This window comes from Salmo salar, chromosome 08 (genome assembly GCF_965601325.2).
Source record: "Salmo salar chromosome 08, fSalSal1, whole genome shotgun sequence".
NCBI lineage: Eukaryota > Metazoa > Chordata > Actinopteri > Salmoniformes > Salmonidae > Salmo > Salmo salar.
Window position 1 is genome coordinate 38,918,978 of NC_138298.1, and position 72,089 is coordinate 38,991,066.

Below are 72,089 nucleotides of genomic sequence, written 5' to 3' on the forward strand. Positions count from 1 at the left end.
GGGTTTTGGTTAGTCTTTAATCACTAATGGCTGGGTTTTGGTTAGTCTTTAATCACTAATGGCTGGGTTTTGGTTAGTCTTTAAGCTTTTGGTTAGTCTTTAATCACTAATGGCTGGGTTTTGGTTAGTCTTTATCACTAATGGCTGGGTTTTGGTTAGTCTTTAATCACTGGTATCTATCTCTCTTCACTGGTAGCTCTCGCTTTTCTACTAGTGTCTCTCTCCATCGGTGCTCTCCCTACTTTTAACATACTTCTCTGTTGTCATTTCTCAATCTCTTTTTACTGTTATACACTCAGCCTTGAGTCTCTGTCTGTCCCAAATGGTACTCTTCCCAATGTAGTGCACTACTTTAGACCAGGGCCTATAGGGAATAGGATGCCATTTGGTACAGCATTGGCTGATCAGTAAAGGTCGAGGGTCATGCTCAAGGGGTTACCATGTAGAATTAAAACAGGACGGCCAAACCTACTACTGGCAGTGCAGGATTTTGCTCCGACCCTGCTCTAACACCTGATTCTACTAATCAGTCTAATCAGAACCTTGACTGGCATAATGAGGTGTGTTAGAGCAGGGCTGAAGCAAAAGCCTGCAGACCCAGTAGCTCTCTGGGAGGAGGGTTGGTATCACCAAGACCACTTAGGTTCATACGGAATCAACTAGCTTTCTGATTGGTTTACCGGCCATCAACTAGCTTTCTGATTGGTTACCTCACATACAGTTGAAGTCGGAAGTTTACATACTCCTTAGCCAAATACATTTAAACTCAGTTTTTCACAATTCCTGCCATTTAATCCTAGTAGAAATTCCCTGTCTTAGGTCAGTTAGGATCAACACTTTATTTTAAGAATGTGAAATGTCAGAATAATAGTAGTGATTTTATTTCTTTCATCACATTCCCAGTGGGTCAGAAGTTTACATACACTCAATTAGTATTTGGTAGCATTGCCTTTAAATTGTTTAAGTTGGGTCAAACGTTGCGGGTAGCCTTCCACAAGCTTCCCACAATAAGTTGGGTGAATTTTAGCCCATTCCTCCTGACAGAGCTGGTGTAAGTGAGTCACGTTTGTAGGCCTCCATGCTCGCACACGCTTTTTCAGTTCTGCCCACAAATGTTCTATGGGATTGAGGTCAGGGCTTTGTGATGGCCATTCCAATACCTTGACTTTGTTGTCCTTAAGCTATTTTGCCACAACTTTGGAAGTATGCTTGGAGTCATTGTCCATTTGGAAAACCCATTTGCCACCAAGCTTTAACTTCCTGACTGATGTATTGAGATGTTGCTTCTCTCCTCATGATGCCATCTATTTTGTGAAGTGCACCAGTCCCTCCTGTAACAAAGCACCCCCACAACATACTGCCACCCCCGTGCTTCACGGTTGGGATGGTGTTCTTCAGCTTGCAAGCATCCCCCTTTTTCCTCCAAACATAACGATGGTCAGTATGGCCAAACAGTTCTATTTTTACGATCTTTGTCCCCATGTACAGTTGCAAACTGTAGTCTGGCTCTTTTATGGCGGTTTTGGAGCAGTGGCTTCTTCCTTGCTGAGCGGCCTTTCAGGTTATGTCGTTATAGGGACTCGTTTTACTGTGGATATAGATACTTTTGTACCTGTTTCTTCTAGCATCTTCACAAGGTCCTTTGCTGTTGTTCTGGGATTGATTTGCACTTTTTGCACCAAAGTACGTTCATTTCTAGAAGACAGAAAGAGTCTCCTTCCTGAGCGGTATGACGGCTGTGTGGTCCCATGATGTTTATACTTGCGTACTATTGTTTGTACAGATGAACGTGGTACCTTCAGGCATTTGGACAGTTCTCCACAACTCTGGTTCATACTTGGGAGGTCTACGATTGTTTTTCTGAGGTCTTGGCTGATTTATTTTGATTTTCCCATGATGTCAAGCAAAGAGGCACTGATTTTGAAGGTAGGTCTTGAAATATATCCACAGGTACACCTCCAATTGATCAAATTATGTCTATTAGCCTATCAGAAGCTTCTAATGCCATGACATTTTCTGGAATTTTCCAAGCTTTTTAAAGGCACAGTCAACTTAGTGTATGTAAACTTGTGACCCACTGGAATTGTGATACAGTGAAATAATCTGTCTTAACATTTGTTGGAAAAATTACTTATAAAACTATAGTTTAACAAGAAATTTGTGGAGTGGTTGAAAAACAAGTTTTGACTCCAACCTAAGTGTATGTAAACTTCAGACTTCAACTGTATAAAGCAAGTTTAATTCCATAAGCAGATTTCCTGTGTGTGTAGTTTAACTGTTATCTCAGTCCATGATTGGATCTTGGTCACCCCTTTTATATTTGTATAGTATTTCTGAACAGGTGTGTTCTGATCGTAGCAGACGTGTGTGTATATGAGGCATATGGACAGTAAACTACCCAGAAACAAACATTTATTGACAAAGAATTACAGCCCAGTCAGATCAGGGGTGAATTCATTAGTCACCCACCGTAGCATAACGTTTTGCAACAACAAAAACAAGTGTTTATTTTGGACAAATTCATGTTGGTTGAGTAGTAGTACTGATCTAGGATCAGGTCTGTTTCCTAGTGAATACACCCCATGGTGTTGAATAGGAGTGTTACTGTCCATTCTAGCATTAGGTTGGTACCCCAACACTGTTACTATCCATTCTACCATTAGGTTGGTACCCCCAACACTGTTACTATCCATTCTACCATTAGGTTGGTACTCCAACACTGTTGATCTGAAGCTCTGTGTAAAGACAGGGGTCCAGCTCCCCAAGAAGGTTGATCATCCTGGAACATGACTCAGTTCCTTTTCTCAACACCATGTCGATGATGTCACGTGCCTTCTCTGTCCTCTCAGCTATCACCTTCACTGACTCCATTTCCTCCTGGTTGATGACTGTGTGTTGCAGGAGTCTGTCCAGCAGTTCATTCAGGACAGGTCCTGATACTCGTATCACAAACTCTGTCCGTACAGAACGCAGCTGCTGCTCTGGAGAACCAGTCAGACTGCTCTCAGCTGGACGCCCTGCCCCCGACACAGCACCTGAGAGAGGTTACAACATTAAAAAAAAAGCGACCTAAAATAACAAGTATCGAGAAATGTTTTTTTTTAACAATAACGACCTACATCAGTGAACATATTTAAGGCCGGTTTCACAGACATAGAACAACAGGCTGGGTCATTCAGAACCAGGCTAATCTACATCAAGTCCTGGAGGAGATGTCATTGGGTCATTCAGAACCAGGTTAATCTACATCAAGTCCTGGAGGAGATGTCATTGGGTCATTCAGAACCAGGCTAATCTACATCAAGTCCTGGAGAGATGTCATTGTTCTTGAAGACAGTCTTTTATAATCAGGACTAGTCCAGGTCCTACAGTAAACCATGTTGACTGGCCCTCATGTCATTGGTTTGTACAGTGCATTTGGAAAGTATTCAGACCCCTTGACTTTTCCCACATTTTGTTACGTTACAGCCTTATTCTAAAATTGATTAAGTGTTTTTCCCTCAATCTACATACACAATACCCCATAATGACAAATTGAAAACAGGTTTTTAGACGTTTACAAATGTATTAAAAATAAATATACCTTATTTACATAAGTACTTAGACCCTTTACTATGAGACTCAAATTCAGCTCAGGTGCATCCTGTTTCCATTGATCATCCTTGATGTTAACAACTTGATTGGAGTGCAGCTGTGGTAAATTCACATGTTTGGAAAGGCAAACACCTGTCTATATAAGGTCCCACAGTTGACAGTGCATGTCAGAGCAAAAACCAAGCCATGAGGTCGAAAGAATTGTCCGTAGAGCTCCAAGACAGGATTGTGTCGAGGCCCAGATCTGGGGAAGGTTGCGAAAACATTTCTGCTGCATTGAAGGTCCCCACGAACACAGTGGCCTCCATCATTCTGAAATGGAAGAAGTTTGGAACCACCAAACTTCCTGGCTGCACGGCCAAACTGACCAATCGGGGGAGAAGGGCCTCGGTCAGGGAGGTGACCAAGAACCCGATGGTCACTCTGACAGAGCTCTAGTGTTCCTCTGAGGAGATGGGACAACCATCTCTGCAGCACTCCACCAATCAGGCCTTTATGGAAGAGTGGCCAGACAGAAGCCACCCCTCAGTAAAAGGCACATGACAGCCTGCTTAGAGTTTGCCAAAAGGCACCTAAAAAACAACATTCTCTGGTATGATGAAACCAAGATTGAACTCTTTGGCCTGAATGCCAACCTGGCACCATCCCTATGGTGAAGCATGGTGGTGGCAGCATCATGCCGTGGGGATGTTTTTCAGCGGCAGGGACTGGGAGACTAGTCAGGATTGAGGGAAAGATGAATGGAGAAAAGTACTGAGATCCTTGATGAAAACCTGCTCCAGAGTGCTCAGGAGTCAAGGGGTCTGAATACTTTCTGAAGGCACTGTAACTCATGTTTACTTACTAGTTGAACGGGTGTCAGTGACGTATTCATCTGAAAGATAAACAACATGAGGTTATATCACTATAAATAGCATCTGGTACAAAAGTACAAAGTAATGATTGACATGTGCTCCTACCTCGTGATACAATTTCTTTCCATACTGTCCTCTCATCATCACTGAATAACTCCATCTCAATGTCAACCCCTGTCATTTTCACAATCGCCTTGAAAAAGCTTGGTGTGGTGTCTCTTTGTATGAAATGAATTCTCTGGAGGGAGAGAGAGAGAGATTGCTTTGGCAATGTAAACTTATGTTTCCCATGCCAATAAAGCCATTAGAATTTAATTGAGAGCGAGAAGGCGACAGCGAGAGAAAGACAGAGAGCAATGGATAGAAATGTGACTTAAATGTCAGATTCATGTTCTTATTCTACTGAAACTGTACCTGTGGATTGATGGCGGTAGAACAGGGAATGTTCAGTCTGAAGGAACTATTCAGTTTGAAGGACTGCTCTGGTCTGGAGATGAGAATCCTTGAAGACCCATGAGACTTTTCCTGTTGGTCCACAGCCTGCGAAACGAGGCATGGAATACCCAGCCAGTCAATGTATAGTCTAATTCAGAAAACTAGCAACACACTATTCGCTTCATTTAATGAGTGTCAACATTAAGATCATCTCTAAAATAATGGTCCCTCACCTGTATTTGGCCGGGGTTCCAGGGGAACAGGTATAGGCGAGAAATTAATGTTTCCCTTTTCACTGTCAGATAGAGCATCAGCTCACAGTGGACATCTACGTCCCAAGACAGTAAACTCAGTATCAGAGAGAAAGGTGAGAACTTGGGATGGAGAATCTTAGCATGGAATCTGGTGACCTCATGCACTTCCTCTAAAGACACTCCATGTTCCTCTACATGAAGAATCTTCATCTCATTCCTCAGGGAAGGGTTGGTCCCTGAACAACACAATAAAAAGGAGGCAGAAAGACATATTTTATTATTCATCCAACTAAAACACAAAGAATATGCAGTACCAGATCACAGTAAACTCAAATTCCCAGAATAGCTCATTCATTCATTCAGGAAGTGAAACTCAGTTACATGGAAATGTCTTTCTGAATACTATTTCTATATGGTTTTACCTAAACAGACAAAGTGTGGCAGATGAACTTCCTCCAGTTCACCTAACTCCATAGTGATGTCCAGCAATGGACCACCTTGTGTGTACTGCATGTCTTTCAGAAGTTGACTGTAGGGATCCCAGTTCCTGAAGTGATACTTCAGAATGACATCTCTCTCACACAGCCAGCGGAGCCCAGACACTGTGCACTCATAACTCCCTTTGGGTGTCCTGTGTCTGAGGGCAACAACAAGATATGGTAGAGAGGTCAAATGGAGAGGTTGGATTAGAAGACTATTCCCAAAGGTAATGGGGAAATACACTAGCAGGTGGAATGAAATGTTAAAAGTAGTTATTTTACCTGAACATTGTCACTCCCTGGACAGTGGAAGTCAAGGGTTCAATCTGAAGCCAGTGTGTGGAGTCCTGAACAAGGACAAGCATGTCAGTAATACATATGGGGCCAGTTTCCTGGACACAGTTTGAGTCTAGCGCTGGACTTAAAGCACGCTCAATGGAAGTTTCAACAGAAAGTTCTTTAAGGTCCAGGACTAGGCTTAATCTTTGTCTGGGAAACTGGCCCATTAACCAAAGTAACTAATCTAATGTATTTATTCAATGTTACATGGAATGCTGGTGATTTATCAATTAAACTGTCTAATGACAAAATATAACTCCAGCTAAAATCCTGCATGCCTACAAGCAGAACACAGGACTGTCTATATCCCAGTATGAATGGTTGGTCAGTACACACCTGGCTTTGAGACTGTGTTTATATTACTAAAGCAGAACATAGGACTGTCTATATCCCAGTATGAATGGTTGGTCAGTACACACCTGGCTTTGAGACTGTGTTTATATTACTAAAGCAGAACATAGGACTGTCTATATCCCAGTATGAATGGTTGGTCAGTACACACCTGGCTTTGAGACTGTGCCTGACTCCTGCTGTTTTCAACTCTCTAGAGACAGCAGGAGCGGTAGAGATACTCTGAATGATCGGCTATGAAAAGCCAACTGACATTTCCTCCTGAGGTGCTGACCTGTTGCACCCTCGACATCCACTGTGATTATTATTATTTGACCCTGCTGGTCATCTATGAACATTTTAACATCTTGACCATGTTCTGTTATAATCTCCACCCAGCACAGCCAGAAGAGGACTGTCCACCCCTCATAGCCTGGTTCCTCTCTAGGTTTCTTCCTAGGTTCAGGCCTTTCTAGGGAGTTTTTCCTAGCCACCGTGCTTCTACACCTGCATTGCTTGCTGTTTGGGGTTTTAGGCTGGGTTTCTGTACAGCACTTTGAGATATCAGCTGATGTAAGAAGGGCTATATAAATACATTTGATGCAAAAGTAAGATTTGAGATTATGATTTACCTCAACATGGTCACAAGTCTTACAGCTCTGAGGAATCACTAAAGTCAAAAGTAGTTGTTATTTAAAACAGACAATCTTATTGTAATAAAAATGAATATAAGTGATCAACAGTCTCAGAATGTACACTCATTAGCATACCATAATCTGACATTAGTGTTATATTAATTAATGTTTGTGGAAGCAGGAAACAACATCGTTCTGGTCCATGTTTTGTAGATGTTGGGGGCCTGATTTCTGGTAGATCCTAGGATGAGAGCTTAAAGGTAGAGTCAGATAAATGATGATGTACGAGCAGCACCACAGATATTGTGATGAGCAAGATGCCTGACTTCTCTCTCACACAGTCACACACAGTATCTGCCCATGTGCATGGGATCTCTTCACTCTCTTTCAACGTGGTAGCCACGGAAACAAAACAGTGGTCTAGCCTTGCGGTACAACGCTCTTAGTTGTAGAAATTGACCCACTATACGGACCTGTTAATGGTGGGTCACGACGTGTCAGAGTAAATGTATAATTATTTCATTAATTACTAGAATTGATTGGGCCTTTTAGCAGCGACACATCGTTCAGCAGCAGATGATGCCCTGTCAGCCACTGACTTGTCATTCCCACTCAACATCACTCACCGCTATCATTTACATTTTTACATTTTTTGTCATTTAGCAGACGCTCTTATCCAGAGCGACTTACAGTAGTGAATGCATACATTTCATACATTTTTTTCTCCGTACTGGTCCCCCGTGGGAAACGAACCCACAACCCTGGCGTTGCAAACACCATGCTCTACCAACGGGACCATAGTTCTGGGCGGATTCCTCACCTCACCATGATCATTGCAACTCCACGAGGTGAGATCTTGCATGGAGCCCCAGGCCGAGGGAGTTTGACAGTTCTTTTGTGTTTCTTCGAATAATCGCACCGACTGTTGTCACCTTCTCACCAAGCTGCTTGGCAATGGTCTTGTAGCCCATTCCAGCCTTGTGTAGGTCTACAATCTTGTCCCTGACATCCTTGGAGTTCTTTGGTCTTGGTGGAGAGTTTGGAATCTGATTGATTGCTTCTGTGGACAGGTGTCTTCTATACAGGCAACAAGCTGAGACCAGGAGCACTCCCTTTAAGAGTGTGCTCCTAATCTCAGCTCGCCACCCGCACAAAAAGACACCTGGGAGGCAGAAATCTTTCTGATTGAGAGGGGGTCAAATACTTATTTCCCTCATCAAAATGCAAATCAACCTACAACACCCCTGACATGCGCTTTTCAGGATTTTTTTGTTGTTGTTATTCTGTCTCTCACCGCTCAAACAAACCCACCATTAAAACCACAGACCGATCACCTCCTTGTCTGTGGGCAAACGCACAAAATCAGCAGGGGATCAAATACCTTCCCCCCCCTCACTGTACATGTAACTACTTATCTTCCAAGAGATTCGATCTTTAGTCGATTAATTGATAAAGTATGAACATATTAGTTCACAGGTGAGACAGTCAAGTTCTCACTTGAGGCCCTTGAGATGGGAGACTTGCGGGTGACAGGAACACGAAGACCCAGTAAGCAACTTGAGAAAGAAGTTGATCCCGGCCAGGTATGTCCAGATGGAGGCTGTCTGCATGGAGAGGGGTGACAAAGGCAGGTAATAGATGGTATGGAAACATCTCCAGGCTGTCCAGTAAGAGGACAGTGTCCTTGGTGCAACGACAGATAGGATGGAGTGGCTGGGAGATTAGGAGAAGGTTCACGGAAAAGTCGTCATGGCTTAAGGAGGGATTAGGGTTGGTAGGGGTTCTCCATACGGGGCCAAGCACCTGCATCTCTGAAATTGGAGACGGGACAGAGAATCATCAAATGGACTCATGCTAGCCACAAGTTCTGAATGAGCTCAATTGTCATAAAACGCAAATACAGGGATGAGTTGCTCTCTCTTTCATACAAACGGAGAAATAACGAGGAGCGCCCACTGTGTGTTTTGTGCGGGGACGTGTTTAACGGTAGTAATGAGTCTCTCAAAACGAAGAAATGAATAAAAACGCCACGTCCTGACCAAACATCCACAACATGATGGTAAACCCAGGGAGGTCTTTCAGAACAAGGCAGAATGCTTCAGGATGCTTCAAGTCAGCTAGCAAGGCATTGTTGTCATTTTATAACAGGCGGTGATAAGCAGAAATAAGGGAGTACTAACTCTCATTGTAGTAGAAGTGAGTTGTACACAGCTATTAGCTCAAATTAGCCAAAGCAAGCTAGCTAGTTACTGATGGTGCAACCCTTAGTAACAGTACAGATGAATATAAAAAATGATCAGGCCTACTGTACATCTACCTGTAGATATTATTGTTGAAACCTAGTCTAGGTTGGAACTGTTGCTGTTTAAATACAAGTAATACATTAGTATTCTGAACTGGAATAAACTGATTGAAGCAAGTTGATTTGAGGTAAACACTCATCTACAGCAGGAAGCGGTCTCCTGTCTGACTGAGAAAGGCAAACACTCATCTACAGCAGGAAGCGGTCTCCTGTCTGACTGAGAAAGGCAAACACTCATCTACAGCAGGAAGCGGTCTCCTGTCTGACTGAGAAAGGTAAACACTCATCTACAGCAGGAAGCGATCTCCTGTCTGACTGAGAAAGGCAAACACTCATCTACAGCAGGAAGCGGTCTCCTGTCTGACTGAGAAAGGCAAACACTCATCTACAGCAGGAAGCGGTCTCCTGTCTGACTGAGAAAGCAGTAGATGTTCTGATCCAGTTTGGTTCCACATACCCATGTGAGTCAGGGTTCTCAACTCTGACATACTTAAAACAAGTACAGAAACAAGGTTGAGTATGACCTCAGTGTTGCATTGTTAAACACGGAGCCCAGAATAGACCTGCTCGTTGAAAACTTAAACCAGCCACACACCTCTCATTAGGACTGTGTTTTCTAGTCTACACCTGTGTGATGTGATCAATCACTTTATTCCAGTTAAGGATGAAAATGATTTATTGTATTTTAGCAGCAACAGTTACATCCTACACAGATATGTAAGAGTGTTTTTAATGGGGGAAAATGAACATGAATATATATTTATTTAATTTCATTGTTTTTAGTTTTTGTCTATATTGCATCCGTTTTAGACATAAGGTCAATGAAATGTACCGATATTTACGTATAGTTGCATATTTTCCTAAGCTTGGGTCCCAGGAAAACACAACATTTGTAATTTGGGTCCCAGGCTGAAAAAGTTTAAGAACCCCTGCATTATGGTGTTTACTTTGTGCATCTACGTCATATTGCTGACTCTACCTTTAAGTTTGTTTTGACCAAATAGATCACGATTGTGTTCCTTGTCTGGGACTCAACTATGATGACCGCTTTAATCATATTTTCACGTAAAAAAATGTATCAGTTAACTCACATTTCTCAGGTCCAGGCTTGATACAACTCTCTCCACCATGGTCTCTGGTGTCCTCAGGTCCAGGCTTGATACAACTCTCTCCACCATGGTCTCCGGTGTCCTCAGGTCCAGGCTTGATACAACTCTCTCCACCATGGTCTCCGGTGTCCTCAGGTCCAGGCTTGATCCAACTCTCTCCACCATGGTCTCTGGTGTCCTCAGGTCCAGGCTTGATCCAACTCTCTCCACCATGGTCTCCGGTGTCCTCAGGTCCAGGCTTGATCCAACTCTCTCCACCATGGTCTCCGGTGTCCTCAGGTCCAGGCTTGATACAACTCTCTCCACCATGGTCTCCGGTGTCCTCAGGTCCAGGCTTGATCCAACTCTCTCCACCATGGTCTCCGGTGTCCTCAGGTCCAGGCTTGATCCAACTCTCTCCACCATGGTCTCCGGTGTCCTCAGGTCCAGGCTTGATCCAACTCTCTCCACCATGGTCTCCGGTGTCCTCAGGTCCAGGCTTGATACAACTCTCTCCACCATGGTCTCTGGTGTTCTCAGGTCCAGGCTTGATCCAACTCTCTCCACCATGGTCTCTGGTGTCCTCAGGTCCAGGCTTGATCCAACTCTCTCCACCATGGTCTCTGGTGTTCTCAGGTCCAGGCTTGATCCAACTCTCTCCACCATGGTCTCTGGTGTCCTCAGGTCCAGGCTTGATCCAACTCTCTCCACCATGGTCTCTGGTGTTGGTAAAGCAGAAGGATAGACTGTGATTAAACTATATACAACTTATAAAGGCTTTATATTTCATACATACAGTCTTCATAAGCAATAAAAAGTGTGTATAAAGGGTGACAGAACAGCTCCCTATGTAGGGTGAAATGTGACATAACATACTATGTCAACTTCAAAATGTGGTCCTGTGTAGCTCAGTTGGAAGAGCATGGTGCTTGCAATGTTAGGGTTGTGGGTTCGATTCCCACCGGGGAAGAGCATGGTGCTTGCAATGTTAGGGTTGTGGGTTCGATTCCCACCGGGGAAGAGCATGGTGCTTGGGGTTGTGGGTTCGATTCCCACCGGGGAAGAGCATGGTGCTTGCAATGTTAGGGTTGTGGGTTCGATTCCCACCGGGGAAGAGCATGGTGCTTGCAATGTTAGGGTTGTGGGTTCGATTCCCACCGGGGAAGAGCATATGCTAAATTATGTAAATGTGACATAAACCTCTATGTCAACTTTGATCAAATCAATACTGATGGTGACATTACATGTGACATTGCATATCTTGAGGAATGCCCCTAGAGATGTGAAGTCACCAGGTATCATGAGTTACATTCCCCCCAGAGATGTGAAGTCACCAGGTATCATCAGTTACATACCCCCCCTAGAGATGTGAAGTCACCAGGTATCATGAGTTACATTCCCCCCTAGAGATGTGAAGTCACCAGGTATCATGAGTTAACATACCCCCCCTAGCGATGTGAAGTCACCAGGTATCATGAGTTACATTCCCCCCTAGAGATGTGAAGTCACCACAACTACTAATCTAACTGTCTGTAGGTCCAACAGAACACATTAAAACACACCACTACTACTAATCTAACTGTCTGTAGGTCCAACAGAACACATTAAAACACACCACTACTAATCTAACTGTCTGTAGGTCCAACAGAACACATTAAAACACACCACTACTAATCTAACTGTCTGTAGGTCCAACAGAACACATTAAAACACACCACTACTACTAATCTAACTGTCTGTAGGTCCAACAGAACACATTAAAACACACCACTACTACTAATCTAACTGTCTGTAGGTCCAACAGAACACATTAAAACACACCACTACTACTAATCTAACTGTCTGTAGGTCCAACAGAACACATTAAAACACACCACTACTACTAATCTAACTGTCTGTAGGTCCAACAGAACACATTAAAACACACCACCACTACTAATCTAACAGTCTGTAGGTCCAACAGAACACATTAAAACACACCACTACTGCTAATCTAACTGTCTGTAGGTCCAACAGAACACATTAAAACACACCACTACTACTAATCTAACTGTCTGTAGGTCCAACAGAACACATTAAAACACACCACTACTAATCTAACTGTCTGTAGGTCCAACAGAACACATTAAAACACACCACTACTAATCTAACTGTCTGTAGGTCCAACAGAACACATTAAAACACACCACTACTACTAATCTAACTGTCTGTAGGTCCAACAGAACACATTAAAACACACCACTACTAATCTAACTGTCTGTAGGTCCAACAGAACACATTAAAACACACCACTACTAATCTAACTGTCTGTAGGTCCAACAGAACACATTAAAACACACCACTACTACTAATCTAACTGTCTGTAGGTCCAACAGAACACATTAAAACACACCACTACTACTAATCTAACTGTCTGTAGGTCCAACAGAACACATTAAAACACACCACTACTACTAATCTAACTGTCTGTAGGTCCAACAGAACACATTAAAACACACCACTACTAATCTAACTGTCTGTAGGTCCAACAGAACACATTAAAACACACCACTACTACTAATCTAACTGTCTGTAGGTCCAACAGAACACATTAAAACACACCACTACTACTAATCTAACTGTCTGTAGGTCCAACAGAACACATTAAAACACACCACTACTAATGTAATTATAGAAATTATTCCAGAGGAAAACAAATGATGAAACATTGCTATATGACTCACCTCTGAATGTGTTGGTCATCTATCTGACACAGGGTCACTGAGGAAGAGGAGGAGGAAACCCCAAACCCAGGATAGAGGGGTTCAGTAAATGTGGTGTGTTCTGTGTAAAGGTGTGTCAGTGTACCAGAGGAGGACACACTATAGAAGGACAAAGTACCAGCTGGCCAGTCCAGATAGACTCCAACTCTGTTAGAAACAGGACCAGGGATGGATCTGCTGACTCCCGCATGGTTAATGTGATAACCTCTATCAGAGCAGAATAAACACCTGGACTTCCTATTGGCTCTAAACCTAATGTCACTCCCCCGTTCTTTCCTCTTCATTCCTTTGTACACCACACCAATATCAGCCATGCTACCCTCCCTCTCCACCTCCCAGTAATAACGACATCCAGATAAGCCTTCTCTGCAGAGAACTTGGAGATGACTATCAAATCTGTCTGGATGGTCTTCATAATTCTGCTCCTCTTCCACACATGTCACCTTCCTGTTCCCCTCAGACAGTATCAGGTTTGGGTTTGCTGTATTTGGGTCCAGGGTGAGATGACAGGCATCTGTAGACAAAAGAAGCGTTTAAGCAAACCACATCTTGATATAAAATGTTGTTTTGTAGATACAGAACAAGTATTGATTAGTTACTATAGTTCTGAATATGCAGTTAATTAGGATTGAAGAGGCTTACATTTCCTCAGCCCTGATTTCAGCCTGCACTCTCCACCATGATCCACACTGTAGGAGAAACAGGTTATTGACTGACAAAGACCTAATAAAGCAGTCAACATTTAAACCATATTGTTGTGTTCTGGTGCACTATCCAAGTTCATTACTAGAGACATACAGGTATTCTATCCTACCTACTGCACACAGAACAGAGTACAATTCATTACTAGAGACATACAGGTATTCTATCCTACCTACTGCATTCAGAACGGAGTACAATTCATTACTAGAGACATACAGGTATTCTATCCTACCTACTGCATACAGAACGGAGTACAATTCATTACTAGAGACATACAGGTATTCTATCCTACCTACTGCATACAGAACGGAGTACAATTCATTACTAGAGACATACAGGTATTCTATCCTACCTACTGCATACAGAACGGAGTACAATTCATTACTAGAGACATACAGGTATTCTATCCTACCTACTGCATACAGAACGGAGTACAATTCATTACTAGAGACATACAGGTATTCTATCCTACCTACTGCATACAGAACAGAGTACAGCTCCAACAGGATATCAGAGATGCAGAAGAAGAGTATTCATGTGGTGATGATGTATGCTGTGTTGGAGTGCTCAGCCTGCTGGGTAAACTTCCCCTTAATTCTACCATCATGTCCTCATGTTACTGACCCTACTACACTACATATGACACAACCACTGCTCACACTATTAGGACATATATTCTGACTTACTTCAGCTTCATCAGTGTATATGTGGGATCCACCAGAGCAGCTGAAAGCAGTCCCCCTGCAGAGTCTCCTGGGTGATTGTAGCTCAGGTCCAGCTCTTTCAGGTGGGAGGGGTTTGACCTCAGAGCTGAAGACAGGGCAGCACAGCCCTCCTCTGTGACCAGACAGCCAGACAGCCTACAGAGAGACACACAACAGCTGTCTAGGTTGATGTACTGGTGTCAATCATCTTGTAGGACACCAATACATTTGTCCATGACACAAACAATGTCATGAAAAATCTGATTTTCAGAGTATTTGTTTTACTAAGCTCAGTACAGCTTCTACCCCCAAGCCATCAGACTGCTGAACAATTAGCCAAATGGCCACCTGGACTATTTACATTGACACCCCCCCTTTTGTTTTTACACTGCTGCTACTCGCTGTTTATTATTTATCACTTTACCCCCAAATTACCTCGACTAACCTGTACCCCCACACATTGACTAGGTACCGGTACCCCCTGTATATAGCCTCATTACTAACCTGTACCCCCACACATTGACTAGGTACCGGTACCCCCTGTATATAGCCTCATTACTAACCTGTACCCCCACACATTGACTAGGTACCGGTACCCCCTGTATATAGCCTCATTACTAACCTGTACCCCCACACATTGACTAGGTACCAGTATCCCCTGTATATAGCCTCATTACTAACCTGTACCCCCACACATTGACTAGGTACCAGTATCCCCTGTATATAGCCTCATTACTAACCTGTACCCCCACACATTGACTAGGTACCGGTACCCCCTGTATATAGCCTCATTACTAACCTGTACCCCCACACATTGACTAGGTACCGGTACCCCCTGTATATAGCCTCATTACTAACCTGTACCCCCACACATTGACTAGGTACCGGTACCCCCTGTATATAGCCTCATTACTAACCTGTACCCCCACACATTGACTAGGTACCAGTATCCCCTGTATATAGCCTCATTACTAACCTGTACCCCCACACATTGACTAGGTACCGGTACCCCCTGTATATAGCCTCATTACTAACCTGTACCCCCACACATTGACTAGGTACCAGTATCCCCTGTATACAGCCTCATTACTAACCTGTACCCCCACACATTGACTCGGTACCGGTACCCCCTGTATATAGCCTCATTACTAACCTGTACCCCCACACATTGACTAGGTACCAGTATCCCCTGTATATAGCCTCATTATTGTTATGTCATTTTATTGTTTTACTTTTTATTTCGTAAATATTGTCTTAACTATTTATTGAACTGCATTGTTGGTTAAGGGCTTGTAAGTAAGCATTTCACTGTAAGGTCTACACCTGTTGTATTCGGCGCAAATGACAAATAAAATTGGATTTGAGTACCAACCTGACTGAAACAGCTGTACTTACCTCAGTGTGTGTAGTTTACAGTCTGGATCCTCCAGTCCAGCAGACAGCAGTGTAACTCAGCTCAGTACAGACCTGACTGAAACAGCTGTACTTACCCCAGTGTGTGTAGTTTACAGTCTGGATCCTCCAGTCCAGCAGACAGCAGTGTAACTCCTGAGTCCTGCAGGTCATTGTCTCTCAGCTCCAGTTGTTTCAGTTGTGAGTTGGGTGAACTCAGGACTGAGGCCAGATCTGAACAGCAACCCTCTGTCAGACCACACTGACCTAGACTAGAGGGCAGAAGATCACATGATTAACACATGTTTAAAACATCCACATAATAACTAATACTGAAGATATTCAACTCACACTAGTGTCTGTATGTTGCAGAGTGGACTGGTTAGTCCAACACAGAGCAGCTCCACTCCTCTGTCTCCCAGGTCATTGTAGCTGAGGTCCAGTTCTCTCAGGGGGGAGTTTGGTGTCTGCAGAGCTGAGGCCAGAGTCTCACAGGATTTATATGTGACTTTACAGCCATTCAGTCTGGAGAGAGGATATAATCTGTTAGATATACAAATCCTTCATTATAATGATACTGTATACATCAACTCAATAACAGAACTTACAGTGCTCTCTTGCAGGTTCTAACTACCGGCAGCAACCTCTGATAACCTTCCTCTGATGTGTTGTATGTCTTCAGGTCAAACTCCTCCAGCACCTCCTCTGACATCAGTAACAGGTAGACCAGGGCTGAACATTGGTCAGGTTTTAGTCTCGTTTCTGAAAGAGTTCCTGATCGCAGGGAGGTCTGCATGTCCTCAACTAGAGAGTTGGCACCAAGTTCATTCAGACAGTGGAACAAGTTGATGACCCTTTCTGGTGAGGATTCGTACTTGATCTTGTCTGAAAGGTATCTGACTGTGCTCTCACTGGTCTGTGTGGTACTTCCTGTCTGTGTCAGAAGGCCTCGTAACAGATTTTGATTGGACTCCAGTGAGAGGCCCAGAAGGAAGCGGAGGAACAGGTCCAGGTGTCCATTCTCACTCTTCAAGGCCTGGTCCACTGCTCTCCTGTGTAAGTCAGACAACTGGATTGACTCCTCTTCATCATCACCAGTAGGGGAGAAAACATTTTCCTTCTTGTCCAGACATGATTCTAAAACATGCACTGCTGCTAGAAACTCCTGAATGCTCAGATGCACAAAGCTGTAGACCTTCTCTTGGTACAGCCCAGATTCTTCTTTAAAGATCTCTGTACACAATGCTGAGTACTCTGATGCCTCTGTGACATCAAGGCCACACTCTCTCAGGTCCTCCTCATAGAAGATCAGGTTGCCCTTCTGCAGCTGTTGGAAAGCCAGCTTGGCCAGTTTCAGGATCATCTCTTTGTCTGACTGAGACAGTTCCTTTGGGTTTGTCTCTGTGGCTTTGTTGTACTTCCTGTTCTTCACAATGATTTGGATGAGAATGAAGTGTGAGTACATCTGTGTCAGAGTTTTGGGGACTTCATCCTTCTCTGCCTCTTTCAGTATCATCTCAAGGACAGTGGCTGATATCCAACAGAAGACTGGTATGTGGCACATGATGTGGAGGCTCCTTGATGTCTTCATGTTTTTGATGATATCATTGGCCAGATTCTGATCTGTGATTTTCTTCCTGAAGTACTCCTCCTTCTGTGGATCATTGAACCCTCGTACCTCTGTCACCTGGTCAACACACCCAGGAGGGATCTGATTGGCTGCTGCAGGTTGTGTGGTTATCCAGAGGAGAGCAGAGGGAAATAGATTCCCCTTGATGAGGTTTGTCAGTAGAACGTCCACTGAGGTTGGCTTCGTGACATCACAGCACTTCTCATCGTTTTTGAAGTCTATAGGAAGTCGACACTCATCCAGACCATCAAAAATGAAAACAGTTTTGGTTTCACCATCTTCAATGCTGTCAATCTCTTTCAGCTCTGGGAAGTAGTGGGAAAGAAGTTGCATCAGACTGTATTGGTCCTTTTTCAGGTTCAGATCACGGAAAGGAAGAGGAAACATGAAATGAACGTCCTGATTTGCTTTTCCCTCTGCCCAGTCAAGGAGGACCTTCTGCACAGAGACTGTTTTTCCAATGCCAGCGATTCCTTTTGTCAGCACAGTTCTGATAGGTTTGTCTTGTCCAGGTAAAGGCTTGAAGATGTCGTTGCATTTGATTGGTGTCTCTTGTGTGGTTTGTTTCTTGGATGCCATCTCTATCTGTCTAACCTCATGTTCATTATTGAGCCCTCCACTTCCACCCTCTGTGATGTAGAGCTCTGTGTAGATGTCCTTTAACAGACTTTGGTTTCCATGGTGTCCAATTCCTTCAGATATGTGTTGATACTTGTGTTTCAGTTTAGCCTTAATGTCTTGTTGGACTGTCAACAGAGTTTGACCTGTAGGAAAACAATGAGAGTTGGGACTAATCAGTTAGTGTGTGTTTTATAAGGGCCTTTGTACCGTTCTTTGTGATATTGTATGAAACACAGTCTTACTTCTTCTGTCCAGAAGGTTGTGTGTGATCTTTAATACATCCTCACTGTCCAAACTCTCCACTTCCTTATTGTCATCTGGTAATGGTTCCTGGCTGAAAGCAGGTGGCTGATCACTCTTTATTGATAGCAGGCTGGTTGTAGGGGACTCTGCTCTGGGCTTCTGCACACTGAACAAAACAGGGAGACAGATCACCTCATCAATATCTCATCAATACCTCATCTACTTCATTTTAACAACTGTATAGTGGAACTTTTACAAGTCCTGATGTTTGTTTTAAAACTACAGTCTGCTATTGGTAAATCGATTTGGGGACTTTTAAATTAATGATGTAGACCTACATTTCATGTAATTTGGGAACACGTTTCTCTTTAGTTTCATATCTTTAAAACATGTTACGGACGCCAACAGCCAATGTAATAGCAGGGCGCGAAAAACAAAACAGCAAAAATCTCATAATTCAATTTTCTCAAACATAGAACTATTATACACCCTTTTAAAGATAATCTTCTCGTTTATCCAACCACATTGTCCGGTTTCAAAAAGGCTTTACGGCGAAAGCAAAACATTAGATTATGTTAGGACATCAACTTCACAAGAAAAACCACACAGCCATTTTCCAAGCAAGGAGTCAACACAAAAACCAGAAATACAGCTAAAATGAATCACTAACCTTTGACGATCTTCATCAGATGACACTCCCAGGACTCAATGTTACACAATACATGTATGTTTTGTTAGATAAAGTTAATATTTATATTAAAAAAAAACATTTTACATTGGCGCGTGATGTTCAGAAAATGTATTGCCACCCAAAACTTCCGGTGAATGAGCACATCAATTAAAAAAAATACTCATCATAAATGTTGATAAACTTTAAAACAGTTATTGAAAGAATTATAGATATACTACTCCTTAATGCAACCGCTGTGTCAGAATTCAAAATAGCTTTACAGCGAAAGCACATTTTTCAATGTTCTGAGTACAGAGCACAGCCATCAAAGCAAGCTATACAGTTACCCGCCAAGTTCTGGAGTCAACTAAAATCAGAATTAGTATTATAAATCTTCCCTTAACTTTGCTGATCTTTGTCGGAATGCACTCCTAGGACTCCCACTTCCACAAATGTTATTTTTGTTCGAAATACTCCATATTTATGTCCAAATACCTCCTTTTGTTCGCGCGTTCAGATCACTATCCAAAGGCAAAATGCACGAGCGTAAAACCAGAGACAAAAAGTCAAAAATTCCATTACCATTCTTAGAAACATGTCAAACGATGTCTACAACCAATCCTTAGGGTCTTTTTAACATCAAACTTTGATAAAATTCCAACCGGTCAATAGCATATTCATTACAAATGAAAAATAAGGAGCTCACTGCTCCCAGGCAGTCCACTGATTGACTGAGCTCCTATTCTCTGCCCAGTAACAGTAGACGGATTAAACAAGTTTCTAAAGGCTGTTGACAGCCAATGGAAGCCTTAGGAAGTGCAATGTGACCCCACAGACACTGTAGTTTCGATAGGGATTAGAAAGAAAAACTACAAGCCTCAGATTTCCCACTTCCTGGTTGGATTTTTCTCAGTTTTTTTCCTGCCATATGAGTTCTGTTATACTCACAGACATCATTCAAACAGTTTTAGAAACTTCAGAGTGTTTTCTATCCAAATCTACTAATAAAATGCAAATATTTGACTCTGGGCCCGAGTAGCAGGTAGTTTACTCTGGGCATGCTTTTCATCCGAATGTGAAAATACTGCCCCCTATCCCTAACAGGTTTAAGAGAACTGTATATTTTACATGTTAAACAACAACTGCATGGCTGATCTCAAGTCCTTAAAACGGAGTGGCTGCTGTTCTGAATCCTCTGGAAGCCTTTTCCAGATAGCAAAACAATCTGAAGCTCCTGCACATGTCTGGGATCTCGACTTTACATAGTCTCTGCTCTGCTCATTCACTGTATGGGATTCTGTACTTTACGTAGTCTCTGCTCTAATTCACTGCCCAGAGAACAGACCACTCTGGTGATTTCAGTGATGAATGTTAAAAAATGAAAGTTAGATCTCAATCAATATCTACAAGATCACATACTGATAGTATTCTACAGAACCCAATATACAGTACCGGTCAAAGGTTTTACAACACCTACTCATTCAAGGGTTTTTCTTTATTTTTACTATTTTCTACATTGTAGAATAACAGTGAAGACATCAAAACTATGAAATAACACATATGGAATCATGTAGTAACCCAAAAAGTGTTAAACAAATCAAAATATATTTTATATTTGAGATTCTTCAAATAGCCACCCTTTGCCTTGATGACAGCTTTGCACACTCTTGGCATTCTCTCTGCACTGCATCTCAGTGTTAGAGGCAACACTACAGACCCTGGTTCGATTCCAGGCTGTATCATAACCGGCCGTGATTGGGAATCCCATAGGGCAGTGCACAATTGGGAGTCATTGTAAATAAGAATTTGTTCTTAACTGACTTGCCTAGTTAAATACACACACACACACACACACATACATATACATATATATATGTATATGTAGAAAAAAAAAAAGAAAGGCATGAAATGAAATGCATGCATTCACTACTGTAAGTCGCTCTGGATAAGAGCGTCTGCTAAATGACTAAAATGTAAATGCAAATATATATATATATATATATATATATATATATATATATATATATATATATATATATATATATATATACATATATATATATATATATACACACATACACACACACATACATTAATAATCTATGGGATTATAATAATGACAGATCCCTGTGAGTTTGTATTCTGAATCTCATGGTAGCACATTGAGATTCATCGTTACAAGTACGAATCCTCTTCGCTACTTCCTGAGATTTGATTGATGGAACAATCCAGCCAATGGTTGCAACAATAGGCAGCTGTGGTTTTGGCTGATTGGTCAGGAGTAAAAAGATCCTGTCCCCAAAGCAGCTGAAACCATTTTTTTTTAATAGAAATCTCTTTCTATGAACTTACTAAACTGTTTACAAGTTTACAAATCTCTTGGTAACGTGACACTGACAGAACTCTGAGCGTGCACAGATAAAACATCTGCAAGTGTATTTTTGATTCACAGCAGAATGTTAATAGTAGTAAATGGGCCTGTAATAATTCTGAAAATAAATCATTCTTGCAAATCGTATTGAATGTATTCAAATGTCAAGTTATAAGTTTGCCACCATTATTCAATTTCACACAACAAGGACTCCCGAGTGGCGCAGTGGTGTAAGGCACTGCATCGCAGTGCTAGCTGTGCTACTAGAGATTCTGGGTTCGAGTCCAGGCCTGGTCGCAGCCGGCCACAACCAGGAGACCCATGGGGCGTACAATTGGCTCAGCGTCGTCCAGGTTAGGGAGGGTTTGGCCAGCAGGTGTCCCATTGCACACTAGCGAATCCTGTGGCGGGGTGGGCGCAGTGCACGCTGACACGGTCGCCAGGTGTACGGTGTTTCCTCCGACATGTTGGTGCGGCTGGCTTCCGGGTTAAGTGGGCATTGTGTCAAGAAGCAGTGCGGCTTGGCTGGGTTGTGATTTCGGAGGACTCTCGGCCTTCGCCTCTCCCGAGTCCGTACGGGAGTTGCAGCGATGAGGCAAGACTGTAACTACCAATTGGAAACCATGAAAAACGGGTAAAAAAAACAACACAACATGATACAAATGACAGATTTGTGAATCGTACTTGCAACCAAGAATCTCAATGTGTGACCACGAAATTCAAACTCACAGGGTTTTGTCATCATTATCATCCCATTGCTTGGCTGCTGTTTGACCCCAAAAATTATATTCCTCTTGTTCCTATAACAGGAACGTCATCATGTAGGTAGTCAACCTGCACCATAACAGGAATCTATTAATGTAGGTAGTCTACCTGCACCATAACAGGAATGTCATCATGTAGGTAGTCTACCTGCACCATAACAGGAATGTCATCATGTAGGTAGTCTACCTGCACCATAACAGGAATCTATTCATGTAGGTAGTCTACCTGCACCATAACAGGAATGTCATCATGTAGGTATTCTACCTGCACCATAACAGGAATGTCATCATGTAGGTATTCTACCTGCACCATAACAGGAATGTCATCATGTAGGTAGTCTACCTGCACCATAACAGGAATGTCATCATGTAGGTAGTCTACCTGCACCATAACAGGAATGTCATCATGTAGGTAGTCTACCTGCACCATAACAGGAATGTCATCATGTAGGTAGTCTACCTGCACCATAACAGGAATGTCATCATGTAGGTAGTCTACCTGCACCATAACAGGAATGTCATCATGTAGGTAGTCTACCTGCACCATAACAGGAATGTCATCATGTAGGTAGTCTACCTGCACCATAACAGGAATGTCATCATGTAGGTAGTCTACCTGCACCATAACAGGAATGTCATCATGTAGGTAGTCTACCTGCACCATAACAGGAATGTCATCATGTAGGTAGTCTACCTGCACCATAACAGGAATGTCATCATGTAGGTAGTCTACCTGCACCATAACAGGAATGTCATCATGTAGGTAGTCTACCTGCACCATAACAGGAATGTCATCATGTAGGTAGTCTACCTGCACCATAACAGGAATGTCATCATGTAGGTAGTCTACCTGCACCATAACAGGAATGTCATCATGTAGGAAGTCTACCTGCACCATAACAGGAATGTCATCATGTAGGTAGTCTACCTGCACCATAACAGGAATCTATTAATGTAGGTAGTCTACCTGCACCATAACAGGAATGTCATCATGTAGGTAGTCTACCTGCACCATAACAGGAATGTCATCATGTAGGTAGTCTACCTGCACCATAACAGGAATGTCATCATGTAGGTAGTCTACCTGCACCATAACAGGAATGTCATCATGTAGGTAGTCTACCTGCACCATAACAGGAATGTCATCATGTAGGTAGTCTACCTGCACCATAACAGGAATGTCATCATGTAGGTAGTCTACCTGCACCATAACAGGAATGTCATCATGTAGGTAGTCTACCTGCACCATAACAGGAATGTCATCATGTAGGTAGTCTACCTGCACCATAACAGGAATGTCATCATGTAGGTAGTCTACCTGCACCATAACAGGAATGTCATCATGTAGGTAGTCTACCTGCACCATAACAGGAATCTATTCATGTAGGTAGTCTACCTGCACCATAACAGGAATCTATTCATATAGGTAGTCTACCTGCACCATAAGAGGAATCTATTAAATGTAGGTAGTCTACCTGCACCATAACAGGAATCTATTCATGTAGGTAGTCTACCTGCACCATAACAGGAATCTATTCACGTAGGTAGTCTACCTGCACCATAACAGGAATGTCATCATGTAGGTAGTCTACCTGCACCATAACAGGAATGTCATCATGTAGGTAGTCTACCTGCACCATAACAGGAATGTCATCATGTAGGTAGTCTACCTGCACCATAACAGGAATCTATTCATGTAGGTAGTCTACCTGCACCATAACAGGAATCTATTCATGTAGGTAGTCTACCTGCACCATAACAGGAATGTCATCATGTAGGTAGTCTACCTGCACCATAACAGGAATGTCATCATGTAGGTAGTCTACCTGCACCATAACAGGAATGTCATCATGTAGGTAGTCTACCTGCACCATAATAGGAATGTCATCATGTAGGTAGTCTACCTGCACCATAACAGGAATGTCATCATGTAGGTAGTCTACCTGCACCATAACAGGAATGTCATCATGTAGGTAGTCTACCTGCACCATAACAGGAATGTCATCATGTAGGTAGTCTACCTGCACCATAATAGGAATGTCATCATGTAGGTAGTCTACCTGCACCATAACAGGAATGTCATCATGTAGGTAGTCTACCTGCACCATAACAGGAATGTCATCATGTAGGTAGTCTACCTGCACCATAATAGGAATGTCATCATGTAGGTAGTCTACCTGCACCATAACAGGAATGTCATCATGTAGGTAGTCTACCTGCACCATAACAGGAATGTCATCATGTAGGTAGTCTACCTGCACCATAACAGGAATGTCATCATGTAGGTAGTCTACCTGCACCATAACAGGAATGTCATCATGTAGGTAGTCTACCTGCACCATAACAGGAATGTCATCATGTAGGTAGTCTACCTGCACCATAATAGGAATGTCATCATGTAGGTAGTCTACCTGCACCATAACAGGAATGTCATCATGTAGGTAGTCTACCTGCACCATAATAGGAATGTCATCATGTAGGTAGTCTACCTGCACCATAACAGGAATGTCATCATGTAGGTAGTCTACCTGCACCATAACAGGAATGTCATCATGTAGGTAGTCTACCTGCACCATAACAGGAATGTCATCATGTAGGTAGTCTACCTGCACCATAACAGGAATGTCATCATGTAGGTAGTCTACCTGCACCATAACAGGAATGTCATCATGTAGGTAGTCTACCTGCACCATAACAGGAATGTCATCATGTAGGTAGTCTACCTGCACCATAACAGGAATGTCATCATGTAGGTAGTCTACCTGCACCATAACAGGAATGTCATCATGTAGGTATTCTACCTGCACCATAACAGGAATGTCATCATGTAGGTATTCTACCTGCACCCTAACAGGAATGTCATCATGTAGGTAGTCTACCTGCACCATAACAGGAATCTCATGAATGTAGGTAGTCTACCTGCACCATAACAGGAATGTCATCATGTAGGTAGTCTACCTGCACCATAACAGGAATGTCATCATGTAGGTAGTCTACCTGCACCATAACAGGAATGTCATCATGTAGGTAGTCTACCTGCACCATAACAGGAATGTCATCATGTAGGTAGTCTACCTGCACCATAACAGGAATGTCATCATGTAGGTAGTCTACCTGCACCATAACAGGAATGTCATCATGTAGGTAGTCTACCTGCACCATAACAGGAATGTCATCATGTAGGTAGTCTACCTGCACCATAACAGGAATGTCATCATGTAGGTAGTCTACCTGCACCATAACAGGAATGTCATCATGTAGGTAGTCTACCTGCACCATAACAGGAATGTCATCATGTAGGTAGTCTACCTGCACCATAACAGGAATGTCATCATGTAGGTAGTCTACCTGCACCATAACAGGAATGTCATCATGTAGGTAGTCTACCTGCACCATAACAGGAATCTATGAATGTAGGTATTCTACCTGCACCATAACAGGAATGTCATCATGTAGGTAGTCTACCTGCACCATAACAGGAATGTCATCATGTAGGTAGTCTACCTGCACCATAACAGGAATGTCATCATGTAGGTAGTCTACCTGCACCATAACAGGAATCTATTCATGTAGGTAGTCTACCTGCACCATAACAGGAATGTCATCATGTAGGTAGTCTACCTGCACCATAACAGGAATGTCATCATGTAGGTAGTCTACCTGCACCATAACAGGAATCTATTCATGTAGGTAGTCTACCTGCACCATAACAGGAATGTCATCATGTAGGTAGTCTACCTGCACCATAACAGGAATGTCATCATGTAGGTAGTCTACCTGCACCATAACAGGAATCTATTCATGTAGGTAGTCTACCTGCACCATAACAGGAATGTCATCATGTAGGTAGTCTACCTGCACCATAACAGGAATGTCATCATGTAGGTAGTCTACCTGCACCATAACAGGAATCTATTCATGTAGGTAGTCTACCAAAACCATAACAGGAATGTCATCATGTAGGTAGTCTACCTGCACCATAATAGGAATGTCATCATGTAGGTAGTCTACATCCCTGGTGGGAAAATATTAATGTAATTTTTCTGCTGATTTTAGAATATTGACATTAAAATATGTTTCGCCAGCTGGAAAGAAACCTAGCTTGTGTTTGCAGTTGGTCCTAGGATTTTTTAACTTAATGATATAGGCCTACATGTTATGTAATTTGGAAACACTTCTCTTAAAATTTGTTGTATATCTTTAAAATAACTATATTTACAATTGATCTCTTACCTCTTAGAACTGGTGTCTTGAGGCAGACTCTTTTTAGAGGGTGTGGCCCCCTCCTCTCGGTCAGAATACTTCCTCTTAGAGGCAGTGCCTCTCTTCTCGCTCTCCCCAGAGAGACTCATTTCAGAGGCAGTGGTCCCCCTCCTCTCTCTCCCCAGAGAGACTCATCAGCTATCTGGATTTGGGTGAAGGAGAAATGGGGAGGCTTGGGCAAGTTGCTAGACTTGGGCAGCCGTAGAAAAATGCTTATTGAAATTCTCAATTATCACAGATTTATCGGTGGTGACAGTGTTTCCTAGCCTCAGAGCAGTGGGCAGCTGGGAGGAGGTGCTCTTGTTCTCCATGGACTTTAGTGTCCCACAAGTTTTTGGAGTTTGTGCTACAGGATGCAAATTTCTGTTTGAAAAAGCTAGGCTTTCCTAACTATCTGTGTGTATTAGTTCCTAACTTCCCTGAAAAGTTGCATATCGCGGGGGCTATTCGATGCTAATGCAGTACGCCACAGGATGTTTTTGTGCTGGTCAAGGGCAGTCAGGTCTGGAGTGAACCAAGGGCTATCTGTTCTTGGTTCTACATTTTTTTGAATGGGGCAAGCTTATTTAAGATGGTGAGGAAAGCACTTTTAAAGAATAACCAGGCATCCTCTACTGACGGAATGAGATCAATGTCCTTTCAAGATACCCGGGCCAGGTCGATTAGAAAGGCCTGCTTGCTGAAGTGTTTTAGGGAGCGTTTGACAGTGATGAGGGGTGGTCGTTTGACCGCAGACCCATTACGGACGCAGGCAATGAGGCACCGACAGAGATGGTCACCTCGCTTCGCGTTCCTAGGAAACTACGCAGTATTTAGTTTGTGTTATTTCTTACAATGTTACCCCAGGAAATCTTAGGTTTTATTACATACGGTCGGGAGGAACTATTGGATATAAGAGCAGCGTCAACTCACCAACATTATGACCAGGAGTACAACTTTCCCGAAGCGGATCCTCTGTTTGGCCCACCACCCAGGACAATGGATCGGATCCCAGCCGGCGACCCAAAACAACGACGCCGTAGAAGGGGCAGACGGAGCGGTCTTCTGGTCAGGTTCCGTAGACGGGCACATCGCGCACCGCTCCCGAGCATACTACTCGCCAATGTCCAGTCTCTTGACAACAAGGTAGATGTAATCCGTGCAAGGGTAGCCTTCCAGAGAGACAACAGAGACTAACGTTCTTTGTTTCATGGAAATATGGCTCACGCGAGACACGCTTTCGGAGTCGGTACAGCCACCTGGTTTCTTCACGCATTGCGCTGACAGAAACAAACATCTTTCTGGTAAGAAGAAGGGCGGGGGTGTACGCCTTATGATTAATGAGACGTGGTGTGATCATAACAACATACAGGAACTCAAGTCCTTCTGTTCACCTGACTTAGAATTCCTCACAATCAAATGCCGACCGCATTATCTACCTAGAGAATTCTCTTTGATTATAATCACAGCCGTATATATCCCCCCCAAGCAGACACATCGATGGCCCTGAACGAACTTCCTTTGACTATGTAAACTGGAAACCACATATTCTGAGGCTGCATTTATTGTAGCTGGGGATTTTAACAAGGCTAATCTGAAAACAAGGCTCCCTAAATTCTATCAGCATATCGATTGTGCTCCAGGGCTGGCAAAACCCTAGATCATTGTTATTCTAACTTCTGCGGCGCATATAAGGCCCTCCCCCGCCCTCCTTTCGGAAAAGCTGACCATGACTCCATTTTGTTGCTTCCAGCCTATAGACAGAAACTAAAACAGGAAGCTCCCGCGCTCAGGTCTGTTCAACGTTGGTCCGACCAATCGGAGTCCACGCTTCAAGATTGCTTCGATCACGTGGACTGGGATATGTTCTGCATTGCGGCGAACAACACCATTGATGAATACGCTGATTCGGTGAGCGGGTTTATTAGCAAGTGCATTGGCGATGTCGTACCGACAGCGTCTATTAAAACATTCCCAAACCAGAAACCGTGGATTAATGGCAGCGTTCACGCAAAACTGAAAGCGCGAACCACTGCTTTTAATCAGGGCAAGGTGACCGGAAATATGACCGAATACAAACAGCGTAGCTATTCCCTCCGCAAGGCAATCAAACAAGCTAAGCGTCAGTATAGAGACAAAGTAGTCGCAATTCAACGGCTCAGACACGAGAGGTATGTGGCAGGGTCTACAGTCAATCACGGACTATAAAAGGAAAACCAGCCCTGTTGCGGAGCAGGATGTCTTGCTCCCAGACAGACTAAACAACTTCTTTGCTCGCTTTGAGGACCAGTGCCACTGACACAGCCCACTACCAAAACCTGCGGGCTCTCCTTCACTGCAGCCGACGTGAGCAAAACATTTAAACGTGTTAACCCTCGCAAGGCTGCAGGCCCAGACGGCATCCCCAGCCACGTCCTCAGAGCATGCGCAGACCAGCTGGCTGGTGTGTTTACGGACATATTCAATCAATCCGTATCCCAGTCTGCTGTCCCCACATGCTTCAAGAGGGCCACCATCGTTCCTGTTCCCAAGAAAGCTAAGGTAACTGAGCTAAATGACTACCGCCCCGTAGCACTCACTTCCGTCATCATGAAGTGCTTTGAGAGACTAGTCAAGGACCATATCACCTCCACCCTACCTGACACCCTAGACCCACTCCAATTTGCTTACCACCCCAATAGGTCCACAGATGACGCAATCACACTGCCCTAACCCATCTGGACAAGAGGAATACCTATGTGAGAATGCTGTTCATCGACTACAGCTCAGCATTTAACACCATAGTACCCTCCAAACTCGTCATCAAGCTCGAGGCCCCGCCCTGTGCAACTGGGTTCTGGACTTCCTGACGGGCCACCCCCAGGTGGTGAGGGTAGGTAACAACATCTCCACCCCGCTGATCCTCAACACTGGGGCGCCACAAGGGTGCGTTCTCAGCCCTCTCCTGTACTCCCTGTTCACCCACAACTGCGTGGCCATGCACGCCTCCAACTCAATCATCAAGTTTACAGATGACACTAGTGGTAGGCTTGATTACCAACAACGACGCGACGGCCTACAGGGAGGAGGTAAGGGCCCTCGGAGTGTGGTGTCAGGAAAATAACCTCACACTCAACGTCAACAAAACAAGGTGGGTGATCGTGGACTCCAGGAAACAGCAGAGGGAGCACCCCCCTATCCACATCGACGGGACAGTAGTGGAGAGGGTAGAAAGTTAAGTTCCTCGGCGTACACATCACGGACAAACTGAAATGGTCCAACCACACAGACAGCGTGGTTAAGAAGGTGCAGCAGCGCCTCTTCAACCTCAGGAGGCTGAAGAAATTCGGCTTGTCACCAAAAACACTCACAAACTTTTACAGATGCACAATTGAGAGCATCCTGTCGGGCTGTATCACCGCCTGGTACGGCAACTTCTCCGCCCATAACCGTAAGGCTCTCCAGAGGGTAGTGAGGTCTGCACAACGCATCACCGGGTGCAAACTACCTGCCCTCCAGGACACCTAGACCACCCGATGTCACAGGAAGGCCAAAAAGATCACCACCCGAGCCACTGCCTGTTCACCCCGCTATCATCCAGAAGGTGAGGTCAGTACGGTGCATCAAAGCTGGAACCGAGAGACTGAAAAACAGCTTCTATCTCAAGGCCACCAGACTGTTAAACAGCCATCACTAACGTTGAGTGGCTATTGCCAACATACTGACTCAACTCCAGCCACTTTAATAATGGAAAAATTGATGTAATAAATGTATCACTAGCCACTTTAAACAATGCCTCTTCATAGAATGTTTACATACCCTACATCACTCATCTCATATGTATATACTGTACTCTATACCATCTACTGCATCTTGCCATCTTGATGTAATGTACCCCTAGCCACTTTAAACAATGCACTTTTATATGTTTACATATCCTACACTACTCATCTCATATGTATATACTGTACTCTATACCATCCACTGCATCTTGCCTATGCCGTTCTATACCATCACTCATTCATATATTTTTGTATGTACATATTCATTCCTTTACACTTGTGTGTATAAGGTAATTGTTGTGAAATTGTTAGGTTAGATTACTTGTTGGATATTACTGCATTGTCGGAACTAGAAGCACAAGCATTTCGCTACACTCGCATTAACATCTGCTAACCATGTGTATGTGACAAATAAAATTTGATTTGATCGCTGAGATCCTGGTTGAAGACAGCAGAGGTGTATTTGGAGGGCAGGTTGGTTAGGATGATATCTATGAGGGTGCCCGTGTTTACGGCTTTGTGGTTGTACCTGGTAGGTTCATTGATCATTTGTGTGAGATTGAGGGCATCAAGCTTAGATTGTAGGATGGCCGGGGTGTTAAGCATGTCCCAGTTTAGGTCACCTAGCAGCATGAGCTCTGAAGATAGATTGGGGGCAATCATTTCACATATGGTGTCCAGGGCACAGCTGGGGGCAGAAGGTGGTCTATAGCAAGGGGCAACCGTGAGAGACTTGTTCTGAAAAGGTGGATTTTTAAAAGTAGAAGCTCAAATTGTTTGGTCACAGACCTGGATAGTTTGACAAAACTCTGCAGGCTATCTCTGCAGTAGATTGCAACTCCGCCCCCTTTGGCAGTTCTATCTTGTCGGAAAATGTTATAGTTAGGGATGGAAATTTCAGGCTTGGCTGGGTTGTGATTACGGAGAACGCACGACTCCGCACGGGAGACGCAGAGATGAGACAAGACTAATTACCAATTGGATGCCACAAAATTGGGGAGAAAAAAAAGGCAAAAAAAAAAAAAAAAGGATAATCACGATCATGTGCAGTCAATCGCCCATACACTACCTCATAGCCCCAAACCCTACCTCACAACCCTACCTCATAGCCCCATACCCTACCTCATAGCCCCAAACCCTACCTCACAGCACCATACCCTACCTCACAGCACCATACCCTACCTCACAGCCAAATACCCTACCTCACAGCCCCATACCCTACCTCACAGCCCCATACCCTACCTCACAGCCCCATACCCTACCTCATAGCCCCATACCCTACCTCATAGCCCTGTAGCCTATAATATAACCCCATACCCTAACTCATAGCCCTGTAGACTATAATATAACCCCATACCCTAACTCATAACCCTGTAGAATATAATATAACCCCATACCCTACCTCATAACCCTGTAGACTATAATATAACCCCATACCCTACCTCATAACCCTGTAGACTATAATATAACCCCATACCCTACCTCATTACCCTGTAGACTATAATATAACCCCATACCCTACCTCATAACCCTGTAGACTATAATATAACCCCATACCCTACCTCACAGCCCTGTAGACTATAATATAACCCCATACCCTACCTCATTACCTTGTAGACTATAATATAACCCCATACCCTACCTCATAGCCCTGTAGACTATAATATAACCCCATACCCTACCTCATAACCCTGTAGACTATAATATAACCCCATACCCTACCTCACAGCCCTGTAGCCTATAATATAACCCAATACCCTACCTCACAGCCCTGTAGACTATAATATAACCCCATACCCTACCTCATAGCCCTGTAGACTATAATATAACCCCATACCCTACCTCATAGCCCTGTAGACTATAATATAACCCCATACCCTACCTCATGACCCTGTAGACTATAATATAACCCCATACCCTACCTCATTACCCTTTAGCCTATAATATAACCCCATACCCTACCTCATAGCCCTGTAGACTATAATATAACCCCATACCCTACCTCATAGCCCTGTAGACTATAATATAACCCCATGCCCAACCTCATAGCCCTGTAGAATATAATATAACCCCATGCCCTACCTCATAACCCTGTAGACTATAATATAACCACATACCCTACCTCATAACCCTGTAGACTATAATATAACCCCATACCCTACCTCATTACCCTGTAGACTATAATATAACCCCATACCCTACCTCATAACCCTGTAGACTATAATATAACCCCATACCCTACCTCACAGCCCTGTAGACTATAATATAACCCCATACCCTACCTCATTACCCTGTAGACTATAATATAACCGCATGCTCTACCTCATAGCCCTGTAGACTATAATATAACCCCATACCCTACCTCATAACCCTGTAGACTATAATATAACCCCATACCCTACCTCACAGCCCTGTAGCCTATAATATAACCCCATACCCTACCTCACAGCCCTGTAGACTATAATATAACCCCATACCCTAACTCATAGCCCTGTAGACTATAATATAACCCCCTACCCTACCTCATAGCCCTGTAGACTATAATATAACCCCATACCCTACCTCATAGCCCTGTAGACTATAATATAACCCCATACCCTACCTCATAACACTGTAGACTATAATATAACCCCATACCCTACCTCATAGCCCTGTAGACTATAATATAACCCCATACCCTACCTCATAACCCTGTAGACTATAATATAACCCCATACCCTACCTCATAGCCCTGTAGACTATAATATAACCCCATACCCTACCTCACAGCCCCATAGCCTACCTCATAGCCCCAAACCCTACCTCATAGCCCTGTAGACTAAAATATAACCCCATACCCTACCTCATAGCCCTGTAGACTATAATATAACCCCATACCCTACCTCATAGCCCTGTAGACTATAATATAACCCCATACCCTACCTCATAGCCCTGTAGACTATAATATAACCCCATACCCTACCTCATAGCCCTGTAGACTATAATATAACCCCATACCCTACCTCATAACCCTGTAGACTATAATATAACCCCATACCCTACCTCACAACCCTGTAGACTATAATATAACCCCATACCCTACCTCACAGCCCTGTAGACTATAATATAACCCCATACCCTACCTCATAACCCTGTAGCCTATAATATAACCCCATACCCTACCTCACAGCCCTGTAGACTATAATATAACCCCATACCCTACCTCATAACCCTGTAGCCTATAATATAACCCCATACCCTACCTCATAGCCCTGTAGCCTATAATATAACCCCATACCCTACCTCATAACCCTGTAGACTATAATATAACCCCATACCCTACCTCATAGCCCTGTAGACTATAATATAACCCCATATCCTACCTCATTACCCTGTAGCCTATAATATAACCCCATACCCTACCTCATAGCCCTGTAGACTATAATATAACCCCATACCCTACCTCATAGCCCTGTAGAATATAATATAACCCCATACCCTACCTCATAGCCCGGTAGACTATAATATAACCCCATACCCTACCTCATAGCCCTGTAGAATATAATATAACCCCATACCCTACCTCATAGCCCTGTAGACTATAATATAACCCCATACCCTACCTCATAGCCCAGTAGACTATAATATAACCCCATACCCTACCTCATAACCCTGTAGCCTATAATATAACCCCATGCCCTACCTCATAGCCCTGTAGACTATAATATAACCCCATACCCTACCTCATAACCATGTAGACTATAATATAACCCCATACCCTACCTCATAACCCTGTAGACTATAATATAACCCCATACCCTACCTCATAACCCTGTAGACTATAATATAACCCCATACCCTACCTCACAGCCCTGTAGCCTATAATATAACCCAATACCCTACCTCACAGCCCTGTAGACTATAATATAACCCCATACCCTACCTCATAGCCCTGTAGACTATAATATAACCCCATACCCTACCTCATAGCCCTGTAGGCTATAATATAACCCCATACCCTACCTCATAACCCTGTAGACTATAATATAACCCCATACCCTACCTCATTACCCTTTAGCTTATAATATAACCCAATACCCTACCTCATAGCCCTGTAGACTATAATATAACCCCATACCCTACCTCATAGCCCTGTAGACTATAATATAACCCCATACCCTACCTCATAGCCCTGTAGACTATAATATAACCCCATACCCTACCTCATAACCCTGTAGACTATAATATAACCCCATACCCTACCTCACAGCCCTGTAGACTATAATATAACCCCATACCCTACCTCATTACCTTGTAGACTATAATATAACCCCATACCCTACCTCATAGCCCTGTAGACTATAATATAACCCCATACCCTACCTCATAACCCTGTAGACTATAATATAACCCCATACCCTACCTCACAGCCCTGTAGCCTATAATATAACCCAATACCCTACCTCACAGCCCTGTAGACTATAATATAACCCCATACCCTACCTCATAGCCCTGTAGACTATAATATAACCCCATACCCTACCTCATAGCCCTGTAGACTATAATATAACCCCATACCCTACCTCATAACCCTGTAGACTATAATATAACCCCATACCCTACCTCATTACCCTTTAGCCTATAATATAACCCCATACCCTACCTCATAGCCCTGTAGACTATAATATAACCCCATACCCTACCTCATAGCCCTGTAGACTATAATATAACCCCATGCCCAACCTCATAGCCCTGTAGAATATAATATAACCCCATGCCCTACCTCATAACCCTGTAGACTATAATATAACCACATACCCTACCTCATAACCCTGTAGACTATAATATAACCCCATACCCTACCTCATTACCCTGTAGACTATAATATAACCCCATACCCTACCTCATAACCCTGTAGACTATAATATAACCCCATACCCTACCTCACAGCCCTGTAGACTATAATATAACCCCATACCCTACCTCATTACCCTGTAGACTATAATATAACCCCATGCCCTACCTCATAGCCCTGTAGACTATAATATAACCCCATACCCTACCTCATAACCCTGTAGACTATAATATAACCCCATACCCTACCTCACAGCCCTGTAGCCTATAATATAACCCCATACCCTACCTCACAGCCCTGTAGACTATAATATAACCCCATACCCTACCTCATAGCCCTGTAGACTATAATATAACCCCCTACCCTACCTCATAGCCCTGTAGACTATAATATAACCCCATACCCTACCTCATAGCCCTGTAGACTATAATATAACCCCATACCCTACCTCATAACACTGTAGACTATAATATAACCCCATACCCTACCTCATAGCCCTGTAGACTATAATATAACCCCATACCCTACCTCATAACCCTGTAGACTATAATATAACCCCATACCCTACCTCATAGCCCTGTAGACTATAATATAACCCCATACCCTACCTCACAGCCCCATAGCCTACCTCATAGCCCCAAACCCTACCTCATAGCCCTGTAGACTAAAATATAACCCCATACCCTACCTCATAGCCCTGTAGACTATAATATAACCCCATACCCTACCTCATAGCCCTGTAGACTATAATATAACCCCATACCCTACCTCATAGCCCTGTAGACTATAATATAACCCCATACCCTACCTCATAGCCCTGTAGACTATAATATAACCCCATACCCTACCTCATAACCCTGTAGACTATAATATAACCCCATACCCTACCTCACAACCCTGTAGACTATAATATAACCCCATACCCTACCTCACAGCCCTGTAGACTATAATATAACCCCATACCCTACCTCATAACCCTGTAGCCTATAATATAACCCCATACCCTACCTCACAGCCCTGTAGACTATAATATAACCCCATACCCTACCTCATAACCCTGTAGCCTATAATATAACCCCATACCCTACCTCATAGCCCTGTAGCCTATAATATAACCCCATACCCTACCTCATAACCCTGTAGACTATAATATAACCCCATACCCTACCTCATAGCCCTGTAGACTATAATATAACCCCATATCCTACCTCATTACCCTGTAGCCTATAATATAACCCCATACCCTACCTCATAGCCCTGTAGACTATAATATAACCCCATACCCTACCTCATAGCCCTGTAGAATATAATATAACCCCATACCCTACCTCATAGCCCTGTAGACTATAATATAACCCCATACCCTACCTCATAGCCCTGTAGAATATAATATAACCCCATACCCTACCTCATAGCCCAGTAGACTATAATATAACCCCATACCCTACCTCATAACCCTGTAGCCTATAATATAACCCCATGCCCTACCTCATAGCCCTGTAGACTATAATATAACCCCATACCCTACCTCATAACCATGTAGACTATAATATAACCCCATACCCTACCTCATAACCCTGTAGACTATAATATAACCCCATACCCTACCTCATAACCCTGTAGACTATAATATAACCCCATACCCTACCTCACAGCCCTGTAGCCTATAATATAACCCAATACCCTACCTCACAGCCCTGTAGACTATAATATAACCCCATACCCTACCTCATAGCCCTGTAGACTATAATATAACCCCATACCCTACCTCATAACCCTGTAGACTATAATATAACCCCATACCCTACCTCATTACCCTGTAGACTATAATATAACCCCATACCCTACCTCATAACCCTGTAGACTATAATATAACCCCATACCCTACCTCATTACCCTGTAGACTATAATATAACCCCATACCCTACCTCATAACCCTGTAGACTATAATATAACCCCATACCCTACCTCACAGCCCTGTAGACTATAATATAACCCCATACCCTACCTCATTACCCTGTAGACTATAATATAACCCCATGCCCTACCTCATAGCCCTGTAGACTATAATATAACCCCATACCCTACCTCACAGCCCTGTAGCCTATAATATAACCCCATACCCTACCTCATAGCCCTGTAGACTATAATATAACCCCATACCCTACCTCATAGCCCTGTAGACTATAATATAACCCCCTACCCTACTTCATAACCCTGTAGACTATAATATAACCCCATACCCTACCTCATTACCCTGTAGCCTATAATATAACCCCATACCCTACCTCATAGCCCTGTAGACTATAATATAACCCCATACCCTACCTCATAGCCCTGTAGACTATAATATAACCCCATACCCTACCTCATAACCCTGTAGACTATAATATAACCCCATACCCTACCTCATAGCCCTGTAGACTATAATATAACCCCATACCCTACCTCATAACCCTGTAGACTATAATATAACCCCATACCCTACCTCATAGCCCTGTAGACTATAATATAACCCCATACCCTACCTCACAGCCCCATAGCCTACCTCATAGCCCCAAACCCTACCTCATAGCCCTGTAGACTATAATATAACCCCATACCCTACCTCATAGCCCTGTAGACTATAATATAACCCCATACCCTACCTCATAGCCCTGTAGACTATAATATAACCCCATACCCTACCTCATAGCCCTGTAGACTATAATATAACCCCATACCCTACCTCATAGCCCTGTAGACTATAATATAACCCCATACCCTACCTCATAACCCTGTAGACTATAATATAACCCCATACCCTACCTCATAACCCTGTAGACTATAATATAACCCCATACCCTACCTCACAGCCCTGTAGACTATAATATAACCCCATACCCTACCTCATAACCCTGTAGCCTATAATATAACCCCATACCCTACCTCACAGCCCTGTAGACTATAATATAACCCCATACCCTACCTCATAACCCTGTAGCCTATAATATAACCCCATACCCTACCTCATAGCCCTGTAGCCTATAATATAACCCCATACCCTACCTCATAACCCTGTAGACTATAATATAACCCCATACCCTACCTCATAGCCCTGTAGACTATAATATAACCCCATATCCTACCTCATTACCCTGTAGCCTATAATATAACCCCATACCCTACCTCATAGCCCTGTAGACTATAATATAACCCCATACCCTACCTCATAGCCCTGTAGAATATAATATAACCCCATACCCTACCTCATAGCCCTGTAGACTATAATATAACCCCATAGCCTACCTCATAGCCCTGTAGAATATAATATAACCCCATACCCTACCTCATAGCCCTGTAGACTATAATATAACCCCATACCCTACCTCATAGCCCTGTAGACTATAATATAACCCCATACCCTACCTCATAACCCTGTAGCCTATAATATAACCCCATGCCCTACCTCATAGCCCTGTAGACTATAATATAACCCCATACCCTACCTCATAACCATGTAGACTATAATATAACCCAATACCCTACCTCATAGCCCTGTAGACTATAATATAACCCCATACCCTACCTCATAACCCTGTAGCCTATAATATAACCCCATGCCCTACCTCATAGCCCTGTAACCTATAATATAACCCCATACCCTACCTCATAACCCTGTAGACTATAATATAACCCAATACCCTACCTCATAGCCCTGTAGCCTATAATATAACATTGATACATATTGACTAGGCTGATCACTATGAATCAGCATCAATGTAAGGAAGCCTAAAATGATCATTATTGAAAGTTGAAATCAGTCATGTTATAATATAAGAATTCTGCCGATGTCTTACCCCCTAAATCACCTTTCTCTGCGATGGCCTAACTTCTCCAAAACACGTTTCTACATAACATTGTAAAAGAAAGCTACAAACCTCAGAAACATTTTTCTTCGACCGATGGTGTCCAGTTCTTCCTCTACTTCCTTATAAATGCACTTCCTGTTTCAACACGGTAGGCGGGTTCAACACGTTTAAGTTTATATTATATATTCATATTTATGTTATGTAAAGTCTCCATACACTTTGTGTAAGTATTCAGCCCATATAATATGAATTTCTGGTAAAAGTGAATTTAGATTTTATTTCAGGATTTGATTGAGTAATGTTTTGCAGTGCTACCAGCAGAGGGCAGTGTGACAACAACCAGGTTTGGCAGAAGGACGCTAGACGGTCATATCTGTGTTGTTATGGTAACATGATAGGTTGGGTAACCAACGATATACAATGATTCTGCAAACCCAAAAAATATGTATTATAATATATAGCATATGAAAAAATATACTATTTATAATGTGAAGTTACAGTGAACTAATCACACTTATCAAAAACACATTACCACACACAGACCGACACACATTCACAGATAGACACACACGCACACACAGACCGACATACATTCACAGATAGACACACACGCACACACAGACCAACACACATTCACAGATAGACAGACACACACACACACACAGACCGACACACATTCACAGATAGACACACACACACACACACACACTGACCAACACAAATTCACAGACAGACACACAAACAGACTGACTCTCATTCACAGGTAGACACACACACAGACCGACACACATTCACAGAAACACACACACATAAATACATTCCATTCATCGAAAATGTATTTGACAGGGATACTGCGTATCAATCAACATTTCTGTAAATGTGACAGATTTAGCCAGCTAGCTAAACTTATTGTTGCCCCCCTAACACTTACACACATGATTCTACCAATCAAAAGGCTTGATGATGACTTCATTAGTAGAATCAGAATCAGTTGTTCTAAAGGGCAACTAAAATGTACAGCTCCTTGAGGGTCCCAGAGGAGAGGTTCGGACTAAACTGACCTAGAACAATGTGATACAAATTAACTCATTATTTATTAATTATCTCAACAATTCACACACACAGACAGAGAGAGAGAGAGACGGACACACACACAAAAGAGCATGTACGCACACACAGACTCACAGAAAGAGATACAGAGACACAGAGATTAAAAGACTACAGAAAAATAAACACAATATTTCACTTTTACTAAAAAATATAATTCAGGTCTATATTTTCATAGTGACTATGTACATGGTGGGGGCCACTTCCATTTGAATTCCAGTCAATTCAAAAAATCAACCAAATTCCAAATCTAAATTGTTTAAATTGAAAAGCATTGAGGAGAATTTGAATTAGAGTTTCAGTCTACTTCCTGAATAACTGGAATTTAAATGAAATTGACCCCAGCCCTGACTATGTATTGGTTTACCAATCTTTCTCAATATATTTTTCAATTATGAATTCTCACACCCAGGGGCCATTTAAATCAAATCAAATTTTATTGGTCACATACACATATTTAGCAGATGTTATTGTGGGTGTAGTGAAATGCTTGTGTTCCTAGCTCCAACAGTGCAGCTGTATCTAACAATACACAACAATACACACAAATCTAAAAGTAGAAGAATGGAATTAAGAAATATAGAAATATGTGAAGACAGACACACGCACACAAGCGCAGGCGCAGACAGACACATTGACGAACACACACTCACCTTCCCGCTAACTTTATAACATGCATATGCACCGTTTCTAGTGGTTGAAGAATTGCATTTCAACAAGGCAAGTAGATTAGTGTTTTGTGCAAATGAGGGATATGATGGACACGTTTATTCATAACAATAAAAAGGTTAATAACAAGATGCAATCATTTGCCCTTAGTGAGAATAGAGAACATCCATTTCGTTTCTTTGCATTTTTAAATAATTAGAAATAGCGATCTATTTCCGAGGCTTTTATTTATTTCGTTTCCATGATCGTTTCATAATAAATCCCTCATCTTTTCTGTGATGGTTTCATACTCACGACGTAGAATATAGGCCTACAAGTTTACCATTCGTCCCATCTCTCGTTTAGTTGGACCCACTACACAGCAGTAAATAGAAAAGTTATTTCAAGTATTTCGCTCTAACACCAGATGCCTAATTTGTAAACGTTGTCTACACATGCATGTGCACGTTTTCACGCAAATGTTGTAATTTATAAAAACTGAACTTGACATGAGAATTTGCTAATCCAACCTTTAGACCATGTGCATGCACAGTTTCTAGTGGTTGAGGTCTTGCATTGCAACAGTAGACTAGTTTTAGTCTTGTACATGTAACAGTGTAGGTTCCGTCCCTCTCTTCGCCCCGACCTGGGCTCGAACCAGGGACCCTTGCACACATCAACAACTGACACCCTACGAAGCATCGTTACCCATCGCGCCACAAAAGTCGCAACCCTACTTCAAGTCTCAGAGCGAGTGACGTCACCGATTGAAACACAATTAGCGCGCACCACCGCTAACTAACTAGCCATTTCACATCGGTTACATACAGATGGGGAATATATGACGAGACTCTTATTCAGAACTAAAGAACAGACAGGCCGAGCTAAATATAATAAGATGCAAATCATTTGCTGTTAGTGAGAATGGCGAAAATCGATGTATCTTTACATTCTAAAATAGTGAATAATCTTTGCTGTTATTTATTTAATGTCCTAGATCATTGCAAAATAAATGCCTCACCTTTTCTGAATGTGTGATGGTTTCAAAGGCTACTCGCAAAATAACATACAGACCTACAAGTTAGGACTGGCTACTATTCGTCCATTCTCTCATTTAATTGGACCCACTTCACAGTAGTACATAGATAAACTACAGTATTTCAAGCAGACTATTTTGCTTTATGCGCTCGGATCCAAAGCGCAGTTTAACGTGAGAACAGACCGTTCTCCTTTTCCATTGACGTGTGTAGGCTAAGCCTGAATACTGTCATGTGACATTTCTTGAGTGGACAATATTTCATTTATAAACATAATTCATTATCATAATCCTTGTACAGTACATTCCTCATATTTTCTGGCCATGATGAGGTCATATTCCCGATGTAGCCATACAACAAATGACCATGCGCATTTCTCATTTAATTGGGAAAATTAGAGGCTATTATTTAAAATGTTTTCTCTATGCAGATGACACAGCCCAACCTCACATTCAATTCACGCATAAATGTACATAATTAATTTCAGCAGATTTTGTGCGTTTTTGTGCATTTTTGTGTGGTATGAAAAGGAAAACTGTAATGACTGTTTTCCTACTTGCACTTGTTGCAAAATCCTCCGTGTCTCCTCCTATCACTATAACAGTGATGTTGAATCACCCAGTTACACCGCCCTGCTCTGGATCATGCCATGGTGGCAGAAATAAGAAGGGAAGGAAAGAACCATAGAATAAATGGAACATTCTGCTATCACTCCGTGGATCCAAGACCAAGAAAACACACATCCCCTCAGGAAAAAACACTGGCATGTCACGCTCTGCTCTGCCGTCGCTGCCAGCCACCAGCATGACTGACACTTCATCGGTGTCTCTCTACTGGCACTGTGCGATAGTCTCTGCTCCCATTGAGAACTTGGGGAGAGAGATTCGGAAGAAATGCTGACTTCCTCTGCAGCCCAGCCCACTGAATTTGTACGAGGCCGCCTACAATTGACACGCCACATTGCATCAACCAATGGTTGTGTGCCATGTCACTGACAATAATAAAGTACATATTTCATGCAGAACGCTCCGTTTTCAGTCTTTCAAATAATATGTTTAGATATTCAGGAGGCTGTATGTTTGTATTATCACAGCACTATAAGAAAAGGGGCTCCTCAAAATCCATTGTGAGACTAAAAACGTCCTAAGGCTCGTCAATAACAACGACGAGACAGCCTATAGACAGACAAGAAGCGCAGTGTCTAACAGCGATGTGCAGTGGAAACAACCTGGAGATGAACACAAAGAAAAGAAAGGACATCATAGAGGATTTTAGAAATGTTTTATTTGTCTGTTTTACTGTATACCTCGGTGTGCTATGTAGGCCTATTATATGTGAGAGAGCTCCAAAGAATAATTCCAATTTTGACGCTCGAAAAGCGGCTTCACTCCGAGGAGCAGCTGTAGTGTTGCCGGTCCGGAGAAGAGAGGCTGGGCTCTGTGAGGACGATGGTAGTCAGAGGCAGGAACAAGGCTGCGTTATGACACCAGTGAAGCAGCGGAGCAGCTTTACTGTCTCGGGTGAAGCTCGTTTTGGCTCGGCGGACGAGTATTTCACTCCATTGTTTGATCCGTGCATAATGCAAAAAGTCCTTATAAAAGGTTATGTTCGTGGGAGAGGTGATCAACGCTGTTATCAGGGCTGGTTAGGCACAATTCTCTGTGATGCAGTGGCTTTGGTATATTCAGTCTTTGTTCTGTTAGAAAACGGACTGTGATCTGCATTCTCAGTGTCTCGGTCTGACAAGACTCCCGACTCGACAGTGCTCTAGTAGACTACAGGCATCTCTCAATATCTACAATAACACTTATTAGGAAGGTTATCCGAATAAATTAGGATCCGAAATGGCAAGTCAAGTCAGTCACTATAAAACCAAGCTGTATTGGATAGAAAATAGTAGACAGTAAATTATCCTACCCGGACGAAGCATACTACTAATCTACTGGAGAAATGTATGTCTCACTTTTGTAAGTGAATGGAAATACAAGTCACTATAAAACCAGCACTGCCTCTCTACTCACTGACACTGAGCTGTCCGAAGAAACCAGAAGAGAGCTGCCAACTGTCATCATCAGAAGAAGAACAAATCAGCCAGAAGTCAGAAACACTCAGATTGACTGCTGCTAAGGCTTGAACACTGCCAGAGAGAACTGCGTTGATTATGAAGGGGAAAATAACCTTTACGGTTTTCCTACTTGCACTTGTTGCAAAATCCTCTGTGTCTCTTCCTATCACCATAACAGTGATGTTGAATCACCCAGTTACACCGCCCTGCTCTGGATCATGCCATGGTGGCAGAAATAAGAAGGGAAGGAAAGAACCATAGAATAAATGGAACATTCTGCTATCACTCCGTGGATCCAAGACCAAGAAAACACACATCCCCTCAGGAAAAAACACTGGCATGTCACGCTCTGCTCTGCCGTCGCTGCCAGCCACCAGCATGACTGACACTTCATCGGTGTCTCTCTACTGGCACTGTGCGATAGTCTCTGCTCCCATTGAGAACTTCACCCCTTACACACCTGCATAGCTGAGTGGGGAGAGAGATTCGGAAGAAATGCTGACTTCCTCTGCAGCCCAGCCCACTGAATTTGTAAGAGGCCGCCTACAATTGACACGCCACATTGCATCAACCAATGGTTGTGTGCCATGTCACTGACAATAATAAAGTACATATTTCATGCAGAACGCTCCGTTTTCAGTCTTTCAAATAATATGTTTAGATATTCAGGAGGCTGTATGTTTGTATTATCACAGCACTATAAGAAAAGGGGCTCCTCAAAATCCATTGTGAGACTAAAAACGTCCTAAGGCTCGTCAATAACAACGACGAGACAGCCTATAGACAGACAAGAAGCGCAGTGTCTAACAGCGATGTGCAGTGGAAACAACCTGGAGATGAACACAAAGAAAAGAAAGGACATCATAGAGGATTTTAGAAATGTTTTATTTGTCTGTTTTACTGTATACCTCGGTGTGCTATGTAGGCCTATTATATGTGAGAGAGCTCCAAAGAATAATTCCAATTTTGACGCTCGAAAAGCGGCTTCACTCCGAGGAGCAGCTGTAGTGTTGCCGGTCCGGAGAAGAGAGGCTGGGCTCTGTGAGGACGATGGTAGTCAGAGGCAGGAACAAGGCTGCGTTATGACACCAGTGAAGCAGCGGAGCAGCTTTACTGTCTCGGGTGAAGCTCGTTTTGGCTCGGCGGACGAGTATTTCACTTCATTGTTTGATCCGTGCATAATGCAAAAAGTCCTTATAAAAGGTTATGTTCGTGGGAGAGGTGATCAACGCTGTTATCAGGGCTGGTTAGGCACAATTCTCTGTGATGCAGTGGCTTTGGTATATTCAGTCTTTGTTCTGTTAGAAAACGGACTGTGATCTGCATTCTCAGTGTCTCGGTCTGACAAGACTCCCGACTCGACAGTGCTCTAGTAGACTACAGGCATCTCTCAATATCTACAATAACACTTATTAGGAAGGTTATCCGAATAAATTAGGATCCCGAAATGGCAAGTCAAGTCAGTCACTATAAAACCAAGCTGTATTGGATAGAAAATAGTAGACAGTAAATTATCCTACCCGGACGAAGCGTACTACTAATCTACTGGAGAAATGTATGTCTCACTTTTGTAAGTGAATGGAAATACAAGTCACTATAAAACCAAGCTGTATTGGATATAAAATACACAGTAAGTTATCCTACCCGGACGAAGCATACTACTAATCTACAGGAGAAATGTATGTCTCACTTTTGTAAGTGAATGGAAATACAAGTCACTATAAAACCAGCACTGCCTCTCTACTCACTGACACTGAGCTGTCCGAAGAAACCAGAAGAGAGCTGCCAACTGTCATCATCAGAAGAAGAAGAACAAATCAGCCAGAAGTCAGAAACACTCAGATTGACTGCTGCTAAGGCTTGAACACTGCCAGAGAGAACTGCGTTGATTATGAAGGGGAAAATAACCTTTACGGTTTTCCTACTTGCACTTGTTGCAAAATCCTCCGTGTCTCTTCCTATCACTATAACAGTGATGTTGAATCACCCAGTTACACCGCCCTGCTCTGGATCATGCCATGGTGGCAGAAATAAGAAGGGAAGGAAAGAACCATAGAATAAATGGAACATTCTGCTATTACTCCGTGGATCCAAGACCAAGAAAACACACATCCCCTCAGGAAAAAACACTGGCATGTCACGCTCTGCTCTGCCGTCGCTGCCAGCCACCAGCATGACTGACACTTCATCAGTGTCTCTCTACTGGCACTGTGCGATAGTCTCTGCTCCCATTGAGAACTTGGGGAGAGAGATTCGGAAGAAATGCTGACTTCCTCTGCAGCCCAGCCCACTGAATTTGTACGAGGCCGCCTACAATTGACACGCCACATTGCATCAACCAATGGTTGTGTGCCATGTCACTGACAATAATAAAGTACACCTTTCATGCAGAACGCTCCGTCTTCAGTCTTTCAAATAATATGTGTAGATATTAAGGAGGCTGTATGTTTGTATTATCACAGCACTATAAGAAAAGGGGCTCCTCAAAATCCATTGTGAGACTAAAAACGTCCTAAGGCTCGTCAATAACAACGACGAGACAGCCTATAGACAGACAAGAAGCGCAGTGTCTAACAGCGATGTGCAGTGGAAACAACCTGGAGCTGAACACAAAGAAAAGAAAGGACATCATAGAGGATTTTAGAAATGTTTTATTTGACTGTTTTACTGTATACCTCTGTGTGCTATGTAGGCCTATTATATGTGAGAGAGCTCCAAAGAATAATTCCAATTTTGACGCTCGAAAAGCGGCTTCACTCCGAGGAGCAGCTGTAGTGTTGCCGGTCCGGAGAAGAGAGGCTGGGCTCTGTGAGGACGATGGTAGTCAGAGGCAGGAACATTGCTGCGTTATGACACCAGTGAAGCAGCGGAGCAGCTTTACTGTCTCGGGTGAAGCTCGTTTTGGCTCGGCGGACGAGTATTTCACTTCATTGTTTGATCCGTGCATAATGCAAAAAGTCCTTATAAAAGGTTATGTTCGTGGGAGAGGTGATCAACGCTGTTATCAGGGCTGGTTTGGCACAATTCTCTGTGATGCAGTGGCTTTGGTATATTCAGTCTTTGTTCTGTTAGAAAACGAACTGTGCTCTGCATTCTCAGTGTCTCGGTCTGACAAGACTCCCGACTCGACAGTGCTCTAGTAGACTACAGGCATCTCTCAATATCTACAATAACACTTATTAGGAAGGTTATCCGAATAAATTAGGATCCCGAAATGGCAAGTCAAGTCAGTCACTATAAAACCAAGCTGTATTGGATAGAAAATAGTAGACAGTAAATTATCCTACCCGGACGAAGCGTACTACTAATCTACTGGAGAAATGTATGTCTCACTTTTGTAAGTGAATGGAAATACAAGTCACTATAAAACCAAGCTGTATTGGATATAAAATACACAGTAAGTTATCCTACCCGGACGAATCATACTACTAATCTACAGGAGAAATGTATGTCTCACTATTGTAAGTGAATGGAAATACAAGTCACTATAAAACCAGCACTGCCTCTCTACTCACTGACACTGAGCTGTCCGAAGAAACCAGAAGAGAGCTGCCAACTGTCATCATCAGAAGAAGAACAAATCAGCCAGAAGTCAGAAACACTCAGATTGACTGCTGCTAAGGCTTGAACACTGCCAGAGAGAACTGCGTTGATTATGAAGGGGAAAATAACCTTTACGGTTTTCCTACTTGCACTTGTTGCAAAATCCTCCGTGTCTCTTCCTATCACCATAACAGTGATGTTGAATCACCCAGTTACACCGCCCTGCTCTGGATCATGCCATGGTGGCAGAAATAAGAAGGGAAGGAAAGAACCATAGAATAAATGGAACGTTCTGCTATCACTCCGTGGATCCAAGACCAAGAAAACACACATCCCCTCAGGAAAAAACACTGGCATGTCACGCTCTGCTCTGCCGTCGCTGCCAGCCACCAGCATGACTGACACTTCATCGGTGTCTCTCTACTGGCACTGTGCGATAGTCTCTGCTCCCATTGAGAACTTGGGGAGAGAGATTCGGAAGAAATGCTGACTTCCTCTGCAGCCCAGCCCACTGAATTTGTACGAGGCCGCCTACAATTGACACGCCACATTGCATCAACCAATGGTTGTGTGCCATGTCATTGACAATAATAAAGTACACATTTCATGCAGAACGCTCGGTCTTCAGTCTTTCAAATAATATGTGTAGATATTCAGGAGGCTGTATGTTTGTATTATCACAGCACTATAATAAAAGGGGCTCCTCAAAATCCATTGTGAGACTAAAAACGTCCTAAGACTCGTCAATAACAACGACGAGACAGCCTATAGACAGACAAGAAGCGCAGTGTCTAACAGCGATGTGCAGTGGAAACAACCTGGAGCTGAACACAAAGAAAAGAAAGGACATCATAGAGGATTTTAGAAATGTTTTATTTGACTGTTTTACTGTATACCTCGGTGTGCTATGTAAGCCTATTATATGTGAGAGAGCTCCAAAGAATAATTCCAATTTTGACGCTCGAAAAGCGGCTTCACTCCGAGGAGCAGCTGTAGTGTTGCCGGTCCGGAGAAGAGAGGCTGGGCTCTGTGAGGACGATGGTAGTCAGAGGCAGGAACAAGGCTGCGTTATGACACCAGTGAAGCAGCGGAGCAGCTTTACTGTCTCGGGTGAAGCTCGTTTTGGCTCGGCGGACGAGTATTTCACTTCATTGTTTGATCCGTGCATAATGCAAAAAGTCCTTATAAAAGGTTATGTTCGTGGGAGAGGTGATCAACGCTGTTATCAGGGCTGGTTAGGCACAATTCTCTGTGATGCAGTGGCTTTGGTATATTCAGTCTTTGTTCTGTTAGAAAACGGACTGTGATCTGCATTCTCAGTGTCTCGGTCTGACAAGACTCCCGACTCGACAGTGCTCTAGTAGACTACAGGCATCTCTCAATATCTACAATAACACTTATTAGGAAGGTTATCCGAATAAATTAGGATCCCGAAATGGCAAGTCAAGTCAGTCACTATAAAACCAAGCTGTATTGGATAGAAAATAGTAGACAGTAAATTATCCTACCCGGACGAAGCGTACTACTAATCTACTGGAGAAATGTATGTCTCACTTTTGTAAGTGAATGGAAATACAAGTCACTATAAAACCAAGCTGTATTGGATATAAAATACACAGTAAGTTATCCTACCCGGACGAAGCATACTACTAATCTACAGGAGAAATGTATGTCTCACTTTTGTAAGTGAATGGAAATACAAGTCACTATAAAACCAGCACTGCCTCTCTACTCACTGACACTGAGCTGTCCGAAGAAACCAGAAGAGAGCTGCCAACTGTCATCATCAGAAGAAGAAGAACAAATCAGCCAGAAGTCAGAAACACTCAGATTGACTGCTGCTAAGGCTTGAACACTGCCAGAGAGAACTGCGTTGATTATGAAGGGGAAAATAACCTTTACGGTTTTCCTACTTGCACTTGTTGCAAAATCCTCCGTGTCTCTTCCTATCACTATAACAGTGATGTTGAATCACCCAGTTACACCGCCCTGCTCTGGATCATGCCATGGTGGCAGAAATAAGAAGGGAAGGAAAGAACCATAGAATAAATGGAACATTCTGCTATCACTCCGTGGATCCAAGACCAAGAAAACACACATCCCCTCAGGAAAAAACACTGGCATGTCACGCTCTGCTCTGCCGTCGCTGCCAGCCACCAGCATGACTGACACTTCATCAGTGTCTCTCTACTGGCACTGTGCGATAGTCTCTGCTCCCATTGAGAACTTGGGGAGAGAGATTCGGAAGAAATGCTGACTTCCTCTGCAGCCCAGCCCACTGAATTTGTACGAGGCCGCCTACAATTGACACGCCACATTGCATCAACCAATGGTTGTGTGCCATGTCACTGACAATAATAAAGTACACCTTTCATGCAGAACGCTCCGTCTTCAGTCTTTCAAATAATATGTGTAGATATTAAGGAGGCTGTATGTTTGTATTATCACAGCACTATAAGAAAAGGGGCTCCTCAAAATCCATTGTGAGACTAAAAACGTCCTAAGGCTCGTCAATAACAACGACGAGACAGCCTATAGACAGACAAGAAGCGCAGTGTCTAACAGCGATGTGCAGTGGAAACAACCTGGAGCTGAACACAAAGAAAAGAAAGGACATCATAGAGGATTTTAGAAATGTTTTATTTGACTGTTTTACTGTATACCTCTGTGTGCTATGTAGGCCTATTATATGTGAGAGAGCTCCAAAGAATAATTCCAATTTTGACGCTCGAAAAGCGGCTTCACTCCGAGGAGCAGCTGTAGTGTTGCCGGTCCGGAGAAGAGAGGCTGGGCTCTGTGAGGACGATGGTAGTCAGAGGCAGGAACATTGCTGCGTTATGACACCAGTGAAGCAGCGGAGCAGCTTTACTGTCTCGGGTGAAGCTCGTTTTGGCTCGGCGGACGAGTATTTCACTTCATTGTTTGATCCGTGCATAATGCAAAAAGTCCTTATAAAAGGTTATGTTCGTGGGAGAGGTGATCAACGCTGTTATCAGGGCTGGTTTGGCACAATTCTCTGTGATGCAGTGGCTTTGGTATATTCAGTCTTTGTTCTGTTAGAAAACGAACTGTGCTCTGCATTCTCAGTGTCTCGGTCTGACAAGACTCCCGACTCGACAGTGCTCTAGTAGACTACAGGCATCTCTCAATATCTACAATAACACTTATTAGGAAGGTTATCCGAATAAATTAGGATCCCGAAATGGCAAGTCAAGTCAGTCACTATAAAACCAAGCTGTATTGGATAGAAAATAGTAGACAGTAAATTATCCTACCCGGACGAAGCGTACTACTAATCTACTGGAGAAATGTATGTCTCACTTTTGTAAGTGAATGGAAATACAAGTCACTATAAAACCAAGCTGTATTGGATATAAAATACACAGTAAGTTATCCTACCCGGACGAATCATACTACTAATCTACAGGAGAAATGTATGTCTCACTATTGTAAGTGAATGGAAATACAAGTCACTATAAAACCAGCACTGCCTCTCTACTCACTGACACTGAGCTGTCCGAAGAAACCAGAAGAGAGCTGCCAACTGTCATCATCAGAAGAAGAACAAATCAGCCAGAAGTCAGAAACACTCAGATTGACTGCTGCTAAGGCTTGAACACTGCCAGAGAGAACTGCGTTGATTATGAAGGGGAAAATAACCTTTACGGTTTTCCTACTTGCACTTGTTGCAAAATCCTCCGTGTCTCTTCCTATCACTATAACAGTGATGTTGAATCACCCAGTTACACCGCCCTGCTCTGGATCATGCCATGGTGGCAGAAATAAGAAGGGAAGGAAAGAACCATAGAATAAATGGAACGTTCTGCTATCACTCCGTGGATCCAAGACCAAGAAAACACACATCCCCTCAGGAAAAAACACTGGCATGTCACGCTCTGCTCTGCCGTCGCTGCCAGCCACCAGCATGACTGACACTTCATCGGTGTCTCTCTACTGGCACTGTGCGATAGTCTCTGCTCCCATTGAGAACTTCACCCCTTACACACCTGCATAGCTGAGTGGGGAGAGAGATTCGGAAGAAATGCTGACTTCCTCTGCAGCCCAGCCCACTGAATTTGTACGAGGCCGCCTACAATTGACACGCCACATTGCATCAACCAATGGTTGTGTGCCATGTCACTGACAATAATAAAGTACATATTTCATGCAGAACGCTCCGTTTTCAGTCTTTCAAATAATATGTTTAGATATTCAGGAGGCTGTATGTTTGTATTATCACAGCACTATAAGAAAAGGGGCTCCTCAAAATCCATTGTGAGACTAAAAACGTCCTAAGGCTCGTCAATAACAACGACGAGACAGCCTATAGACAGACAAGAAGCGCAGTGTCTAACAGCGATGTGCAGTGGAAACAACCTGGAGATGAACACAAAGAAAAGAAAGGACATCATAGAGGATTTTAGAAATGTTTTATTTGTTCCATTTGACTGTTTTACTGTATACCTCTGTGTGCTATGTAGGCCTATTATATGTGAGAGAGCTCCAAAGAATAATTCCAATTTTGACGCTCGAAAAGCGGCTTCACTCCGAGGAGCAACTGTAGTGTTGCCGGTCCGGAGAAGAGAGGCTGGGCTCTGTGAGGACGATGGTAGTCAGAGGCAGGAACATGGACGCGTTATGACAGCAGTGAAGCAGCGGAGCAGCTTTACTGTCTCGGGTGAAGCTCGTTTTGGCTCGGCGGACGAGTATTTCACTTCATTGTTTGATCCGTGCATAATGCAAAAAGTCCTTATAAAAGGTTATGTTCGTGGGAGAGGTGATCAACGCTGTTATCAGGGCTGGTTAGGCACAATTCTCTGTGATGCAGTGGCTTTGGTATATTCAGTCTTTGTTCTGTTAGAAAACGGACTGTGATCTGCATTCTCAGTGTCTCGGTCTGACAAGACTCCCGACTCGACAGTGCTCTAGTAGACTACAGGCATCTCTCAATATCTACAATAACACTTATTAGGAAGGTTATCCGAATAAATTAGGATCCCGAAATGGCAAGTCAAGTCAGTCACTATAAAACCAAGCTGTATTGGATAGAAAATAGTAGACAGTAAATTATCCTACCCGGACGAAGCGTACTACTAATCTACTGGAGAAATGTATGTCTCACTTTTGTAAGTGAATGGAAATACAAGTCACTATAAAACCAAGCTGTATTGGATATAAAATACACAGTAAGTTATCCTACCCGGACGAATCATACTACTAATCTACAGGAGAAATGTATGTCTCACTTTTGTAAGTGAATGGAAATACAAGTCACTATAAAACCAGCACTGCCTCTCTACTCACTGACACTGAGCTGTCCGAAGAAACCAGAAGAGAGCTGCCAACTGTCATCATCAGAAGAAGAACAAATCAGCCAGAAGTCAGAAACACTCAGATTGACTGCTGCTAAGGCTTGAACACTGCCAGAGAGAACTGCGTTGATTATGAAGGGGAAAATAACCTTTACGGTTTTCCTACTTGCACTTGTTGCAAAATCCTCCGTGTCTCTTCCTATCACTATAACAGTGATGTTGAATCACCCAGTTACACCGCCCTGCTCTGGATCATGCCATGGTGGCAGAAATAAGAAGGGAAGGAAAGAACCATAGAATAAATGGAACGTTCTGCTATCACTCCGTGGATCCAAGACCAAGAAAACACACATCCCCTCAGGAAAAAACACTGGCATGTCACGCTCTGCTCTGCCGTCGCTGCCAGCCACCAGCATGACTGACACTTCATCGGTGTCTCTCTACTGGCACTGTGCGATAGTCTCTGCTCCCATTGAGAACTTGGGGAGAGAGATTCGGAAGAAATGCTGACTTCCTCTGCAGCCCAGCCCACTGAATTTGTACGAGGCCGCCTACAATTGACACGCCACATTGCATCAACCAATGGTTGTGTGCCATGTCACTGACAATAATAAAGTACACATTTCATGCAGAACGCTCCGTCTTCAGTCTTTCAAATAATATGTGTAGATATTCAGGAAGCTGTATGTTTGTATTATCACAGCACTATAATAAAAGGGGCTCCTCAAAATCCATTGTGAGACTAAAAACGTCCTAAGACTCGTCAATAACAACGACGAGACAGCCTATAGACAGACAAGAAGCGCAGTGTCTAACAGCGATGTGCAGTGGAAACAACCTGGAGCTGAACACAAAGAAAAGAAAGGACATCATAGAGGATTTTAGAAATGTTTTATTTGTTCCATTTGACTGTTTTACTGTATACCTCTGTGTGCTATCTTGGCCTATTATATGTGAGAGAGCTCCAAAGAATAATTCCAATTTTGACGCTCGAAAAGCGGCTTCACTCCGAGGAGCAGCTGTAGTGTTGCCGGTCCGGAGAAGAGAGGCTGGGCTCTGTGAGGACGATGGTAGTCAGAGGCAGGAACAAGGCTGCGTTATGACACCAGTGAAGCAGCGGAGCAGCTCTACTGTCTCGGGTGAAGCTCGTTTTGGCTCGGCGGACGAGTATTCCACTTCATTGTTTGATCCGTGCATAATGCAAAAAGTCTTTATAAAAGGTTATGTTCGTGGGAGAGGTGATCAACGCTGTTATCAGGGCTGGTTTGGCACAATTCTCTGTGATGCAGTGGCTTTGGTATATTCAGTCTTTGTTCTGTTAGAAAACGGACTGTGCTCTGCATTCTCAGTGTCTCGGTCTGACAAGACTCCCGACTCGACAGTGCTCTAGTAGGATACACTCATCTCTCAATATCTACAATAACACTTATTAGGAAGGTTATCCGAATAAATTAGGATCCCGAAATGGCAAGTCAAGTCAGTCACTATAAAACCAAGCTGTATTGGATAGAAAATAGTAGACAGTAAATTATCCTACCCGGACGAAGCGTACTACTAATCTACTGGAGAAATGTATGTCTCACTTTTGTAAGTGAATGGAAATACAAGTCACTATAAAACCAAGCTGTATTGGATATAAAATACACAGTAAGTTATCCTACCCGGACGAATCATACTACTAATCTACAGGAGAAATGTATGTCTCACTATTGTAAGTGAATGGAAATACAAGTCACTATAAAACCAGCACTGCCTCTCTACTCACTGACACTGAGCTGTCCGAAGAAACCAGAAGAGAGCTGCCAACTGTCATCATCAGAAGAAGAACAAATCAGCCAGAAGTCAGAAACACTCAGATTGACTGCTGCTAAGGCTTGAACACTGCCAGAGAGAACTGCGTTGATTATGAAGGGGAAAATAACCTTTACGGTTTTCCTACTTGCACTTGTTGCAAAATCCTCCGTGTCTCTTCCTATCACTATAACAGTGATGTTGAATCACCCAGTTACACCGCCCTGCTCTGGATCATGCCATGGTGGCAGAAATAAGAAGGGAAGGAAAGAACCATAGAATAAATGGAACATTCTGCTATCACTCCGTGGATCCAAGACCAAGAAAACACACATCCCCTCAGGAAAAAACACTGGCATGTCACGCTCTGCTCTGCCGTCGCTGCCAGCCACCAGCATGACTGACACTTCATCGGTGTCTCTCTACTGGCACTGTGCGATAGTCTCTGCTCCCATTGAGAACTTCACCCCTTACACACCTGCATAGCTGAGTGGGGAGAGAGATTCGGAAGAAATGCTGACTTCCTCTGCAGCCCAGCCCACTGAATTTGTACGAGGCCGCCTACAATTGACACGCCACATTGCATCAACCAATGGTTGTGTGCCATGTCACTGACAATAATAAAGTACATATTTCATGCAGAACGCTCCGTTTTCAGTCTTTCAAATAATATGTTTAGATATTCAGGAGGCTGTATGTTTGTATTATCACAGCACTATAAGAAAAGGGGCTCCTCAAAATCCATTGTGAGACTAAAAACGTCCTAAGGCTCGTCAATAACAACGACGAGACAGCCTATAGACAGACAAGAAGCGCAGTGTCTAACAGCGATGTGCAGTGGAAACAACCTGGAGATGAACACAAAGAAAAGAAAGGACATCATAGAGGATTTTAGAAATGTTTTATTTGTTCCATTTGACTGTTTTACTGTATACCTCTGTGTGCTATGTAGGCCTATTATATGTGAGAGAGCTCCAAAGAATAATTCCAATTTTGACGCTCGAAAAGCGGCTTCACTCCGAGGAGCAACTGTAGTGTTGCCGGTCCGGAGAAGAGAGGCTGGGCTCTGTGAGGACGATGGTAGTCAGAGGCAGGAACATGGACGCGTTATGACAGCAGTGAAGCAGCGGAGCAGCTTTACTGTCTCGGGTGAAGCTCGTTTTGGCTCGGCGGACGAGTATTTCACTTCATTGTTTGATCCGTGCATAATGCAAAAAGTCCTTATAAAAGGTTATGTTCGTGGGAGAGGTGATCAACGCTGTTATCAGGGCTGGTTAGGCACAATTCTCTGTGATGCAGTGGCTTTGGTATATTCAGTCTTTGTTCTGTTAGAAAACGGACTGTGATCTGCATTCTCAGTGTCTCGGTCTGACAAGACTCCCGACTCGACAGTGCTCTAGTAGACTACAGGCATCTCTCAATATCTACAATAACACTTATTAGGAAGGTTATCCGAATAAATTAGGATCCCGAAATGGCAAGTCAAGTCAGTCACTATAAAACCAAGCTGTATTGGATAGAAAATAGTAGACAGTAAATTATCCTACCCGGACGAAGCGTACTACTAATCTACTGGAGAAATGTATGTCTCACTTTTGTAAGTGAATGGAAATACAAGTCACTATAAAACCAAGCTGTATTGGATAGAAAATAGACAGTAAGTTATCCTACCCGGACGAATCATACTACTAATCTACAGGAGAAATGTATGTCTCAATTTTGTAAGTGAATGGAAATACAAGTCACTATAAAACCAGCACTGCCTCTCTACTCACTGACACTGAGCTGTCCGAAGAAACCAGAAGAGAGCTGCCAACTGTCATCATCAGAAGAAGAACAAATCAGCCAGAAGTCAGAAACACTCAGATTGACTGCTGCTAAGGCTTGAACACTGCCAGAGAGAACTGCGTTGATTATGAAGGGGAAAATAACCTTTACGGTTTTCCTACTTGCACTTGTTGCAAAATCCTCCGTGTCTCTTCCTATCACTATAACAGTGATGTTGAATCACCCAGTTACACCGCCCTGCTCTGGATCATGCCATGGTGGCAGAAATAAGAAGGGAAGGAAAGAACCATAGAATAAATGGAACGTTCTGCTATCACTCCGTGGATCCAAGACCAAGAAAACACACATCCCCTCAGGAAAAAACACTGGCATGTCACGCTCTGCTCTGCCGTCGCTGCCAGCCACCAGCATGACTGACACTTCATCGGTGTCTCTCTACTGGCACTGTGCGATAGTCTCGGCTCCCATTGAGAACTTCACCCCCTGCACACCTGCATTGCTGAGTGGGGAGAGAGATTCTGAAGAAATGCAGAAATAAGAAGTGAAATACTCTCGTCCGCCGAGCTACAACCGAGATAGTAGAGCTGCTCATCAATTTCGCTGGTGTCGTAATGCAGCCGTGTTCCGGATATGAATAGTGAACTCTTTTCATAACATCCTCTGTAAGCTATTATACAATGGCATTGTATAATGCCATTACAGCTAGAGTGTAGTTTGCCTTGACATGAATTAAACCAAATGAATGATCAGTCAGAGATGTGTGTTGTGCTTTTATTCATAATATATATGAAACATGACTGTATAACATAGTCCTCCTGCACATATCACGCCATTGGTGTTAACCCATATATGTCGCCCCATAGGAAAAGTTATACCAATCCTTTAAGGACATATGATTATTCAACATTAACTTCAACTGGGTTCTCCTGATCAACACCTCGGTGCTTAACTGTGTGACAGTAGCAAGACTGTCAATGTCTTCTTCCTCACATCCCTCCGCAAGCCTCAGCCCATGGATGAGTTTGGTGTATATGTCCGAGAGTGTTGTTCCGTAGATTATGGTGATGGAGAGATGCCCGGTTATTTCACCTATGTTATCAGAGGTGCTCTGGATCAAGACTTTGATGTGAGGCGTATTTTCGTCTACAATGGCAATTCTATACCTTGATGTATTTGTCTTGTGTAGTTGTGTACTGCACTCATGTGTTATTGTGTACCAATGACACCGGCTTATGTTAGACACCAAACACAAATGTGGTTCACTCATTTATTAGCCTTTACGGTACATATTCCTAACATCATTCTCAATCAAATCTCTTTTATGATGAGAAGCATCAACCAGGAAGTGGTAACAGGTAAAGGACTCTTGTGAAGGTCACATAACCAACAAGGTCATTGCTGCTCCAACACCAGCCAATCCAACAAGGGTCATAATAATGTTCCTAGATCTGGACTCCGGTTCTGCTACTGGAAAGAACTCCACGAACCCATTCTGGAAACACTTCAAAAGAAATATTAGATTACAGGTAGACCAGGACAATGGTGGCATCTCCCAGTCATTACTGAACGTAGCCAGGAGTTATGTTTGACTAGCCAGTCCTTGTGGTGAGTGACCAGGTACGCTGATATCTCCTCTCCCGCCACCTCCACACAGTTGTCTCTCCCCTTGTCTTTCAAGTACTGGCACACCGCAGCTCCAAAAGATGTCAGGCTGGCAACACGGCCCCAGATGACGGTCCCGTCTTGAAAGATGATATGGGCTACTGCACTGAGGAACTTCACGTCATCCCCTCTGTCATCCACATAGAGTGTGTTGATCATACCTTTAACGTCCATAGCGCAAACATGTTAAATGACTTTGTCACTGGCTAGTGTTAGCTGTTGGTGTCATAACGCAATACCTACCATTGTATGTGTATCTGTGCTTCTCCAGTAATTGACCAACAACTCTACTCATTGTTGACAGAGCTTTGCTTTCATTCCACCTAGGTTTCAGAAGTCCCGTACATTGTCCTAGGACACATTTAATGAGTTGCCTGGTGTCGGTGTCCAGGGCTCCGGTCTGGTGATGGTATGTTTCCTGATGTGATATCTTCATTGTGTGCATTTACGCGTGGATGGTAACCTATGTCTTCAATTATAGTCTGCAGGCTCACAACAACACAGGATACCTTTACTGTGTTGACACTTATATACACAAGATGGGAGTTATTCACCCTAGCTCTAGCACTGACAGAGTGCAACTATTACACCAGGGGTAACATATGCCTTATGCAGTCAGCAACGTCAAAAGACAAAAGAAGATATCAACGACGTACTTCATGTTACGTTTATTTAAATACAGCAACACTACACACTACCGTACGCAATATCAAACAGGCTCATAGAATGTGTTATGTTTGTTACAGTAAAAGGTAATTTGCAACAACATAGAAAGGTACCATGTCAAGGTATAAATGTGAAAGTCTTCAGCCTCATCCGAAGTTCTTTGGTCATTTCATCGCAGTGCGGGTGATGTCCCTCGGAGGGTAGGTACCTTCCCTGGATGGTGAGGGCGCTGCAGAAAACGCAGTGGTTCAGGCCGCTGATTGAAGTGTACCCGTAAGCCGATTCGGTGACGATGGTATCAGGGAACGCGATTGTTCCCTTTCTGTACCGTTCCTTCCCCAGTATGAGCATTATCTCGTCTTCTCGATTGGTGTACCTATCTGCAAGGTACTTACAGCGTCCTCTTGTGTTGTATACGTGGTAGATGTGCTCACCGAGTAGGATATCGTTCTCAACAAAGTTGTTGATTTCGAGGTTACACATGAAACATTTGTGTGTGTCAACCGTATGTGGAAGGAGTACACCGAAGTTTGTGGTGTCGTAAGCTAAGGCGCTATCGGGTTCGAGGCCTCCCCAGCTGTACTCATGTCCGGGTCCTCTCCTAGTGAACAAAGGAGTGCTGTCGATAGACCCTGCCAGTTTCAGATGCTTCAACTTTGTCTTGAGGAGGTTACCAATCTCAGGGCATGCGATGTAATGATCTTGGCCAGGTGGCGATGCACAGATAATGCAATGTTTTGTACCTGCGATTGTAACGTACCCATCATTCGAGTACAACGTGAACTCGGGGAATGCTAGCAGCCCGCTTTGGAACCTCAGCATCCCTTGTAGGATGATAAGCTCCTTTTCACGTCCCCTGCACTTGAGCTTCACATAGCGACACTGTCATCCCCCGCTCCGCACGTGTTCATTTAAACCAGGGTCACCTCTTTTGTATCAAGAGAGTACTATGTTACAATCGGTACACTTATACGTGTCGTACGTCCCATCCACGTGCATCATGACATTAGGGTCTTCCAGTAAGTCATATTCATTCCTTGAACCTTTGCAACAGTGTTTGGGAGTGGTGTATTGAGGGGTTATACTCCGGTTCTTTATACAACTCCACAAGTTGTATAAGGGTATTCGGGTTGGATATATGGACTCTGGTTGGATATAACAACACTGGTGGAAACAAAGGACACTGGTGGATAAAGGAGAATGGGAGGATAACAAGGACTCTGGTGAGCAACACTGGCCTGATGAAACCTGGGATTGGTACCCTAGGGGGTTTCAGGTATGATACAATGTGTGACATGTGTACATGAACCATAATAAAGGATGACAATAGTGGGTCAATGTTTATTACATTTATTGGCAATGTGACACAAACACTATGGCACAATATGACATTAGGTCAGGGTTGGTGTACGGTACATAGATCAACGCATTGTGGCTACTACTACCAACTAGGTGTCATCACTTCCACACCGTACATCAACATGTCTTCCTCATCATACTCCCTCTTCAAAACTATTTCTCCATAGTGAGCGGGTATAGCCCTTTCCATTCCTGAAAAGTAATCTCGGAACACCACAATCACATTTTCATATAACACCATTCGAAGGCTATTGGCATTGTCGAGCCTTGAATGAAGTTCCAACTCCGCTGGTGTTTCATACAGACCACTTTCTCTAACCTTTAGGGCGACTATCCAAAACCCTTTAGCTGTAATGGTCACCTTGGTAGTAGAGTTAGACCCCTTGGGGGATATTCCGTACATCAATAGGTCACAGTGACTTACATTCCTAACCTCCACTAGGAAACAGTCAGAACCGGTACAGCAATAAGTAATAGTTGACCCGTACAAGTATATCTCACTGTGGGGTACGTCATGATCCACTACCAAGTCCATTACAACGGATCCCTGAGCAAGGCTCTGGTGGATAGTTGTAGTGTTATTATCCACCCTGATTAGTGTTTGCTGGGATGCTGTGGCCACAACTTTAACCCCATTAGGTGTAGTTACAGTCATTTCGTCCAGACCAGCACGAACTAGGGAATCCAGTTTCTCCCTCCACACCTTGGCGTTAAATTCCTCTCCTTCCTTGGTAGTGAGATCCTTGTAGGCACTTCGATATACTGTGTCACCGGTCACACTGCAAGTCAACATGATACCTTCTGGGTCAATGGACACGGCTGAGCTCCCCTTCCTGTACAGCACCGCTCCGTGCAAAAGCAGTCCATGGTCCGTCACCGAGCATGCACGCTTTACGTACTCTGGTTGAGGCACCAAGCTAGTCTCTGGTCGTAGGACTAATGTAATCTCGTCCACGTCCAACTGTTGAGTAGCACTCACGGTCACCCCCGTAGTGCCATGTGCTACCAGAAGAGACAGGGTCATATGATCCTTCACCGTAACAGATGAATTTGTACCCAGTTCCAGTGTACTGAACTGACTCCCCTGCTTTAACTCTACGTGGGAATTGTCACCTAGATGCAGGTCCATTCGGGTTTCCAACACCACGTTAGCAGATGATTCGGCTGCCTTGATGCACTCTATGGACACGGGTCTGACTGTAATATCACGGCCTGTTATCTTATTCCTCTTCACATCTCCCATCATACTTATCCGCAGCTTCTTCTCTGGACTCCCGATTATCACGGTATCGACACCTAGGCCGCCAACTATGCAAGCCTTAGTGTGTTCGGATACCAGGAAGACATTGGTAGCGTTTGTGGCACCTTTATAAATGCCTGCACCATCCACTATAATCAAGGCAGGCATATCGGTCTTAGCCACCAACATCTTAACATAGTTACTTATGTCATCAAGCTTCCTCTCTTTACGTGTGGGCATCTTCACGCTAGGAGCATTTGCGTACAGCACTATGTCTTGGCTTACTGGGCCCCGTTTCCTAAAAACATAGGGCTTGACGACCTCCTCTTTGTCTGTGCCAATATACCTGCGAGTAATACACTGTCTCAAGCTCCTACATTTACCCTTGAAGATGTTAGCATCTGTGGTTCTGGTTGTGAGGAAGGATGGACGGCCGTTTCCCGGTACATCAATGTATCTGGAACACTTGCGTGATTCCTTCATCCATCCGAGAGGCCGTGAAATCATTTCGGCTTTGTACGCATTGACGGTCAGGGCTCTCAGTTGCGGTTCCATAAGAGGATCACCTACTTCTGTGGTTACTGCCACGAACCTCTTTCTCTCGATCGCGTCTTCTATATATCTATCCATGTTGCCACAGGGATCAGTGGCGTTGGGTATAGTCCGGTCGTAAAACGCACATTCTTCGTTGGTCGGCAATGCAGCCACCTGTCGACTCAATACCTCCATGAACATCTGGATCCGGGATTGTTTGGGGTTGTTACAGTGTATACGGGCCAATTGGTAACACAGTTGCTGAGTCTCAATGTTCCCTATGTATACCGCTTTCAGGGGCACACTGTGCTCCATTGAAAATGTCACCTGATATATTTCGTGGTGTGGAGACAGGTCTGGTGTAGCTGCATCCAAAATAGCGGGCCACACCTCGACTGCACTCTCCACACATTGGTGGCCTTGCTGATTATGAAACTCATTGATGACTGTAGATACAGGGAAGCCAACTACCACGTTTACCGTGCGTAAGGCTTGAAGCAAAGAGTTTGCAAGTCCACTGTTGACACGCTCCAGGTCGGCCACCTTCTCATAGTAGTCCAACCACGATGTAGAGCCAAAGAAACTCGTTGCCCCCAATGTCCACATCTCCTTAGTGCTAAGAGGCAGTTTGTTAGCGACTGACCTCACCACGTGAGTCGCATATTCCCCCTGTGTTATGAGCGTGACTAGAACGTCCACCGAGACCATGGGTAACATTGCAGGGTTCAGACCGTCAAATACCAGGGTTATCATCTGCATAGAGGATCTTGTCAGCCAGTAGTAGTCACTAGGACTGTGGTGTCCGTCGGCGATGTTGCGGATGTTCTGAGCAAAGAAGAAGATGTTAGCTGCTGCACCGGCGATATTCATGACAGGGTTGTTAGCCAACAGCTCCAAAGTCTCAGATAGAGCCTTGGTCTTTGCGTACTGGCCCAATTTGTGAGCCATGTAACCGTTTACTATTTGACTAAGATCTAAGGCAGCAAACGTCTTCACCAAGGGGTCTCCGTACACCAGGGCCCCAATGTTAGTGAACACCCCGTAGGCCCGTGCTCCAAGGACCCAGGTTTTGATTGCTAGTTGCGACTTAGGACCGGTTGTGGCAGCGCGAGCGTAAGCAGCGCCCATTCGCTTCACCGCTCGGCGTTGATCACTGGGAATGGCACTGTGAGCCTCAGACATCATGGTGTTCACTGCGGCTTCCACTTCGGGGTTGTTCATCATTGACTCCAACTGAGTGCGGGCCATTTCCACAATTGCCTTCCGCTTCTGTATAAACGCTTTGACCAGAGCGGCTGGAATCTTGGTAACGACTCGAGTAAAGAGGTTCTTCGCATTCACAGTGGATTTCACTATCATCCTCAGAGACCCTTCCTCTCTTGTAAATTTCACGGGCCATTTGTCTTTAAACAAGAACTCACCATCATGCGTGGTAGAGAAGTTCTCCTCGTCATAGAGGGAACAGCGCGCCGCTGCCCTGCGTCTACGCTTGCTGTGGCGCCCGCAAGCTCCTAAGCTGTGCTTGAACGCTTCGGGTTCCGTCTCTGGATCGACATGGTGGGGCTGTCTGTTGGAACCGAATGAGAGCATGCTCATGTCCACGTTTAACGGGGAGCCGTCTGAGCCGGTGATGGTGGCTTCTTCTTTCAGAGTGTACACTGGCACATCGGGATGATCACACTTCCCAGCTCCGTACAAATTTTGAGCGTCTTGACGTGTTACGGCTCCGACATCGGCTGGGTTGAGTGCAGATTCGGATAGGAACATCTTCCTGGTATCCTTATCGCCTTTCAGTTCTAGGGTACGAAGTAAAGGACTCGTTTCCATTCTAAAGTAGCTCTTGCCTCCCATCTTTACATAGGGCGATTGTGGACCGGTAGCTCTGTACGAGGCATCCATCTTTCTTTCGAGGAGAACGTCCAAAGGGTTCAGGCCTACAGCGCCAATGTAGGCACTTTTCAGCTCTGTTGGAGTGTACTTAGTCCATAAGGGGTTACGTTGTCTGTAGAGCAACATAGATGTTTCCGGGGGTATTGCAAATATAGTCTCTTCAGGGTGAGGTGTCACAAGTGCTTCATGTAAGGTCATTGTAGTTGTTTCGGTCCCGAGGGTTTTCTCAACTTTTGTTCTTCGGCTTGCAGCTATAGTCTTCCACTGCATCACTCCAACTTCGACGGCGGACCGTGTAGCAGCTGCCTTCCGCATTAAGATCAAATCGGAGTTGAACTGGGTGTTTTGTGGGTACTCGTACAGTGTGCGGTCATAGAAATAACTCGGTTCCACAAACGAGAGCTGATTGGCTAGGGCTTCATCGGTACGCTTGGTTGAGGTTACCATGACCACCTTCATGTCTGCACCCGATCCCAGGTCCGTTTGATGATCCTGGTCTAAGGGTTTGAAACGAACATCGGCATCGTGATACACCAAGTGATCAGCTTGATCGGAGTATGCCGTGAAAGCGACAAAACGCATGATATCAGAGGCAGAGGTGTAAAAGTGGTTGCCTCTCAACTCTTGGTAAGCCGCATGTAGATTGTCGTACAGATGTACAAATGCCTTGGTTGTTTTGGGCCCCTTCATCGTTATCATCCTTTCTTTAGCTTTAGTGAACACATCTGTATCCAGTTCCATGACAACTCTACTGTCTTCCACAACACCGGTCTTTTTCAGGTGATCCATTGTCCCAGCGTCCAAAACCAGTCTGTTCTTATGGAAGAAGTTTGCCTGTTCCTTGATAGCATTCATGTGGGGCATTAGATTTTCCGAGTTACCTGTCCACGTAGTGAAGTATAACGTGTCTTGAGTTTGGGTCAGTCCCGTAGACACTAGGGCTAGAATCACAGTCAGTGCTACTGCAGAGCATGGCACTGTGTATAGACCCATCTCTCTGTTGAGGCTCGGGTACAGCTAAATCAGTTGTAGACTTAGTGTTAGTATCCCTTGGTTACATTGTCTACAAGTGGCAATCCTAGTTGCTTATATAGGGCTCTCGGTGAGGAGGGTGAATCAAACCAAGAGCGTGATATCCGACCTAAGGCAAGCCATAGGACTGGGAACGGAACGTACAACCACGAAGCCAATATCACACCCAGGGTGGGCATCCAACTGAGCTATTTTATTCGAACACACCTAGGCAATATATATGTTGACAAAGGTACACAGGTCTGAGGGATGTCAGGGTGCAACTTTCCTCCCTGGAGTTGTTGACACTATCTATATACATGTGATGTGACTGTATTGTACTTTGGGAATAATAAAATATTCTATTTGAAACATTGTGTAAGGGTCTGTTATGACATGACTTTATTTCATAGGAATATAGACATTGACATATACCATCATTAGCTACATAGGTTACATAGTCACAGTATAGACCAAGTGTCATTACACTACACAGAGTACCGTGCCACTTTATTATCAGGTACCCCTTTGCCCTTTGTTTGCCTAGTCCAATAGTCACCGCTCTTTCCCTTGACAAGAGCGGTCTTCCTTCACTTGGAGCAAGACATAGATGATATCTTACGTAGAGCCTTGTACACATCAGGGTTGACAAAGGAACTGCTGCATACCACACAGCCCTGAGTCAATATCTTACTAAGGTCACACAGCTCGTTTTGTGTGAACTGGCCAGGCTCCAGCTTTTCCAACAGCGACATCAAACTGCTTTCCAGGCGGAGTCCCTCCTTGGGATCCATAGTGCACACCTTGATCACTCCGAGCAGGCAGCATACGGCGATACACTTCCAACTCTTGAAGCGTAACAACCTGATTTCCAATGCACATTTAGATAACAGATTGGCAGCTACCTGTATGAAACTTTCATTCAGCACATCGATAGGTGACGGGGTAGGTGACGCTTGTCCAAGGAGGTGTTCCAGGATGAGATACTTGCACAGTATACTGATCATATTGTCACCATTGACGGGGAACACGGATCCTTTCAACTTGGTAATTATCCGCTTCTCGGCCCTTTATATCTGACAAGATGTAAACGTTGAACTTGGGGTTACCAGTGTCTCTGGAGGACTCTATAACACATGCCTTGTTTACCCAGTCGTTGTGGTTGCACAAGCCCTCTAGATCACATTCCGTGAACACAGCATGCATCTTAATTGAGAGCGATAGGCATGCAACTCGGATGTTAGCGATGTTCTTCAGCAGCTGAGACCGGTCATCACCGAGGTCAACACAGGTGGTTATGTATCGGTCCATGACATTCACAGCCGGCATAAAGACAGAGCGGTGCTTGTTGGTGAACATCATGTCGGATGGTATTATGTTAGCCAACCAGCTGACGGCCGCTGGCCGATAGTTCTGTTAGTCTGTGACAATATCATTGGTTAGCTCCTGTGGGTTAGGGTGATCTATCCCTGTCTCGTTTGCAGTGTTTGTACTGTGCAGAGACAATTGGTCGGTGAAGGCTCACTCCAGTTCAACCTTACCCATCTCTGGCATACCAAAGTCCAATTTGGGAAATGTGAACACGTGGCGATCCAAAGGGGTAAACGGAGTGCAGTCTTGCTCGTACCTGAACATCTCACGGGGGACAAGGTGCTGTTTCCTCCTGGACTTGATCTGTGTAAGTGTTGTTGCAGTTATAGTACAAGACCGTGCTTGTTGAGAATATCCATTAAGGGGTTCCATTTCAATAGCCGCAGACCCCTGATGTTGAGTGTAAGCACTCGTTCACATCCTCACCCTTCATAACCACCTTGGATATTTAACTGTACCAGTTGCATTCAGACACGGCTAACCCGTCCGACCCCGAGCTACACGGCCAACCAGGGCTAATGGCAACAAACCCTGGTTTCGGATAGGCTTGTGAGTGTCTGAGGGAGGATGGGTGTTTGCCTCAATCAGCACATAATCCTCAGGACTTGGAAATGTCATGGGAGATGTTGACCCTAGCACGCTCACTGACAGAAGGACAGAGTTTAGGTCTGGGATCTACAGTGAAACACTTCTACCCCCTTTATCTTAACAAAGACATGTGTCTTGCATGTTAACACGGTTCTTGTTTCAGAAGTCAGCTTTGGGACCCATTAGGTGTACCCCCTTCCTTTTATATGTGTGTGTGTTACGGGCACAAACCTGTCCCCTGACTGGTGGTGACTAGTAGAGGGTTAGGGTCCTTGGCGATACCAACTGGCAAATGGTATACCTTCACAGGATCCTTGTACTCTGTTAATGTGTGACCTAGACGCTACAGCTATTCCCCACTAGCAGTACCAACTGATATGTACTCCATGGGACTACCAACACAGAAAGGAATGAAGACATGATACGGGTCCACATTGAGTCAAGCTTAGACATTTCTTTATTCATGCTACAAAGCATTGTATAGTAACTTACTTAAACGCCTATACATGCCACAAACAACATAGGTGAACAGCATATCGGCTTCAATACAGATTCAAAGGTTACACAGAACAAGTAAACAAAGCATCTGTGAGGTTAGTTGTTAGTTACATAACATGATGCAAAATAACGCTTGGGTAAAGGGTTATCGTTATCAGCTTTGTGATTGCAGCATTCCGTCATCATCACACGGGACCATGGGATAGATTCTCTAATGATGGAGAATATCGAGGCCCGGAAGAACTGTAGGGCTGTATAATCTGCGTCCGTGATATATATCCCGCTATGATGTTCAGGGCAAGGTCCTTATTGTGACCCTTAAATCTGTCGACACAGTACATGTCCAGCTAGGATTTCACATTTGTGTGTGTCTTGTTTCTTTCGAATATACAGGCCAAGCCATCAACGACTGCTTCAACCAGGTTCATATCGTCCATCTCACACTGAGGAAAGTGCTCAGGGTGATGGGGGATCTTCTCATAATTGTGCTTGAATCCAATGTTTGCCATGGCTGACATGTCAGCTGTGCTGTCAATATACAGCTTCTCCAGGATTTTACTTCTTCGGTCTGGTTACCTCCGTAACGTTTGTTGAGCTAGGGCCATTTCTTCTCGTTGACAACCACGGCTTCCTTGTCCATGTGTACGGCCATGATACCTGAGTATGCAGCTGCTTCAATTGCACTGGTCTTGCTAGAGTCGTGACACCCAATGCTTCTCACGTAATAGTGATCGGCCAGCAGGTCCAAAGTGTCTTCACAAGTCCTGGTTGCTTGTTCTAGAGCTCTGGCAACCACAGCACCGATCATGGTCACAAATATGTTGTGTGAGAGGAAGGCTTTGTGGTGTTCTCTCAAGGGGAGACTATCGGCCAAGGCTTTCTCACACTCGGGACTCCAGAAGTTGGCATTTGTAGCGGAGCACAGGACATGCACCAGTTTGACAGTGCCGTACTTGGTCGTAGGGATCTCAATCTTCACCTTCTTGGCACGTGCACTCGTTACGATGTCCTGTACGAACGCATTCATCGGGGCTGGCTTGTAGACATATTTGTTATGCTCTGGGATCAAGGGTAGCGGTTTCGGTGGCACGCCAGTAACCTTAGCAGAGGCTCTGGTTCTGGTAGGAGGAGGTTTAGCGGAAGCCATTGTACGTATCCAGACTGGAGTCCTAACACGATGTAAATGTACAAGTTAGGGACGCCGGTGGTGTCTTATGCAGGACACGGGAGTTGAAGCTAGCAAGGTTAATAAATAGAGATGAACCACACTATAGGTCCTATAGCCAGTGGGAAACTGGCCGCTGTCAGACGTGGTGATGTGTTTACAGAGGCAAAAACATTAACATGGGATCCAATCCAACTTTCCTCACAACGGTACAATTTGAAACAGAGAAACTGTGCACTTCGTTGGTGTAGCCAATTCTAGCCGACCTCTTACACTGGTAGGTTGCAGTGTGGTTGCACGTGTCACCATATATCATTAGAGTGTTTTTGCTTGTTACGTTGTGGGTCACCTTCATCCCCGACTGTGTATTGTACCAGTCCTTGTATTTGGAGACATCGCCCTGTTGCGTGATGCGATATAACCTGTACATTATGTCCTCCTCTGTCAAGATAAGCCAGCTAGTGGCCAGAAAGTGGTGAGGATTCGAGTTTGGACATACAAGTTGCAGAGGTGGAGCAGTACGGTTAGGAAGAGCCTTAATCCTTAGGGCCGAAGTGAAAGTAGAGAAGGAGGCTCGGTGGTAACATCATTGCTCTTGGCCGCTGTGTGAGGTGTAACGTAATTAAGGGCCGTGGCCATATCACCACTGGCATCCACAGTCCCGGTTGTAGTGCCAAAATTCCAAGGTTCAGTTGTAAAGACTGCATGTGTGGTTACTGTCATACTAGGTGCAATTGCTAGATACCCATATGTTTTGGGTAATGAAGTAGCAGAGACTGGTAGCTGATCCTCTGCAGACAGGATCGTGGCAGTTGATAGGGTAACAAGTAGATAGCTCAAGGGTATAGCTGACAACGCCATGGTTGTAACAACCAACACTGGAGATGATGTGGATACCGCATACACTTAATAGGCTAAATATGACAATACCCAATTCCCCCCTAAATACTACTTTAGATATACAACCTAGTTTGTCTGACATATCAGTCTTTTGATAGAGCAATAACAAGATGGTCCATTGATCAGCTTACCGATTACACTTTGGATGGTTCTCGCCTACACCACTTGGCTTTTGTCACAGTGCAGACTAGAGATTTCCCTCGCATCCCGCACATCCACCCTACATTCACAGGAGTGGCTCTCGAATGCTCCTGTTTGTCCTCATCGGGACATCTTGAGTCTTTGTACCAACCATCACTTTTAAAACTAAAATGATCAATAAAGGGCAGGTTAGAGCTGAGAGGGTGACTGAAGCAGCAGCCATGAAACGACTGCGGCCTATCATGACCTCGCAGTCGACATATTTGTTTCCGTGTGACTGCGATTCTGTGTCGGCTTGCACTTTGTCAATATATTTCCGAACCGTGGCATCCATGGCGATGATGTCCTGTAACACGGCCATTCCTTGCTGGAGCAACAGAGTGGACTGAGCGGATCGGTTCCGAATGCTAGCGATAGACTTGAGAATGTCTAAATCGGAGAGAGCGTAGACCTTCGATAGTATCCTAGGACTCTTGGTCATCCGGACCACACTCACATCATTCACTGTGTTGGTATCAGGGTTTCCAGCTGATGTGCTCCTCAGGGTGAACAAGTCTGCTTTTGCCTTGTAGCAGATAGGTCCGAAGCATGGGGCGCCACACACCAGGGGACACTCCAAGTCCATCTCGCCCTTGTAGTTCACTTCACAGGCTGACACAATATCCTCCTCCGGGTTCAGATGTTCAAATACTCCCCTCGGGTCACACTGGGGCATCCTGTAGTTGTAGTTTGTGTCGTTTACCATGTGCCTGTCCAGCCAACAAATCCTGTTGCCCCGTGAGGAATCTATGAAGGCCATGTACCATTGCGAGAGCACAACGGGTTTCCAAGTGTCCCTCCTGACTACCATCACTAGCCTAGAGGAGGACAGGGAACGGCTTGCAACTGGTATATTGGTGTAAGATTCTGTTATGAAGCCCGGTTCGCACCCAGTCATATCTGACCTCAGTACACCTTGAGCGCATGAGAGTAAGTGCTGATGGGCTCCCTGGAAGGTGAACGTGATGGCATTGAGCTGTATGGCCAAATTGAAGGCTCCGCTCTTCCAGGTGTCAAGCAACCCATTTAACCTAATGGTATCGTTGGACCCCGGCTGCTGCTGATTGTACAGGAGAGGATCTGCATTTAGGGGAGCGTATGATAAGGTGCTGGGAAAATTGTTAACTACATTTTCCAGTGCTCCTTCGATCAGGGTCCTGTAGTATTGCATCACATCCACCACGTGAGGATCCGAAGTTAAGACCTTACCGTGGTATGACAAGAGTTTGGACACGGGATCGGACATGGCCAAGTTCTGGTTGTTGCTGATATGCGTGTCCATGACAGCAGCCAGATCGTTAAAGGCTGAGTTGAGCAATGTCATGACCCTATTATATTCCAGTGTGGCTGTTGACAATGTACTAGTTGCAACGTGCCAGGTGCCAGAGGAACACAATTGATCACAACCTTTATGAGTGAGGTAACCCTCTGCAGGCCACCTGGGAACATTTTGGGTACTTTACTTCGAGTTGGGTCCAGTTGAGGTTTATAAAGAAATGGTAGGCAGTATGGGAGCTGCGCCTCTCCCATGTGCGTATCTTCCATCTGCCTGGGTTGAGTATCACCCTGTGGTCGAGGGTGTCGGGAGACACGTTACCGTTTCTGATTAAACGACCTGGTCCTGAAGCTAGACCTTGCCTCCTGGGGTTCCCGGCACCTGCGGTTAAAGGTGATTCTTGACTAGACACAGGGTAAACAATAGGAAGCAGAGCTAACAGTAGCATATACATGGATCTGAACAAGGTTGCACTGTGGTTGGTCATGGCGATGGTGGTGGGGTTCACTGCACTTTCCTATAGCGTTGTTGGCTATAGAGACTCCCTTGACACATCCAGCAAAGCATTGTGAGTATGCTAATGTTGATTAGTACAGCTAGTACAGTCGAGCTCAGACATAGTGCAGAGGTGCGGGTTGATATAGACATTACGTTCTTCACTGTCTGCACTGTCATCAGCTCATTCTCTTCGATCAAGGTACTGAGTTGAGAGAAGACATAACTCCTAGCCTTGACAGTGTGGTTCATCATGTTCATGCAATTGTAGGTGTTCTGAAAGAACTCATCTGAGTATGGTAAGTGGTCAGCAAGAATCAGGTCCATTTCAGGGCAATAGAGTAATGCTAGGGGTTGCACAATCTGTGTGGTGAGCGGTCCCACTGTTGTAATATACCTTTTCACCTTGGAGACGAGAGGCTCTTCTGTGTGCATGTAGTAACCCGGCCTGGGCTGAGGAAAGGACATTTTCTCCGATCCGAAGGAGAATGGTTTGAGTTCACGTGGGATTGTAACGCGTTTCGCAACGTGGTTAACATGGATTATCATTTTAATAAAGATTTCCTCTGATGATTCCATATGGCTAGAAATTGCAATCGGATACCCGGTGCCCCCTTGTGGCCAATTGTTATCAACATAGTCTCCCAGCTCCATGCAAGAACTGGAGCCTCTGATGCACTCAACAGTTTTCGATATCAATTACATACTGTCAATGATTGCTGACAAGCCCCTTGAGCCTTGGTGAGAGGGCAGGGTGATGCTACTTGTCATTACTTGCTTGCTGGACAGCCAACCTTCTTCCTCTCTAGTCAGTGAAGTTGTTCCGAGCCAGCGGCTCCAGTGAACTATACTCTGGACAACAGCCTGTCTCGAATGTCTGGTGACAGGTAATGACACCAATAGCCTAGCACGATGCTCAGCCCCGCTAATGTAGCTGTCGCAACCTTTTGTAAGGTTCTCGTGTGCTTCACTCTGTATACCAAATGAAGGGAACCGGAGGCCATTGCTCCTTACAATGGTAGAATGTGAAAGGATGCAAATCATGTCCCTATCCTGATCAACGAAGGCTACAGTATCCTTATAATTCAAGTTGATAGCCTGTGCAC

At 44.0% G+C, this 72,089-nt stretch overlaps 1 protein-coding gene across 1 annotated transcript; it reads right to left on the minus strand.

Moving 5' to 3' along the window:
* Positions 1 to 2,395: 2,395 nt before the first annotated feature.
* On the minus strand, positions 2,396 to 29,022 carry LOC106592704 (uncharacterized). The gene is made up of 18 exons (XM_082978667.1): positions 27,345 to 29,022; positions 26,403 to 26,574; positions 18,364 to 18,530; positions 16,479 to 18,264; positions 16,222 to 16,395; positions 15,969 to 16,142; positions 14,461 to 14,634; positions 13,715 to 13,761; positions 13,034 to 13,586; positions 10,314 to 11,029; positions 6,918 to 6,955; positions 5,899 to 5,963; positions 5,560 to 5,774; positions 5,117 to 5,373; positions 4,863 to 4,988; positions 4,554 to 4,686; positions 4,439 to 4,468; positions 2,396 to 3,035 (listed from the first exon to the last, which is right to left on the minus strand). Exons 2-18 carry the CDS (start codon positions 26,519 to 26,521, stop codon positions 2,701 to 2,703), a joined length of 5,109 nt encoding a protein of 1,702 aa, XP_082834793.1. The 5' UTR covers positions 26,522 to 26,574; positions 27,345 to 29,022; the 3' UTR covers positions 2,396 to 2,700.
* Positions 29,023 to 72,089: the final 43,067 nt, after the last annotated feature.

Excerpts from the sequence above, each read along its gene's own strand:
- LOC106592704 (XM_082978667.1), bottom strand. The coding sequence starts at position 26,521 with ATGAGTCTCTCTGGGGAGAGCGAGAAGAGAGGCACTGCCTCTAAGAGG. Across the intron at positions 16,396-16,478 it reads AGAACCTGCAAGAGAGCACT|ACTGAATGGCTGTAAAGTCA; the intron begins GTAAGTTCTGTT and ends TCCTCTCTCCAG. Across the intron at positions 14,635-15,968 it reads TGTAAACTACACACACTGGG|GCTGTCTGGCTGTCTGGTCA; the intron begins GTAAGTACAGCT and ends GTCTCTCTGTAG.